Here is a 72089-nt window from a genome sequence, read left to right as displayed (position 1 = left end):
CCTATTTTGAGTTATTCACCAAATAAGCATACAAGCATTAATCATTAAACAAAATTATGAAGGAAATATCAAAGTATTTAAACCATAATAGAAATCCTTAGCTTACTAGGAGTTAGTTTAACAATTCATATAATCAAATAAACATAAAGCAATAAAAAGTGACTTGATGAAGAGGAGACAATCAATCTTGGTCTTCATCATCATCATTATCCTCTTCATACGGTAGGTGGATGCCGAAATGCTCATATAAGTCATCAATACGACGATCCAAGCGACCCGTGCGATGATCTACACGAGACACACGACGATTAAGTGCTTCAAGTTGCCTACCATGCTCTACTTCAATCCTTTGGATGTTTTGGTTGATGGATTTTAATTCTCTCATTACATCAACCAAGGAGGGTGGTTCTTGAGCTTGAAGTGCTTGTGGAGGAGCTTGCTCTTGAGGACCTTGTTCATCAACATTTCTTCTTCCCATTTTGTTGAGAATATGAGTGTTGATACAAGATTGAGGTGGTACTTTCTTGGCAATCTCATTTGATATATCAATACCAACATAATCAAAGACTTTAGACCATAGGCAAAGGAATCCTAATCCACCATTCCTATCCTTCATCTTGAGCCTAATCATATGTTGTACTATAAAGTATGGCCAATTAATCTTAATCCCATTCATCATAGCCCACATGACAATCAAATCTTCATCATTTACATTCGCATGCCCGGATATTCTAGGTTGCAATACATAGGTGACTAGATATAACAAAGTTCTATGTTCCGCACTCATTGAATTGCAACTAATTTTGGAGTGAGCTCCTTGTACAAGGTTGAACAAATGCATGGCATTGTCCTTTGAATAACCCCATTCATCAATTGGGGTTTTACCACCTTGAAACAAGTCACCTTGATTTGGCAACTCCCAAATAGTGGCTAACTCATCACCATCTAGCCTATAATCCTTTCTTCCTATCTTGAAGAATAATGTGAAATTTGATTCATCTTCCTCGTTAATCTCAAGCATGAGTGTACTATAGGCTATGGCAACTAAATCCGGATAATATTTACTCTTAATTTGAACAAAAACCATGAGGTCTTGATGAACTAGAATAGCCTTAAGAGTATCAAACTTATGAATGACAAGAAGGGTCGGATCCAAATACCTCGGAGGAATTTCCTTTCTTCCGGCGAGCCTTGCCTCATAGAATTGAAGATCTTCATTAGAAGAAAAGTACCTTGCCAAAGGATGATCATTTGGAGGTGGAACCACACTTGAAGAGCCTTTTGACTTCTTGATGGTTCTCTTGATTCTAGGCATTGTGGATGATTTTGTTTTATGGGTTTTGTAGAGGAGAATGTGGGGACTTCAAATATGTAATTTGTTTGTAGTGGGTATCTAAGTTTTGTGAGTTGTATGAAGCTATATGTGAGCTTGTTTTGGAGGTTATGGAGGTTTGAATGTGGGGATATGAGTTGTGAGGTTGAAGATGATGAAAAAGTGGGGTTTTGTTGCTCAAAAATGCCAAATTCACGTGTTTTTGTGCAATTTGGTCGTGTTTGCATCGATGCAATAGGCTTTGCATCGATGCACATAGCACGTTGTGTGCTTTGCATCGATGCAAAGCTTGGTTGCATCGATGCAACATGCATCATTTTGCCCAAAATCACCAAATTTTCATCCTTTGGTGGTTCTTTCTTCAATCCTTTGAGTTCCATCATGTATATACTCACTTAAACTATTATAAACTTCAATTTGTTGATCCTCCATTGTTTATAATCTTCAAATTCTTCAATCTACCTCAAGATTAATCACTCATTCATCAACTCATAAACCTACAAAACAATGGCTAATTGGATATCTCCAATGCTTAAGTTAGTAAGAGATACAAAAATAGCAATATAAATACAATGAATTCAAACAAATCATATTAGATTAGAATCCAAGATACCAAGTTCATTTCGGATGTTAAAAAAACTTTCTTTACATAAAGGTTTAGTGAAGATGTCCGCTAGTTGTTTACTAGTTTCGACAAATTCAATAACCACATCACCCTTTTCAACATGGTCTCTTATGAAGTGATGTCTAATCTCAATATGCTTGGTTCTTGAATGTTGAACCGGATTCTTGGTTAAATTTATTGCACTAGTATTATCACATTTGATAGGAATGTGATCAAGCATGAGTCCATAGTCCACAAGTTGTTGTTTCATCCATAAAATTTGGGCGCAACAACTACCGGCGGCTACATACTCGGCTTCGGCGGTAGACAAGGCTACACTTACTTGTTTCTTACTATGCCATGAAACAAGAGAGTTTCCTAGCAAGTGACAAGTGCCGCTAGTGCTTTTCCTATCCAATTTGCAATCGGCAAAATCGGAATCGAAATAACCAATCAAATCACAAGTGGATCCTTTCGGATACCACAATCCAACATTTAATGTTCCTATGAGATACTTCATAATCCTTTTCACCGCACTTAAGTGAGATTCCTTAGGATTAGCTTGGTATCTCGCACACATGCATACACTAAACATGATATCTGGCCTACTTGCCGTTAGATAAAGTAATGATCCTATCATACCTCTATACTTCTTTACATCTATGCTTTTACCTTGTTCATATTTGTCAAGGTAGCAAGTAGTGCTCATTGGTGTGTCCATTGCCTTAGCATTGTCCATTCCAAATCTTTTGAGCAGTTCCTTGCAATATTTGGTTTGGCTAACGAAAGTTCCTTCTTTTCCTTGTTTGATTTGAAGACCAAGGAAGAAGTTGAGTTCGCCCATCATGGACATTTCAAATTCACTTTGCATGAGGTTTGAAAAAAAACTTGCAAAGTGATTCGTTAGTTGAACCAAATATTATGTCATCGACGTAAACTTGTACCAAAAGGATATTTTTGTTTTCAATCAAGATAAATAAAGTTGTATCAACCTTCCCTCTTCTAAAACCCTTTTCTATTAAAAACTTGCTCAAACGTTCATACCAAGCTCTTGGAGCTTGTTTAAGACCATAAAGAGCTTTCTTGAGTTTAAAAACATGATTAGGATTTTCATAATCCTCAAAACCGGGAGGTTGTTCAACATATACTTCTTCTTGAATGAAACCATTAAGAAAGGCACTCTTAACATCCATTTGATAAAGTTTGAAGTTATAAGAGGATGCAAAAGCAAGTAACATCCTAATTGCTTCTAATCTAGCTACGGGAGCATAAGTTTCGTCATAATCAATGCCTTCCTCTTGATTATAACCTTTAGCTACTAATCTAGCTTTGTTTCTAACAATTGTACCATTTTCATCGAGTTTATTTCTAAAAACCCATTTTGTTCCTACAATTGTTTGATTACTTGGTTTAGGCACCAATTCCCAAACGTCATTTCGTTTGAATTGGTTAAGCTCCTCTTGCATTGCCATAGCCCAATGTTCATCATCAATTGCGGACTCAATGGTAGATGGTTCAATTTGAGAAACAAAAGCACTATATGCAAATAAATTTCTAAAAGTGGATCGAGTTGTTACCCCTTTCGAAACATCACCAATGACGTTGTCTAGAGGATGATCCTTTGAAGTACGCCAGTCCTTTGGAAGTGCATTTATTTGTGCTTGTGATGGTTCAATTTCTTCAACTTGAACACTATCCTTTGTTGAGCTTGTAGAGGCTTCATTTAAATCTTTTTCTTTGTCTTCACCATTCAAATTTAGTGAATCAAAGTTTTCTACATTTTCATCAAAATCTTTTCTAGCACAACAACGGTTAGTTTCATCAAAAGCGACATGAATACTTTCTTCCATAGTCATGATGCGTTTATTATATACTCTAAAAGCTTTGCTAGTTAAAGAGTAGCCTAAGAAGATTCCTTCATCAGCCTTAGCATCAAATTTGCCTAAGTTATCTTTTCCATTATTTAGAATAAAGCATTTACAGCCAAAGACGTGAAGGTGGGAAATATTTGGCTTTCTTCCTTTGTACAATTCGTACGGTGTTTTCTTAAGAATAGGTCGAATGATAATCCTATTCATAACATAACACGCGGTACTAACCGCATCCGCCCAAAAGTACTTAGGAATATTAGCCTCATTGAGCATAGTTCTCGCCATTTCTTCTAAATGACGATTTTTCCTTTCAACCACACCATTTTGTTGTGGTGTTCTAGGAGAGGAAAAATTATGCTCAATGCCATTTTCTTCACAAAAAGTTTCAAAAAGATTGTTTTCAAATTCTCCACCATGATCACTTCTAATAGATGATATATGCAAATTCTTTTCATTTTGAATAACTTTGGCTAATCTTTTGAATGCTCGAAATGCATCACTCTTGTTTGCTAGGAACAAGGTCCATGTAAATCGAGAGTAATCATCAACAATAACTAAAGCATAGTAATTGCCACCAAAGCTCATAGTCCTAGAAAGACCAAATAAATCCATGTGCAAAAGTTGTAATGGCCTTGTTGTTGAAACAATGTTTTTGGATTTAAAAGAGGCCTTTACTTGTTTTCCCTTTTGACATGCGTCGCAAAGGACGTCTTTTTCAAAACGTAGCTTTGGTAAGCCAATTACTAACTCTTTAGAGACCAACTTGCTAAGATGGTCCATGTTAGCATGAGCTACTCTACGATGCCATAACCAAGTTTCATCATTTTTACTAACAAGGCATTTCACATCATTTGAGGAAACTTCATCTAGATTAATCATGTATACATTGTCAACACGGTGTCCAATTAGCACAATTTCATTAGTGTTTTGCCTTTTTATCAAACAACATTTTGAATCAAAGGTGACTAAGTTTCCTTTGTCACAAAGTTGGCTAACACTAATGAGATTATGTTTGAGACCTTTGACAAGTATAACATTATCTATGGAGGTAGAAGAATTTTTACCAACTTTTCCAACGCCGATTACTTTGCCGGTGTTGTTGTCTCCATAGATCATGTTTCCTCCGTTTGTAGGCTCTATTGCGGTGAACTTTGATTCATCGCCGGTCATGTGTTTGGAGCATCCACTATCAACATACCAATTTGTATCCTTAGCTCCAACACGTACCTACAAAACAATTAAAATTGGGATTTAGGTACCCAAGTGAATTTGGGTCCTTGATGGTTAGTATGAGCATAATGCCCATAAGGTGCCCATCTCGTATCTTGACTACGAAAGTTTATATGTTTAATTCTAGTAAAGCATACGGGTGCTATATGACCTACTTTATTACAATAATGACATATGACATTTGGATTATGCATCCTATGCATGTTTCTAAATGGTTGCCTAGGTTGTTTCCTAAATGCAACATCTTTTGATCTATATGCATTGTGATTATAATTTCTAAATGAAGCATGTTGAGGAGGATGTTTAAAGGCTTCATTCCTTTTAGGCATGCTTGCCTTTTGGGCTTGCGGTTGCCTAATAGGAGTTTTAGTATTTTTAAATTTTCCTTTTTCAAAACCTAAACCTTCCTTATTATGAACATGCTTTTGGTTTTTCAACATTTTATCTAAGTTCTTTGAAGATTCATTGAACTTAGCTAAAGTGTTCTTAAGATTTGTAATTTCATTTTCATGCATTTTTCAAGATTTGTATGGATCACTACTTGTGCTACACTTATCTTTTCCAAGATTGATATTCTCGTTTTTCAACATCTCATTTTGTTTTAAAAGATCCATATTCTTTTTCTTTAGGAGAGAATAATCTTGGGTAAGTTTTGTGTACACCTCAAGTAAGGCATCATATTCATCTTGTAAATTAAAAGAAGTGGAGTTGTCATCACTAACCTTTTCTTCGCTTGCCATTAAGCAAAGATTTGCAACCTCGTCGTCATCGGAGTCGGATTCATCCTCGTTCTCCCATGATATGTATGCTTTCTCCTTCTTAAATTTCTTGTTTTTGTATTCCTTTTGAAGTTTTGGACAATTGGGTTTAATGTGTCCAACTTCTCCACACTCATAGCATTTTGGTACCTTTGTTTTGCTCTTGAAGTTTTTCTTCATTGCAAACTTATCGAATCTTTTTAATAAGAGTGCAAATTCTTCATCTCCTTCTTCTTCATTATCATCACTCTCTTCTTGTAGTGATGTTGTTTTAAGGGCGAGACTTTTCTTCTTGCTTTCTTCACCTTTTTGTCTATTTAGCATAGTCATTTCATAGGTGAGAAGATTACCTCGTAGTTGATCAAATGTAAGTTGATCATAGAGCCTTCCTTCCACAATGGCGTTCACTTTGGAGTTCCATTTTGGTGTAAGGCTTGTAAGCACCTTGGTCACAATTTGTTTATCATTGTATTTTGTGCCAAGCATGCTTAGGTTGTTGAAGATCTTGGAGAGTCTTTCAAGAGCTTCTTCAATGCTCTCTTCATCTTTCATTTTAAAATTTTCCATTCATGAACCAACATAAATACCTTTGATTCTTTAACGTGGTCGGTTCCTTCGTAAGTGATTTGGAGTTTATCCCAAATCTCTTTAGCGGTTTCACATGTAGAGATTTTCATATAATCATGCTCGTTAAGTGCACAATGAATGAAGTTGATGGCTTTATCATTCATTGCCACTTTCTTCCAATCATCGTCACTATATTCATCTTCTCCTTTCGGTACTTGCTTTGAGACGGAGACTTCTCCTTCTTTAGCGCTTGTTGTCTTTGTTGGAATGTGATTTCCATTCTCAATCACTTTCCAAATTCTTACATCTTGAGAACGGATCCAAATTCTCATCTTATTTTTCCAATAAGAGTAATTTGTTCCGCTAAAAAGAGGAGGTCTAGCAGTTGAGTTACCTTCACTAGTGTTGTTGTTGTTAAAGCTTGTGCTTGCCATGATCTTTTCCCTTAAACGGTTAAGTCTTTCAAAGGGTTAAGCTCTGATACCACTTGTAGAACCTATGCACAATTACTCAAGAAGGGGGGGGGGTGAATTGAGTATTGCAACAACAATGAATCTTTTTGCGAAAGTTAAAGACAATATACAAAAGTGTTATTGTACTAGTATTTTTCCAAGAGCTTAACTCAATTGCTAAGCATTTATAAGGAGCTTTTACTTTCCAATAGACACCAACTCAAATAAATTGATCAAGCTTTTCACCAATCGGACTTAAGCTATTCCTTAAGTACTTACGAAGCTACTTTTCGATCACAATTTATTTGCTCAAAGGTAAAAGACAATAATATTGAAGAGATGAGTTTGGAGAGATGCAAACGCTATTTAGAGTGGTTCGGCACAATCCTTGTCCTACGTCCACTTTCTTTCTCAATCGCTATTGAGAAGTTCCACTATTGCCAAGCTTCAAGGCGCTCGCGCAAAACCTTTTACAATCCGAGTCCTTAGTTTCTAACACCTCACGGTATATGATCACCACTCGTATACTAACCCACTCCACTTAGAGATACCTTCTCTAAGATTTGCCTTGAGTACTTAGTATACCTCTTTGGTATTCTCACCGACTATAGTGTTTATAACTCTTGACTCAACCTTGGAGATCACACTCCAATTTACAAAGTGTTACAAGAAAAACAATTCTCAAAGAATTGTTGAGATGAAATGAGTACTCTCTAGAAGAGTGTATGATTACAAGTTTAGCACTATTGAACCAATTGATATTGCTCTCTCAAATTGTGTATTATAACACCTTAAAAAAATGTGTAGAATGAAAGAATATGAACAAGATAGTTTGCAAATACTCAAGTATATGAAATAAGGCTTCAATCCATCTATTTATAGACTCCCCAAACCTTAGAAACGTTGGGGAGTTAATGGGATGGAGCCTTTTTGTCAAAACTAGCCGTTTTTTATGTTTTTGAATCATTTGCATCGATGCATAACACTTTGCATCGATGCAAATGTGTCTTTGAAGCTGAAATTTGAATTTTCAGCTAGGTTGCATCGATGCAAACATCTTTGCATCGATGCAACAAGTCGTCGCATGCTTTGCATCGATGCAAGATGAGTGTGCATCGATGCAAACCTTAAAGAATGGCTTAAAATCACTTCAAAATACTTAGGATTGATCTCAAACTTGTTGGAGTCAATTCCTATGCTTTTGTACCTTTGAAAATAAGTTTTTAAACCATTTGGCTAGCATCGAATTGCAAGATGTGCATCAAAACATTTTGTGAGTGTGTGTTGAGAGATTTAGCAATTGGTTCTTAACAAGAAGTTACCTAAGTCCTAAGACACTATACTTGTCTTCAAATGTTGTGGACTTGAGTTTCTTCTTGTTGTTGTGTTGCTTTCAACTCTTCATTCCTCAACGTTGAATGTTGGTTGATCTTTCAACATGCTTGTTCATTCAAGTTGTTTGTTGGTTTGTCTTTCATGTCGTTTGTTGGTTTGTCATTCATCAAAACCTACGAATACAAACTTCGCATACAAGCAACATGATTTACATTGTTCTTCATTTAACCAATCAACAAATATTTAATATACCAATGCAAACATCATGAGGTCTTTTCAAGGTTGTAATGGGGCTAAGGTAAGGGTGAGGATATATGTATGGCCAAGTGAGCTAAAACATGAATCTTTGACTAACCTAAGCTTTCACCTAACATACACACACCCTATATAACTCTAAAATCATGCCTAACTACCCAAAATTTCCACTTTTGCATCACATACTCATGTATTAAATTTTCTTTAATTTTACCACATATGCATTGATCTTTTATTAAACTTAACTTTGGGGTAATTTTATCCCCTTATTTATCTATTTATTTATATTATACTATTTATTTATTTTTCTCTTTTTCTCTTTTTTTAACATAAAAATAAACATAACATATCAATGCACATGGTCTTTAAATTTTTTTTGATCTCACATGAGTGTGCACCCAAATTCCCAATACTTTAGTCAATAAAACATAGCACAATTTCATCAACCCAAGTTCCCATGGTTCCCCACACTTACTTAATACACAATCTCTATCTTAAGCTAACCAAAGATTCAATTGGGATAATTAATTATTTTTCCACTTAAGACTAGTGATGTGGTAAAATATAAAACAAGGGGGTTAAAAGGCTCAAGGTGGCGAACTAAGGTAATTGAAAAGGTAGGCTATTTGGGGTAAGTGAGCTAATAACAATTGATGGCCTCAATATATGCATGCATGTAAATACACTAAACAATGGACATATAGAATGGAACAAAACAAAGATTGCAATCTTAGGAAAGGAAACACACAAGAATAAAAATCATGGTTAAATAGTGTAACCATATAATTAAGCCCAAAGTCTCACAGGTTGTGTGTTCTTATCTGTAATTCATGTTCCAAATTACAATCTTCAGACAAGTTTAACACAAATTTCCAATTTAAATTAGTGAAATACTATAAAAGAGAGTCTTGAAAAGAAATTTATTACTTTAACCTAGCAAGACATGCATGCAACAATTATTATCATGCAATCTATCCTATCTAACAAAAGAAAAAGTCAAATGTTGGTGTTAAGAGAGAGAAATTACCTTCGGAAGTCAAGGACTGACCTCCCCACACTTAAGGCTTGGCACGGTCCTCCGTGCCATCAGTAAGGAGCAAGGTAGTGCTAAAAGCATCGCCTCCACAGTCTGGTTCGCCATGACTCCCTATGCTACTGGATGAAGAGGAGTCTGGGGTGTTTTTTGGTTCTGGAGGTGGGTGGGTACTCACAATGAGTTCCTTCAGATAGTTGTATCGGCACTTATTGCGGCGCTCCAATTGTTCCATCCGCCGGTCCTGCTAGTCGAATCTCTCAAGGATCTGAAGGAACATCTAATGGGTGGATGGTGCTTGTGGTGTGGATGATGGTAGAGTAGAAGAAGGAGGAGTATCCAAAGATGGGCCTGTAGGTTGGCTTGCAGAGGGAACTGGTGGCCTGATGTACTTCCCATTCGGGACATACTGGTCGGTCCTAGGGAGTATGACCTTCGTGTCTCTTGCCTGATAGGACACACCTACTGTAGAGACTAAATCTAAAACTAAGGCGGGAAAAGGCAGGTTACCCGCTATCTGTACGTGCCATTGCTTGCCGGATGTGTCGGGACAGGTTGAGGGGTTGCTCTATCAGGATGCACCAGATGAGAACAGCCATGTCCGCTGTGAAGGTGGACTCGTGAGTGCTCAGAAAGATATAGTGGGACATAATCTGTGCCCACACGTGAGCCTCCAGGGTAAGTGATGGGGCTGAGATGGCCTTGGGTTTTGACCAATGCTGCCCAAAGATCCAGGTGCTGCCAGGTTGGGCTATAACTCCAAGGACGTTATCCCAGTCGAACTGAAACATCTGGCGCTAAAGAGAGGCCTCCTGATATGCATCCAATCCCTATGGGCTAGGTGGAAGCTCCAGTACTCTTTGTATGGCATTCTCAGAGACAGGGACTTGTTGCTGACGGACATAGACACTCTGCAAAGTGGGCGAGTAGAAGTTGGAGTAGAATTCAACTACCCATGATAGGTTGACTTCCCGTGGCTGCTTCCTCAAAAATCCCCACTGTCTCCTCTCGATTCGGGGTTCCACAAAATTAACAAAGTGTGTTGGGACAATGAGTTGATGTTCATTGTTGTAGTTCCTCGCAGCTAGGATGGGAAACATCTGTTCGCAATAACGGTTAGTGAACCGTGTAGAGTCCCGTGCGGGAAAGGCTTTCTCTGATTCATCAACTTTAATGATTCTTTTCACTTGCTTTGTTGGCGGCTTGACGCTAGTAGATGGAAGCGCCTTGGCTGGTGTTCTATTGGTTTCTCTCCTTGCTGGTGTCTTGTCTGTGGCCTTCTCTTTTTCTTTCTTGGTACCCATGCCTAAGGAAGAAAGAAAGAGGAAGAATGTGAAATATAGAAAACTAACCAGAAGGGAGAAAATTCCAAGTGATAATGAATGCCAAATAAAGGATAATAGCTTAAATACATGGTAGCTACAACATGTAGGTAAGACAACAATTAAGATTATGAAGGCAATTTGATGACAAGTCATCTTAGCCTGGTTTCACTAGCCTTTTTCTTTGTTTTTATTAGGTTTTATACACTTTCTTGCATTCTAAGTAAGTAATTTGGAATGGAAATGCATGACTTCTTTGAATCAAACAACCACCATTTAATTGATGCTAAATCATGAGGTTTAGGCTAAATTTAATTGATTTTTAATGATTTATAAACCTTGTGAATTTGGTAATACTTTGATTGGTTGTTTTGATTAATTGCAGGTGAAGAAAAGAAGAAAATAAGAAAGCGTTGCTTAAGAAGTGTGGCAAAGGAAAGAAGAAGTGTGGCGCAACAATGAAGAAAAACCATGAAGCTCTCCCCAAGAGCACAATGCTCTCCAAGGGAGCGCAACATTTTCTCTCAAGGAAGCAACAATGGACCAAGGCACAATGCTCTGCTCACTTTGTGAGCTGAGCACAATTTGAAGCCAAGAAACAAGGAAAGGAAAAACAATGCTCAGCTCATCAAGGGAGCATTATCGGGCATTCATCACAAGAAATTCAAGGAAATTGTTTGCCAAATGCTTGCTCCAAGGTTTGAACCCATGACCAAAGGGGAGTGGGGGAGCGCTACTCACAAGGAAAACAAGCCAAAAATTGGCCAAAGGCATCCCCCAAGGTTCGAACTCAACACCTTGAGGAAGTAAGGAGCAAGGAGCTACAAGGAAACCAAGAAAATACCACCAGCGCATGCTTCCCTCAAGTTTTGAACCAAGGACCTCCCTTGGAAGCTCCAATGCTCAGCTCACTTGGAGAGCTGAGCGCTACTCATGGTGCATCACACAAATGCTTGACACGGTCCAGGGAACGCAAGGCGCAACATGTGACACGGCCAGGGAGCAAGACATGCGCACAAGGCCCCAATGCTCAGCTCACCTTGTGAGCTGAGCATTCCCCTGGTGCCTTCCCCAACATTGCACGCTACAAAGGATCCCCACACAAAGCCTCAATGCTCAGCTCCCCACTAGAGCTGAGCATCCTCCTGGAAGCAAATTCTCCATGGGCTGAAAATTCAATTAAAAATCCAACTTAATTCATTTCTTTACCAAATCAAAAGCCCATCCAAATTCCAAAATTCAAGAATAGAAAGTGTATAAATAGGAGCTAGTTTGATGTAATTAGAACCTTTTGACCTTTGTTTTACCTTTTCACCTCTAGACTTTACTTTGAAATTTTTTTTTAACTTTCATTTTCATTTTGAATTTTTACTTTTGAATTTAGATCTTAGAGAATTAGGAAGGAGAATTGATCTCTCTTCTTCCTTGTTCTTGCTTGAGCACTCTTTACTTTTCTTGCTTTAGATCTTGGGTGAAGAATTGAAGAACTTCTGTTTCAATCTCACCTAGAGATCTCTTGTTTACTTTCTCTGCATAATTGAATTTAAATTTCTGTTTATTGCTTCATCTTCTACTCTTTCTGCAATTAAATTCTTTTTACTTCTTTTGCACTTGTTCTTGTTGGATCAAGGAAGGATTTGAGATCTAGACTTGTTATCTAGTCTCCTCCACTCGTGAGATCTTCAAACTTCTTTTAAATTGCTGCAAATTAAGCACCAGTCACTTTCTGTTTCTTTTATTCTTCAAGCATTATTTTATTCTTCTGTTTGAGATCTACTTCAATTTAATTCATCCTCTACTCTTCTGTTTATTGCAATTTACCTTTGCTTGTTTAAATTCTGCAATCCCAATTCCCAATTCCTTTTATGATTCAAGCAATTTACATTTCTTGCACTTTAAGCTTTAGTTATTTACATTTCTTGCAATCTAAGTTTCTGCAATTTACCTTACTTGTTCTTTAAGATTCTGCTTCTTTACTTTCCTGCTCTTTAATTTACTGCATTTTACCCCTCTCCCTTTACATTTCAAGCAATTTAGTTTCTGCCAATTGCAAACAACTCAACCAATACTTGATTCGCTTGACTAAATCAACCACTAAACTAAAATTGCTCAATCCTTCAATCCCTGTGGGATCGACTTCACTCATGTGAGTTATTATTACTTGATGCGACCCGGTACACTTGCCGGTGAGTTTCATGTTGGATCGTTTTCCACACATCAAGTTTTTGGCGCCGTTGTCGGGGATTGATTAGATTGACAATGATTAAGTGAAGTGGAGATCTAGATCTAGCACTTTTTATTTTCTGTTTCTTTGACTTTTAACTAACACACTAACTGTTTGAATTTTTGCTTAAGCTAACTAAAATTTCATTCCAGCAATGGGTTTTGTGTGATTCTTCTTGTTTTGATTGTATGTCAGGTACAAGGAGAGTTATACCCACTTTTTGTGAACAAGACGAGAGAACTCTTAGAAGGTTAAGAAGAGCTGAAAGAGGGAAAAACATTGTGGGAGAAGAAGAGTCTGAAGAAGAATTCCATGAGATGGAAGAACAGTCAAATTAATCAACCAAATCCACAAGGAGGAGGAGCCAATAACAACAACAATCCACCACAGAGGAGAGTGTTGGCTTCCTATACATTTGCAAATCCTAGACATTGTGGGAGTAGCATTCTTACCCCAAATGTTAATGCAAATAACTTTGAACTAAAGCCACAACTCATCACCTTGGTTCAAAACAATTGTTCTTATGAAGGAGGACCACTGGAAGATCCAAATCAATACTTGTCTACTTTCTTGAGGATTTGTGACACTGTCAAAACCAATGGAGTGCATCCGGACATCTACAAGCTGCTATTATTTCCATTCTCTCTCAGAGACAAAGCTACTCAATGGTTGGAATCCTTTCCAAGGGACAGCATAGACAACTGGGATGATTTAGTGAGCAAGTTTTTTGCCAAATTTTACCCACCTCAGAGGGTTATTAGATTGAAGACTGAGGTCCAAACATTCACACAAATGGATGCTGAAACTTTGTATGAGGCATGGGAATGATACAAGGCTCTAATCAGGAAATGTCCTCCTGGAATGTTCAATGAATGGGAGAGATTGCAAAATTTTTATGAAGGCTTGACACTGAAATCTCAAGAGGCCTTAGATCATTCAGCAGGAGGTTCTGTGCAACTCATGAAAACTGCAGAGGAAGCCTAAAATCTCATTGATATGGTTGCTAACAATTAATACTTCTTTGCTCACCAAAGGCAACGCCAACCATCGCAAAGGAAAGGAGTGATGGAGTTGGAAGGAGTGGACTCAATCCTGGCTCAAAATAAAATGATGCAGCAGCAAATTCAACAACAATTTGAGCAAATGGCTAAGAGGATTGATAGCCTCCAAGTTGCAGCAATCAACACAAGCTAACCATCAACCACATGGGGGTAAAATGAAAAAACTCAAGAGGAGCAACAGCAAGAACAAGTCCAGTACATGCATAACCAAAATTCTGGGCCAAATGAAGTCTATGGTGATACTTACAACCCCTCATGGAAGAACCACCCCAACTTCAGATGGGGAGACAATCAAAACCAAACTCAACAACCATGGCAAAGAAACTCAGACCAAAACGGTTGGAAAAACACAAACCACAACAACCAGCAAAACAATAACCAAAATACATACAGAAAATCACAAAACACCTACCCCAACTCTAACCATCATCCATCCAATAACCAAGTTTCAAACTAAAACACTTACTCTCAACCCTCAATACCCCACAATCAACCAATCTCACAAGACTCTCAGAGGATTAACAACTTGGAGCTCTTAATGGAAAAAATGATGAAGCACCAAGAGATGACATTAAGGAACCAGGAAGCCTCCATGAAAAATATGGAAAGGAAAATTGCACAACTCTCCAAGAAGATCACCATTGAAAGGCCATCAAGCTCACTACCAAGTGACAGCATTCCTAATCCTAAAGAGGAGTGCAAGGCAATAAAGCTAAGGAGTGGAAAGATCCTGGTGAAGAACGAAGAGGCAACTAAGAAGCCAAAGGAAAGTGACAAGAAACAAGCTGAAGAAGAGGCACCCAATGATAAAGAGGTAACAGTAGGCAAGCAGACCTCAGAGGAGCTCAAAGAAAGGGAATTAAGGAAAGAGAAGGAAGCAATAAGAGAGCCAACCAAGGAACAAAGGCAGGGAGTGAACTTCACACCTCCATTGCCATATCCTCAAAGGTTCAACAAGGAGACTAAGGACCAACACTTCCCAAAATTTCTTGAAGTCTTCAAGAAGTTAGAGATCAATATTCCTTTAGCTGAAGCACTTGAGCAGATGCCCTTATATGCAAAGTTTTTGAAAGAACTTATCAACAAGAAGAGGAGTTGGCAAGTTAATGAAACTATACTTCTCACTGAAGAATGTAGTGCTGTGATTCAAGGAGGTATCCCACCAAAGCTCAAAGACCCAGGGAGCTTTATAGTTTCGTGTACCATAGGCAAAATGACCCTAGACAAAGCTCTCTGTGACCTTGGTGCTAGCATCAATTTGATGCCATTATCAATGATGAAAAAGCTTGCCATAGAAGAACTCAAACCTACCAGGATGTCTTTGGTGATGGCTGACAGATCAATTAAGACACCCAATGGCATTGTGGAAAACTTGTTAGTGAAGGTTGGGGAGTTTATCTTCCCTGCAGACTTTGTAATTCTGGACACAGAAGAGGAAGGAAACAATTCAATCATCCTGGAAAGGCCATTTTTAGCCACAGCCCGAGCCGTTATTGATGTAGAAAAGGGAGAGATGATTTTCAGGGTACATAATGAGAAAATGGTCATCAATGTATTCAAATCAATGCAACATCCCCCTGAACAAGAAAACTACATGAAGGTGGATATGATAGAAAGTTTGGTGGAGGAGATGCTAGAAGCCACTTGTCATGAGCAACGGGAAGAAGAAGTAGTAGAAATCTCCAGTGAAGACAAGGAAAAAGAAAAGCCAAAACAGGAGTTGAAACCTCTTCCCCTTCACCTCAAGTATGTGTTCCTGGGAGAAGAAGAGACCCTGCTAGTGATCATTAACTCATCCTTGAATAGGGAAGAAGAAATAAGGCTGATTGAAGTGTTGAAAGCTCACAAAGCAGCCTTGGGTTGGACAATTGACGATATCAAAGGCATTAGCCCAGCCATTTGTATGCATAAAATTTTGCTGGAAGAAGAATCAAAGCCTGTGGTTCAACCCCAAAGAAGACTCAACCCAGCCATGAAGGAGGTAGTTCAAAAAGAAGTTATGAAGTTATAGAATGCTGGAATAATTTTTCCAATCTCTGACAGTTCATGGGTGAGCCTGGTTCAAGTTGTACCAGAAAAAGGAGGAATGACGGTCATCACCAATGAGAAGAATGAGTTGATCCCTACTAGAACGGTGACTGGGTGGAGGATGTGCATAGATTATAGACGATTGAACGATGCCACAAGGAAATATCATTTTCCTCTCCCATTCATTGATCAGATACTGGAAAGATTGGCCGGCCATGCCTATTATTACTTTTTGGATGGGTATTCTGGGTACAATCAAATCGTGGTGGACCCCAAGGACCAAGAAAAGATTGCCTTCACATGTCCATTTGGAGTTTTTGCATACAGGAGGATGCCCTTTGGGCTATGCAACGCCCCAGCCACATTTCAGAGGTGTATGCTTTCCATTTTTTCGGATATGGTTGAAAAATTTTTAGAAGTCTTCATGGATGATTTTTCTATCTTTGGCAATTCATTTAATACTTGTTTGCATCATTTAACTCTTGTTTTGAAAAGATGCCAAGAAACTAACTTGGTCTTGAACTGGGAAAAATGCCATTTCATGGTTCCTGAAGGGATAGTTCTTGGACATAAAGTATCATGCAAAGGTATAGAAGTTGATAAAGCCAAAATAGAAATTATTGAAAAACTTCCTATACCCGTTAATGTGAAAGCAGTAAGGAGTTTTCTTGGGCATGCTGGTTTCTACAGAAGGTTCATCAAAGATTTCTCAAAAATAGCAAAGCCATTAAGCAATTTGCTAGTGATTGACAACCCTTTCATCTTTGATGGCAACTGTAAGCATGCCTTTGAAACCTTAAAGAGAAAACTCACCACAGCACCAATCATCACACCCCCTGATTGGAACTTACCTTTAGAACTTATGTGTGATGCAAGTGACCTTGCTATTGGTGCTGTGCTGGGACAAAAGAAAGATAAGTTGCACCATGTCATATATTATGCCAGCAAAGTGTTAAATGAAACATAGAAAAATTATACCACCACTGAGAAGGAGCTTTTAGCAATTGTATATGCATTTGGTAAGTTTAGACAATACTTGATTGGTTCAAAAGTTATAGTATACACTGACCATGCTGCTCTCAAGTATTTAATGTCTAAACACGATTTAAAACCAAGGCTTATTAGGTGGGTGCTGCTGCTACAAGAATTTGATATTGAAATAAGAGATAGGAAGAAAAGTGAAAATCAAGTAGCAAATCATTTATCAAGAGTGCCACAAGAAGCTAATCAAGACAAACCACAGCAAGTCAATGAGAATTTCCCTGATGAACACCTTTTCCAAGTTCAACAAGCACCTTGGTTTGCTGACATAGCAAATTACAAAGTTGGAAGGAAGATTCCCAAGGAATTCACCAAGCAACAAACCAAGAAGCTACTCAATGAGGTAAAGAAATTTCTATGGGATGAACCATTTTTATTCAGACGGTGTTCAGATGGAGTGATTAGGAAATGTGTCCCTGAAGGTGAAATGAGCAACATCCTGTGGCACTGTCACGGTTCAGCTTATGGAGGGCATTTTGGGCCCGAAAGAACAGCAGCCAAGGTACTTCAAAGTGGATTTTATTGGCCAACCATCTTTAAAGATGCCAGAGAGTTTACCCATCAATGCAGTGAATGCCAAAAGGCTGGAGGTTTGACAAGAAGGAATGGGATGCCTCAGAACTATATCTTGGAGGTGGAGTTGTTTGACCTCTGGGGCATTGATTTCATGGGCCTATTTCCCCCCTCTTACTCTTTCAAGTACATCTTGGTAGCAGTGGAATACGTTTCAAAATGGGTGGAAGCAATAGCCACAACCACGTGTGATGCACCAGTTGTTCTACAGTTTTTAAAGAAACATATATTCACCAGATATGGAGTGCCTAAAGGATTGGTGAGTGATGGCGGTGGTTATTTCTGCAACAGACAGATGGAGAAGCTACTTCATAAGTATGGAGTGATACATAAAGTGGCTACACCTTACCACCCACAGACCAATGGTCAGGCAGAACTTACCAATAGGGAGTTGAAGAGAATTTTGGAGAAGACAGTGGGAGATACTAGAAAGGATTGGGCTAAAAAACTGGAAGATGCACTTTGGGCATACAGGACAGCATTCAAGACACCTATTGGGAAGTCCCCCTTTCAGCTATTGTATGGCAAATCCTGTCACCTCCCTGTAGAACTCGAACACAGAGCTTTTTGGGCAACTAAACTTCTCAACCTTGATTCCCAAGCTGCAGGAGAAAAAAGGCTGTTACAACTAAATAAGTTGGACGAATTTAGGCTAGAAGCTTATGAAAATGCTAAGATATACAAGGAAAGAGCTAAGAGGTGGCATGATAAGAAGATCATAAAGAAGGAATTCAAGCCAGGACAGCAAGTGCTCCTGTACAATTCAAGACTTAAGATCTTTCCTGGCAAACTTAAGTCTAAATGGACTGGCCCATATTTGGTGACAAAGGTCCTTCCTTATGGAAGCCTTGAGCTGCTAGATGAAGCTACACAGAGCCATTTCACAGTGAATGGGCACAGAGCAAAGTTGTACTTAGGAGGACAATGGGACAAGGAGAAAGAAGTTCAGAATCTGAACTAAGCAAGCACAGAGGATGTCAAGCTAATGACAATAAAAGAGCGCTTATTGGGAGGCAATCCAACCTGAGGTAGTTTTCGTTTCATAGCTATTTTAATAAAAAGGTCAATTAGCTTTATCTGTATTGCAAGAAGCTAAGTTTGGTGTTGCACACCAAAATAATATAAGGGAGAATGAAGGATTCTAAGTTTGGTATTCCACCAAAATCCCACCATAAAACACATTCTCACCCCCTGCACAAAGCTAGCTTCACGCATTCGGACAAACTAGTTAACTATTCTGCTATTTTCTAAGTCATTCGTTTTATTACTTTTGAAAAAGAAAAAAAAAGAGATTTTGCATATAGCTAATTTGCTGCATAAGAAGCATTGGCAAGGAACTAAGTTTGGTGTTTGCACACCAAAGTAAGTTCAAGAGCCCACAAATAAGTCTTGCAAATTAGCCGAACATCTAAAGGAGTTGAAAAGCAAGCAACATTTGAGGAGTATGCAAGAAAATAGCCAACAGATCAGGGAACATCTGCATTATAACTTACAAGGAACAAACAGAAGGAAGAACGAAAAGCTGCAACCCAACAGGTTGTATTTATACTTGATCCTTGTTGCTGTGTAATGATTTACTTCAGAGAGTCCTTTATGTCTGGCTGGAATGATTATTTAGTTGCAAGTGGAAGTACATGTTGAAGAAAGCTATTTGCATAATTTTTGCTTGAAAGCTATCTGCATAATAATTGTCACCATTCATCAACTTGAATACTTTGTTTCGTCTCCCTTGCTGTATGAATAAAAGAGAGATGTTTGATTTAGAAAAGTAATTGTTCAATGTTGCAAAAGTTAGAATGGAAGTTAGTGGTGGTATGTGTTGATGTAATTGATAGCTCATAGAATAAATGCTGCAAAATAACTTGTTACTTGAAGCTTAAGCTAGTTTGCTGCTATAACCCTTCAATTAATGAAAGTCCCTTGAAAATAAACCAAAACAGAAAGAAAAAGAAAGAAGAAAAGCCAAAAGTTGGCAAAGAAACAAACAATAAGGCTAGACACCAATAGCTTGGACCCTAGGACATATGCCTGTGGTGTTTGTGTACTAGGATATGCTTGGACAAGTAAGTTCTAAGGAGTATTTTAAAACTTGGCAACTTAGATCAACTGATTTGGGATTGCCAACTGAAAGTCCACAATAAAGAGCAACCTAGCTACAAAACAGTTAGTTATCCAAAGAGATGCTGGGCATCAATGATCCTAGAAAGAAAAGGTGAGCCATGTGCCTGTGGTGAAGAAATGTTGAGTGAAATTAAGCTAAAGGCCACTACAACATTTGCCACCAAGTCTTCAATAAGAAATAAACTCTGTAATACAAAAGAAAGAAGAAAAAGCTAACAAAGGAATTAAGTAAAAAGTAAAGCATTACAGCAGCAACCTTGGTGAACCCTTAAGGAAACATTGTTTGTTTTGACAGCAAGTAATAAATGAGCTACTTTTGATCTGCATAAAACCCCATAAACCAAATTCAACTATCTACCTAATAAGGACATGCATGCTTCTCTATTTCATTTTATCTTCTCTTATGTTTAGTGCTTGCTTGGGGACAAGCAAGTTTTAAGTTTGGTGTTGTGATGACAAGTCATCTTAGCTTAGTTTCACTAGCCTTTTTCTTTGTTTTTATTAGGTTTTATACACTTTCTTGCATTCTAAGTAAGTAATTTGGAATGGAAATGCATGACTTCTTTGAATCAAACAACCACCATTTAATTGATGCTAAATCATGAGGTTTAGGCTAAATTTAATTGATTTTTAATGATTTATAAACCTTGTGAATTTGGTGATACTTTGATTGGTTGTTTTGATTAATTACAGGTGAAGAAAAGAAGAAAATAAGAAAGCGTTGCTTAAGAAGTATGGCAAAGGAAAGAAGAAGTGTGGCACAACAATGAAGGAAAACCATGAAGCTCTCCCCAAGAGCACAATGCTCTCCAAGGGAGCGCAACATTTTCTCTCAAGGAAGCAACAATGGACCAAGGCACAATGCTCTGCTCACCTTGTGAGTTGAGCACAATTTGAAGCCATGAAACAAGGAAAGGAAAAACAATGCTCAGCTCACCAAGGGAGCATTATTGGGCATTCATCACAAGAAATTCAAGGAAATTGTTTGCCAAATGCTTGCTCCAAGGTTTGAACCCATGACCAAAGGGGGGTGGGGGAGCGCTACTCACAAGGAAAACAAGCCAAAAATTGGCCAAAGGCATCCCCCAAGGTTCGAACTCAACACCTTGAGGAAGTAAGGAGCAAGGAGCTATAAGGAAACCAAGAAAATACCACCAGCGCATGCTTCCCTCAAGTTTCGAACCAAAGACCTCCCTTGGAAACTCCAATGCTCAGCTCACTTGGAGAGCTGAGCGCTACTCATGGTGCATCACACAAATGCTTAACACAGTCCAAGGAACGCAAGGCGCAACATGTGACACGGCCAGGGAGCAAGACATGCGCACAAGGCCCCAATGCTCAGCTCACCTTATGAGTTGAGCATTCCCCTGGTGCCTTCCCCAACATTGCACGCTACAAAGGATCCCCACACAAAACCTCAATGCTCAGCTCCCCACTAGAGTTGAGCATCCTCCTGGAAGCAAATTCTCCATGGGCTGAAAATTCAATTAAAAATCTAACTTAATTCATTTCTTCACCAAATCAAAAGCCCATCCAAATTCTAATATCCAAGAATAGAAAGTGTATAAATAGGAACTAGTTTGATGTAATTAGGACCTTTTGACCTTTGTTTTACCTTTTCACCTCTAGACTTTACTTTGAAATTTTCTTTAACTTTCATTTTCATTTTGAATTTTTACTTTTGAATTTAGATCTTAGAGAATTAGGAAGGAGAATTGATCTCTCTTCTTCCTTGTTCTTGCTTGAGCACTCTTTACTTTTCTTGCTTTGGATCTTAGGTGAAGAATTGAAGAACTTCTGTTTCAATCTCACCTAGAGATCTCTTGTTTACTTTCTCTGCATAATTGAATTTCAATTTCTGTTTATTGCTTCATCTTCTACTCTTTCTGCAATTAAATTCTCTTTACTTCTTTTGCACTTATTCTTGTTGGATCAAGGAAGGATTTGAGATCTAGACTTGTTATCTAGTCTCCTCCACTCCTGAGATCTTCAACCTTCTTTTAAATTGTTGCAAATTAAGCACCAGTCACTTTCTGTTTCTTTATTCTTTAAGCATTATTTTACTCTTCTGTTTGAGATCTACTTCAATTTAATTCATCCTCTACTTTTCTGTTTATTGCAATTTACCTTTGCTTGTTTAAATTCTGCAATCCCAATTCCCAATTCCTTTTATGATTCAAGCAATTTACATTTCTTGCACTTTAAGCTTCAGTTATTTACATTTCTTGCAATCTAAGTTTCTGCAATTTACCTTACTTGTTCTTTTAGATTCTGCTTCTTTACTTTCCTGCTCTTTAATTTACTGCATTTTACCCCTCTCCCTTTACATTTCAAGCAATTTAGTTTCTGCCAATTGCAAACAACTCAACCAATACTTGATTCGCTTGACTAAATCAACCACTAAACTAAAATTGCTCAATCCTTCAATCCCTGTGGGATCGACCTCACTCATGTGAGTTATTATTACATGATGCGATCCGGTACACTTGCCGGTGAGTTTCGTGTTGGATCGTTTTCCACACATCACAATTCATAATAAATAGATGCAAGAGAGTAAAAGCATGCAAGTAATAGGCATGAGAAGCATAGCTTAAGTATCAAGTATTAAATGTGCCAAATTAAAGAGCATTTGTAATGATGACAATTGTGAATGATAATCCCAAATACATATGGATTGCAAGTGTTGTGAAAAAGAGGCATTTAAGTTAAAGAGTACAAGAAAATAGGATTTCAAATACCATAAGAGCTTTTTCACAAACACTTGGTGTGCAAATTAAAATAGGGATGAAAATAATATAATCCAAATGTATGTGAGAGCCAAATTAATATGTCAATTGTCAAGTCACTCCATATAATATCCACAAGCTTTATTATAATAAGCTAATACCCAAATAAAACTCCAATACCAACATAAGAATGCATGAAAAAGAAAGAAAAAGAACCATAGATAATTAAGCCAAAAGAGAAATTTAGAAAAAAAAGAAAAATAATTTGATGCAATAATGAAAGAGTGGATGAGGGGGGAAGAAAGAAACCTGATGAAGAAGATGAAGGAGGGAAGAAGATGGTAATAGAAAGTAAGAAAGAATAAGGGAGGAGAGAGAAAGAAGAAAGAAGAAATAATTAGGATTGGAAAAGAATTAGGATTGAGGGAGGGTAATTTGAAATCAGGCGCTGAGGAGGTGTAATTGTGCGTCGCCTGCGACGCGTATGTGTAAGGCACGCGTACGCGTGGGTCGCGCAGATTGAATAGTGACGCGGAAGCGTCGAGCACGCGTACGCGTGCCTTTGATTGTGCGAATTGCACGGAGGCATCAACGCGTACGCACAACTCTCTGTTCGTTCTGGGTTTTGGGGCAAAAATGGCATACGACGCGTGCGCATCGGGCACGCGCACGTGTGGGTGGCCCTTTTGATAAAATGATGTGCACGCATCAGGGACGCGTACGCGTGATGGGGCATGTGCTCCCAGCACAGTTCCAGCCCCACACCAGCACAAATTTCTGGCCACACACCCATTTATGCCGATTTGCAGGGTCACGCGTACGCGTGAGGGACGCGCACGCGTGGTGTGCTGAAATCGGGACTTGCTTGTGCGCAAGGCACATGTCCAGCACCACTCCTGCCGAACTCTCTATTCAATTCCTCTTTTTCTTGCACATACATATGACGCATACGCGTCAGCGACGCTCACGCGTCGTATGCTCTTTTTATATATATATATATATATATATTCAGAACGCAAAATGCAAAATGCAGAATGCAGAATGCAGAATGCAGATGATTATGCACGGATTATGAATGAATGCAGTGAAAAACAAAATAAAATAAAATAAAACTAGGACTGAAAAGGAACGATCATACCATGGTGGATTGTCTCCCACCTAGCACTTTGCTTTTACGTCCTTAAGTTGGACGGTCCATAAGCTTAGTCTGCTTCTGTTGGTGGATCTTCCAAGAGGAAGATCTCTAGCTCCTTGTAGTTCTTTATCTTCTCATCATGGTATAGCTTCAAATGATGTCCATTGACCTTGATGAATTTGGAGCTTGAAGGATGACTCAGGTGGAAGACTCCGTATGGCTCTGCCTTCTCTACTCTATAGGGGCCTTCCTACCTAGATCTTAGCTTGCCTGGTGTGAGCCTCAACCTTGAGTTGTAAAGGAGAACTAGCTCCCCAGGTCTGAACTCTCTTCTCTTAATATGCTTGTCATGCACAGCCTTCACCTTCTCCTTGTATAGTCTTGAGTTGTCATATGCTTCGATCGAAGGGTCTCCAGTTCTGCTAGTTGCAGCTTCCTTTCAGCACTGGCCTGCTTAAATCCCATGTTACATTCCCTAACAGCCCAGAAAGCCTTGTGTTCCACCTCCACTGGGAGGTGACAAGCCTTTCCGTAGACCAGGCGGAAGGGGCTCATTCCTATGGGTGTCTTGAATGCTGTCCGATAAGCCCAAAGCGCATCTACAAGTCTGGTGCTTCAGTCCTTCCTATGAGGCTTGACTATCTTCTCTAGAATACGCTTGATCTCTCTGTTAGACACCTCTGCTTGCCCATTGGTCTGGGGATGGTAAGCTGTAGCTACCTTGTGAATGATGTCATGTTTCTTTAGTAGACCTGTTAATCTCCTGTTACAAAAGTGAGTGCCTTGACCACTCACGATTGCTCGTGGTGATCCAAAGCGACAGATAATATGATTTCTAACAAAAGAGATAACAGTGTTAGCATCATCAGTAAGGGCAGGAATTGCTTCCACCCATTTAGAAACATAATCTACAGCTAACAATACACATAAGAAACCATTGGAGTTTGGAAATGGACCCATGAAGTCAATGCCCCAAATATAAAAAATTTCACAGAATAGCATAAGCTATTGGGGCATCTCATCCCTCTTGGATATATTCCCAAACCTTTGGCATGGGAAACAAGATTCACAGAAGGCATTAGCATCCTTAAAAAGAGTGGGCCACCAGAATTCACAGTCCAAAATTTTTCTAGCTGTTCTTTGAGGGCCAAAATGTCCACCACTCTCTGAGGAGTGGTAGGCTTCTAAAATTGACTGGAATTCTGATTGAGACACACACCTTCTAATTATCTGGTCAGCACCATACCTCCATAATTATGGGTCATCCCATATATAATATTTGGACTCGCTTTTCAGCTTGTCCCTTTGATGCTTAGTAAAATTGGGAGGGAAGGTATGACTAACTAGATAATTAGCTATGGGTGCATACCAAGGAACTACTTCAGATATTGCGTGCAAGCTATCAAATGAAAAAGCATCATTGATAGGAGTGGAGTCATCCTTAATGTGCTCTAGGCGACTCAAGTGGTCTGCCACTAAATTCTGAGAACCACTCCTATCTTTAATTTCTAAATCAAATTCTTGCAGCAATAATATCCAACATATTAGCCTTAGTTTGGACTCTTTTTTAGCTAATAAATATTTTAGAGCTACATGGTTTGAGTATACTACCACTTTAGTACCAAGTATATAGGCTCGGAATTTATTCAGAGCAAAAACAATAGCCAGAAGCTCTTTTTCAGTGGTAGTATAATTAGACTGAGCAGCATCCAAGGTCTTAGAAGCATATGCAATTATGAAAGGGTCCTTACCTTCACGCTGAGCCAGCGCCGCTCCTACTGCATGGTTGGAGGCATCACACATAATCTCAAAAGGCTGGCTCCAGTCTGGTCCTCTCACAATCGGAGTTTGAGTCAGGGCGATCTTCAACTTATCAAATGCTTCCATACAATCCGCACTCAGCTCGAATTCAACATCCTTCTGCAGCAGTCTGGATAAAGACAGTGCTACCTTACTGAAGTCTTGGATAAATCTCTGGTAAAAACCTGCATGACCAAGGAACGAACGGACTTCCCTCATGGAGGAGGGGTAAGATAAACTAGAAATGACAGTTACCTTTGCTGGATCAACTGAAATACCAGTATTAGAAACAACGTGTCCTAGAACAATACCTTGTTTTACCATAAAGTGACAATTTTCAAAATTTAATACAAGGTTTGAACTAACACACCTGTCTAATACTCTAGCTAAACTATCCAAGAAAAGATCAAATGAATCACCATACACACTAAAGTCATCCATGAAAACTTCCATACAGTTCTCAAAAAATCTGAGAAAAGACTCATCATGCATCTTTGAAACGTAGCAGGTGCATTACATAAGCCAAAAGGCATCCTCTTGTATGCATACGTTCCAAAGGGATATGTAGAAGTAGTTTTCTCCTGATCTTCAGGAGCTATATGAATTTGAAAATAGCCAGTGTAACCATCTAAAAAGCAGTAGTGTGATTTACCTGACAGGCGATCAAGCATCTGATTGATGAAAGGCAATGGGTAGTGATCCTTGCGAGTGGCCTGGTTGAGGCGCCTGTAATTAATGCACACCCTCCAGGAGTTCTGCACTCTGGTTGCTATGAGCTCTCCTTGCTCATTCTTCACTGTAGTAACTGCAGACTTCTTGGGCACCACTTGTACTGGACTGACCCATTCACTATTTGAGATGGGGTAGATGATATCAGCTTCCAGCAGTCTGATCACTTCTTTCTTGACAACTTCTAAGATGGTGGGGTTCAACCACCTGTGAGGTTGACGGACAGGTCTTGCTCCCTCTTCTAAGAATATCCTGTGCTCACAAACTTGAGGGCTGATGCCTACTATATCCGCCAAGCTCCACCCAATAGCCTTCTTGTGCCTTCTCAGCACACCAAGCAGCTACTCCTCCTGTTGGGAAGTGAGTTCCCTTGCAATGATAACTGGGAGCTTCTGATTGTCCTCAAGGTAAGCATACTTGAGGTGGGGTGGAAGGGGCTTCAGTTCCATTTTCTGCTCATGGTTGGGCACTTGATCTTTTGGAGCCATTGGTGGGGACAAGTTATCTTCAGTAGGCTCAGAGGGTGTCCCTACACTTGCACCTTGCTCCATGTGCATCTCTTCTACTTCTTCTTGGTGAACTGTAGCTACAGTCTCATCTATGATGTCGCACTGGAAGATGGAATGATCTTGCAGAGGATGCTTCATAGCTTCATCCAAGTTGAAACTCACTGCTCTGCCATCTATCTCAAACGAGTAAGTTCCCGAGAAGGCATCCAATTTGAACTTTGAAGTCTTCAGAAATGGCCTTCCCAGCAGGATAGATGACGGTATTTCTGAGTCATTAGGGGGCATCTCCAAATATAGAAGTCGACAGGAAAAGTGAGCCCCTTAATGCTCACCAGCACGTCCTCAGCAATTCCAACCACCGTGATTATGCTTTTATCTGCCAAAACAAAACGAGCTGTCGACCTTTTTAAGGGAGGGAGCCTCAAAGCATCATATACAGACAATGGCATAATACTAACACACACTTCTAAATCACACATGCAGTCAGAAAATGTGACACCTTCAATGGTACAACTAACCATGCATGGACCTGGATCACTACATTTTTCAGGTATATCACTCATTAAAATAGAAATGGAACTACCTAGAGGAATGGTTTCTAAATTATGTAACTTATCTTTATGTATGCATAAATCTTTTAAAAATTTCGCATATTTAGGTACCTGGTGAATGATATCAAAAAGGGAAATGGTTACCTCAACCTTTTTGAAGATCTCCACCATCTTGATGCGTGAGCATTTTTCCTATCTTTTCCTAGTGAATTTGCATTTAAATTGTTGAGTTTAATCAATAATTAATTATCTTTTAGACACTATGGATACTACTTTGAGTCGTGTGCAATTCTATTTATTTTAGGTAGCATTTGGATGGATTTGATGGAGTTTCTGCAGAAAAAGAGAAGAAGGCGAATGATGCTGTCAACCCTGACCTCTCTGCACTCAAACCTAAATAACTCGAGCTACAAAGGTCCAATTGACATGGTTCTAGTGGCGTTGGAAAGCGAACTTCTAGAGCTTTCCAACGATATATAATAGTTCATACTTCTTCTCCAAACACGCTGCCAAGGCTGCGCCTAACTTGAGATTTCTCAAGTTAGGCGCAAGACACAACAACAACACGCAAGATTGGTTGGTTCCTTCAAGTTAGGCGCAGCCTCACTCCAAGTAAGGTGCAGCCTCACTCTATGCACGCCCTTCCTCACTGCATCGCTCAAGTAAGGCGCAGCTCTTTGCCAAGTTAGGCATGGATCCAGTGAAGCCAAGTGATCCCCACGTTACAAGGCGTGGATTACTTAATTAATTCTGATTTAAATTTAAATTTTATTTTAAAATAGAAAAAGATATTATTTTAATTTTAGAAAATAGATTTTAAATTAATTAGAATTAGATATAAAAGGGAATTGGAATTATTCCACAAAAGGATTCCATTCCACCTCAACATTATTCCATTCAAAAATTACAGTTTACGACAATCCTAGTTTTCTACTCTGAACCATGAGCAACTAATCCTCCATTGTTAAGGTTAGGAGCTCTGTCTATTGTATGGATTGATTTTATTGTTTTTCTATTTTAATTTATATTTTGATTTATATTTCAATAATTGTTTTCGTTCTTTATTTTATGAATTTGGGTGGAACGGAAGTATGACCCATGTTCTAATTGAGTTCTTGTATAACTTGGAAAAACTATTTACTTGAACAACAACTTGAAAACATATTATCTTGAATTTCTAATTGTTTGTATTTAACGGGATACGTGACATATAATCTCCTTATTTTTGGATAATTAGGATTCTTGTGGCATATAAACTGGAATTTGATCATGCAGCTTCTAATTGGAATTAATTGACCAAGGAATTGGCAGTTAATGAATTTTAGAGGAGACTAGGAAGGTCTAAGGAATTAGGGTCTAGTCACATATAGTTTGCCATGAATTACATCTTGCATGATTAAAATAGTTAATAAGAAAAGTCAATCAGAAAAATAGATAACTCTAAAGTCTTAACTGTTTTCTCCCATATTTTATTTTCAACTTATTTACTTGCGTGCTTGCCTTCTGATATTTTGAAGTCACTTCTTAAACTTTTTGAACATCTCAAAACCATTTTCTGCTTGGCTAAGTAAATCATTTAACCATTGTTGCTTAGTCCATCAATCCTCGTGGGATCGATCCTCACTCACCTGAGGTATTACTTGGTACGACCCGGTGCACTTGCCGGTTAGTTTGTGGTTAGAAATTCCGCACCAAGTTTTTGACGCTGTTGCCGGGAATTGATTGTGATTAACAACTACTCGTTATTTGATTTCTTAGATTAGATAATTTTTCTTTTATTTAGTTTTATTTTATTATTATCAATTTTTGTTTCTTTATTTTTTTATTTTTATTCCCGTAATTTTTTTTCTTTTCTTCGTTCTTTCTTTCTTTCATTCGTACCACCCACCCCATTTCCTTTTTTTATTTTCTTTTTACCTTCATTTTCTTTTAATTTTTTTTATTTCACTTTCGTTTTGTTTATTTTATTATTTTGTTTTATTTTATTAGTTTTATTTAATCCATTTTTTTATTTCTTTTCAAACCTTCTGTCGTTCTTTTTTTTTATTTACTTTACTTTATTTTATTTTCGTTTTCTTTCTTATATATTCAATTTTTTATTTTTTATTTTATTAGTGTTATTTAAATTTTACTTTGACTCTTGAATTTTTGCTCAATTATTTTTTTATTTTCTGAAATTAAGTTTGGTGTCGCCTAGTAATTTTATTTTAATTTATCTATTTATATTTTTTTATAAAAAATAAAAAATAAAACTATTTCGAAGGTTTTAAATTTTTTTTATTTAGTTGCTTTATTTTATCTCTTTACACAGGTTACCTCACTCGAAATTCTCTGCACTCTGACGTAGAGAGTTCCATCTTTTCTTGTCTTCTGTTTGTTTATGTGCAGGAATAGAGATAAGGAACATCTCTTAGACTTTGATCCAGAACCTGAAAGAACTTTCAAGTGGCGTTTGCAACAAGCAAGACTTTACAAGGCTGCAGAATCCCCTATGGATCATAATAATGCTGTTAATGCCAATGTGGCAAATCCTAATGAGAATGAGCAACAAAGAAGAGTGCTTGGCTCTTACTCTGCTCCTACTGCAAATCTTTATGGAAAAAGTATTGTGGTGCCTCCTATAGCTGCGAACAACTTTGAGCTGAAGCCACAATTGGTTACCTTAGTGCAACAAAACTGCCAGTATCATGGTCTTCCTCACGAAGACCCAAATTAATTTATTTATAATTTTCTGCACATTTGTGATACTGTGAAGATAAATGGAGTGAATCCAGAGGTGTACAAACTCATGCTCTTCCCATTTGCTTTGAGGGATGAAGTAAAGTTATGGCTAGATTCCCAACCCAAGGAGAGTTTGAATACTTGGAACAAGGTTGTTACTGAGTTTCTTACTAAATTTTTCCTACCAAAGAAGCTAACTAAGCTTAGGGTGGAGGTTCAGACCTTCAGGAAGAAGGATGGTGAAACTCTCTATGAAGCTTGGAAAAGGTACAAGCTACTGATTAGGAAATGCCCTCCGGACATGTTCTCTAAATGGACCCAACTAGATATATTTTATGAAGGCTTGGGAGAAATGTCCAAGATGTGCTTAGATAATTCTGCAGGTGGTTCATTGCACAAGAAGAAGACACCAGAGGAGACTATTGAGCTTATTGAATTGGTTGCTAGCAACCAATATTTATACTCATCTAACAGGAATCCTGTGAACTTTGAGACCTCTTAGAAGAGAGGCGTATTGGAAGTGGAAGCTATTAATGCTCTTCTTGTTCAGAACAAGCTTATGCCTCAGCAAATAAATCTACTTACTCAGCAGATGGGTGTCATGCAAGTCTCAGCTATCAACACCCAAAATCCACCTCAAGAGGCCTCCTATGACATGGCAGGTAATTTTGGGCAAAATAATAATTATGATTATACTCAATCCCCTTTTGAACAGGTCAATTACATGGGGAGTGCTCCTAGAAATCCCAATAATGATCCCTATTCTCAAACCTACAATCAATGGTGGAGAAATCACCCAAATTTTAGTTAGAGAGACCAACCTCAAAGACCTCAGAACTTCAACAATAATTCTCAAGACGGCTTCCAACAGAACAATTACAATAACCGCCAATTTCAGCCTCAGCAGGCAAACTCTAAATCCCAAGAAGATGCTAATTGGGAGATGATGAAGAGTTTTCTGCAGGAAACCAGAGCATCAATCTAGAATTTGGAGATTCAGATGGGTCAAATAGCCACAAGAGCTAATGAAATTGATCAGAGGACCACTAATAGCCTTCTTGGTAACACAATTCCAAATCCAAGAGAGGAATGCAAGGATATCACCTCAATAAGTAGACGAGTGGCAAGTATGAAAGCACAAGTTAATGAGGAGCCAGTTAAAAAAGAAGCTCCAGAGGAGAAGAAGGAAGAAGTAGAGCACGTCCCTTCAAAGCATGCGGACAACCCATTCCCAGACTCTCTTGACACTTATCCTACATTGCCAAAAGCTCCTGAGTACAAGCCTAAAATTTTATATCCTCAGAGACTTCAAAAGGAGACCAAGGACAAGCAGTTTTCAAAGTTCTTGGAAGTCTTCAGAAAGTTTCAAATTAATATTCCTTTTGCTGAGGTTTTGGAGCAAATGCCTCTCTATGTCAAGTTCATGAAGGAGCTATTATCAAAGAAGAAGCCTTTAAAGGGAGATGAGACAGTGGTCCTAACTAAGGTATGTAGTGCCATCATTCAGAATAACTTGCCAAGGGAGATGCCGGATCCATGGAGCTTCCAAATTTCATGCACCATTGGGAGCACAACCTTTGAGAAAGCCCTATGTGATCTGGGGGCATGCATAAATCTAATGCCCTTATCTGTGATGAAAAAGTTACAAATCTAAGAGGCACAACCCACAAAGATAGCGTTACAGATGGCAGATAAATCTATGAAGCCTACACACGGATTAGTGGAGAATATCTTGGTCAAAGTGGGTAAGTTCTTCTTCCCAGCAGATTTTGTGATTCTTGACACAGGGGAGGATGAGAATGCCTCTATAATTCTAGGAAGACCATTCCTAGCCACTGGGAGAGCTCTGATTGATGTGGAAGAAGGTGAATTAGTGCTTAGAGCGCATAATGAGCAACTGGTCTTTCATATCTTCAAAGATATACATTCAGCAGTGAAGAAGAGAGGCGCATGCAGACTGAGCTTATTGATCCAAACCTTCAAGAACCCCCTGATGATGCATAGCAGAATCTGTAGCTCAAACCTTCTTTGGTGACAATCAATAAAATTCCTCCTGACATCAAACCTAAGTTTGGTGTCGGGAATGCTTCATCTACCAAGGAGGAGGTTCCCAAAAAGAAGAAAGTATCCAGAGGATGGAGAAACAAAAAGATCTCCACTGAAGGTTTCTCCCCAGGAATGAAAGTGGTGTTGACTAACAATCCAGTGTGGATTTATACAGTAAACAGAATCCTCTCTCTGGAGCATATTGAGCTACTTTATGAAGATACAGGAAAGAAGTTCAAAGTAAGGGGTGAAGAGCTGAGCCCCTATGATCCTCCCCCTTAGAGGAGCTGACCGTCAAGCTAGTGACGGTAAAGAAGCGCTTGTCGGGAGGCAAATGGATAATTTCGTATCCTTAGTTATTTTTTTTCGTAGTAGTGATTTTCTTATTTATTTGATTTTTATTGAGTTTTTACTTTTTTCTTTCATTTTACTTGTGTTTTGATCATGCAGCAATTTTAGAACAGGAACCGAACACTTCGAAAAATTTTTGCCTATCTCCAAGTTCAGCATGGAAGAGTTGAAAAAAAAATACATGCAAGCTGGTCCCCACAACACCCTTCTTCATCCCCTTATTCTCGTGATCACCCCCACCTACCCCCTCATTCATTCCCCCATTCAACCCAACACCTCTCCCCCACCCTCCCCTATTAATTAACCATTAAACCCAACACCCCCTTTCTATATATATCTCTCTAATATATATATATATATATATATATATATATATATATATATATATATATATATATATATATATATATATATATATATATATATATATATATATATGCCCCCTCTCCCCCCCCCCCATTTTTCTATACATATATATATAATAAAAAAATTAAAAATTACAAAAAAACCAACAACACAAAGAAATAATATATATATTTTAATTATTTTAACCTTTTTTACTCTTTTATTATTTTATTCTTCTTTCATCATACTATTTGTTTTTGTTTTTCAGTTCTTCTTTACTTAAGGACAAGCAAACCTTTAAGTTTGGTGTTGTCGCTTCGCTGATGGTTTTTAAAGCACCAAAGGGAGATGAATATTCTTTGTGAAGGAATGAGATGGCCACTAGAATAACTGAGGTGGTTAAATTTCTTTCATTTTATTTCTCTTCCGTTCTTATTTTGTTATTTTCTATTTTCTGTTACTTTGATTGCCTGCATGATCTTTAATACTTTCAGTTCTTAGAATTAGTTTCATTTTGTTATATGTCTCATGTACTACTCACTGAACTTGAATATAAAAAGGAAAAAAAAGAAGTGATATATTGCATGAGAAATTGAGTTTATATTGAAGAGTAGTCTTATTCACTTAAATGTGGTGATATTTTCTGTAACTCTGAATGCATGACATGAACAGTGCATATTTAAATTTGAATCGAAGAATGTTGATGTACAAGGAACAAGAATTTAGAGAATTATTATGACTTCTCTGAAATAAACAAAAGTTTAATCCTTGAAGCAAAAGAAACAGCATTGAAAAAAAAAAGATATAAAAGCAAGGTCCAAGGCTCTGAGCATCAATGACTAGGGAGGTCAGACATGATTAAAAGCTCAAAGAGTTGTTTTCCTAGTTACATGCTTGTGGTGTTCGTGTGTCAAGTAATCCTTGAGACAAAACATTTAGAGTCAAGATCAATTGCAATTAGCAGAGTATGCCAAAGGCTTTGAGCACCACTGTCTGGAAGTAACTGAAAGAAAAATCAGAACTTAAAGAGAGTTACCCAATTAAGTGCTTGTGGTGTTTCTGTGTCAAGTGAAGCTTGAGACAAAACATTTAAAGTCACGACTAGACTCAAGGTGCAAAGCACCAAAGAAAATAAAAATTGCTATGTTTAAGGGTTGAATTGAGTTACAAAAGATCAGAGAATTCATAATATTATCCGGATTCTAATTTCGAATGACAATAACATTCCTCTGATTCAAAGGAGAGTGAGATGCCAAAACTGTTTAGAGTTGATGACAAGTCATCTTAGTTTAGTTTCACTAGCCTTTTTTCTTTGTTTTCATTTGGTTTTATGCACTTTCTTGCATTCTAAGTAAGTAATTTGGAATGGAAATGCATGGTTTCTTTGAATCGAACAACCACCATTTAATTGATACTAAATCATGAGGTTTAAGCTAAATTTAATTGATTTTTAATGATTTATAAACCTTGTGAATGTGGTGATACTTTGATTGGTTGTTTTGATTAATTGTAGGTGAAGAAAAGAAGAAAATAAGAAAGTGTGGCTTAAGAAACGTGGCCCAAGGAAGAAAAGAGTGTGGCAAAAAAAAGTGAGAAGCGTGGCACATGGAAGGAGGGAAGCCACAATGCTCTCCCCAAGAGCTCAGTGCTCTCCAAAGGAGCACAACAATGAACCAAGGAGGCAATGCTTCAATGCTCTGCTCCCCTTGTGAGCAGAGCACAATTTGAAGCCAAGAAACAAGGAAGGGAAAAGCAATGCTCAGCTCACCAAGGGAGCATTATCGGGCATTCATCAAAATAAATTCAAGGAAATTGTTTGCCAAATTCCTTCTCCAAGAGTCGAACCAAGAACCAAAGGGGAGTGGAAGAGCGCTACTCACAAGGAAAATAAGCCAAGAATTAGTCAAAAGCATCCTCCAAGGTTCGAACCAAGCACCTCAAGGAAGAGAGGAGAGAGAAGCGCTACTTCCTTCACAAAGAAAAGAAAGCAGCGTGCCTTCACCAAGGGTTCGAACCAAGGACCTCCCTTGGAAGCACCAATGCTCTACTCACTTGGAGAGCAGAGGGCTACTCCTTGGCACACACAAGCAACATTGACACGGGCCAAGGGAGCATGAGGCGCGCAATTGACACGGTCCAGGGAAGCAAAGAGCGAGCAAGACAACCCCCACACCAAGCCAATGCTCAGCTCCCCTTGTGAGCAGAGCATTCCCCTGGTGCTCTTTCCAGCCAAGGCACGCTACAAGACTCCCCACACAAAGCTTCAATGCTCTACTCACCACTTGAGCTGAGCATCCTCCTGGGAGCAATTTTCACATGGGCTGAAAATTCAATCAAAAATTCAATTAAATTCAAATCTTCACCAAATTAAAAAGCCCACCCAAATTCTAAAATCCAAGAATAGAAAGTGTATAAATAGGAGTTAGTTTGATTTAATTAGTACCTTTTGACCTCTAGACACTACTTTGAATTTTTCTTTTAAACTTTCAATTTCATTTTTGAGCTTTTACTTGGGAATTTAGATCTTAGAGAATTGGGAAGGAGAATTGATCTCTCTTCTTCCTTGTTCTTGCTTGAGCACACTTTAATTTTCTTGCTTTAGATCTTGGGTGGAGAATTGAAGAACTTCTGTTTCAATCTCACCTTGAGATCTCTTGTTTACTTTCTCTGCATAATTGAATTTCAATTTCTGTTTACTGTGCTACTTCATCTTCTACTCTCTCTGCAATTTGCTTTTCTTTACTTCTTTTGCAATTGTTCTTGTTGGATCAAGGAAGAATTTGAGATCTAGACTTGTTATCTAGTCTCTTCCACCCCTGAGATCTTCAACCATCTTTTACATTGCTGCAAATTAAGCACCAGTCACTTTCTGTTTTTAAACTCTTCAACCATTTTCACTTTTCTGTTTGAGACCTACTTCAAGTCAATTCATCTTCTACTTTCCTGTTTAATGCAATTTACTTGTTCTTGTTTCAATTCTGCAATCCCAACTCCCAATTCCTTTTATAATTCAAGCAATTTATATTTCTTGCACTTTAAGTTTCAGCCATTTACATTTCTTGCAATCTAAGTTTCCACAATTTACATTACTTGCACTTTAAGATTCTGCTTCTTTACTTTTCTGCTCTTTAATTTACTGCATTTTACCCCTCTCCCTTTACATTTCAAGCAATTTAGTTTCTGCCAATTGCAAACAACTCAACCAATACTTGATTTGCTTGACTAAATCAACCACTAAACTAAAATTGCTCAATCCTTCAATCCCTGTGGGATCGACCTCACTCAACCAATACTTGATGCGACCCGGTACACTTGCCGGTGAGTTTCATGTTGGACCGTTTTCCACACATCAAGTTTTTGGCGCCATTGCCGGGGATTGAATTAGATTGACAATGATTAAGTGAAGTGGAGATCTAGATCTAGCACTTTTTATTTTTCTGTTTCTTTAATTTTTGACTAACACACTAACTGTTTGAATTTTTGCTTAAACTAACTAAAACCCCACTTTAGCAATAGAGTGGAGTTCTTCTGGTTTTTCTGGCTCTGTGTGAATCCTATGCCGTTGTTTGATTGAATATACGAGAGAAACAATTCTCTCCTATTGGTCTTTCAAGTCTATTAACTATTTCACATATTGTGTCAACTAACCCTCTGACCATATTTTGGTATGAGTATATTCAATCTTTATTTAGACTGTTTGTGACTATGCAGATCATGAAGGAAACGTCAACAAATCCTAGTTATTGTGGGAGTAATGTCATCACCCCAGATAACAATGCAACACATGAATTGAAGCATCCACTCATCACCATGAATGATGTTGCTCAATGGCTTGAAGCCTTCCCACAAGGAAACATAATCTGAGGGGAAGATCTAATGAGTGAATTCCTAGCCAAGCTGAAACAACCCCAGGGAATTAATACGCTAAAGGTAGAAGTGCAATCGTTCACACAAGAGAAGGGAGTAGTGGAAATTGAAGGTGTCAGTGCAGTCATGGCCCAAAGCAAGCAGATACATCAACAGCTTCAGCAACAATTAGAACTGATGGACAGAAAAATCGATGAGCTGTGAACTGCTGTGGCAAATGCACATAACCTACCTCAAAATCCCCATGGTTGGAATCAATCTGAAAAAGGTTTTGGAGCAATTAACTGTGGGCAACAAAATCATGAGCAATCACACTCTCCAAGTAGTACCTCAAGCATGTTCCAACACAAGTTCCAAGGTGATGTGTACAACCCACCCTGGAGGACTCATTACAACTGGAAGAGGAGTGAGCACCAAAATCAAGGACCAAGGGACTTCAACCACAACAACCCCAATTTCCCAAACCAGCAAAAACGCTACCATACCAACATCAACCACTACACACCACCACAACACTCACCCTTCCAACCTCAGACACCTCACAACCAACCAATCTCACAAGACTCTCAAAGGATCACTAACTTGGAGATCTTAATAGAGAGAATGATGAAGCACTAAGATGAGATAACACAGAACCAGGAAACCTCAATTAGAAGAATTGAGAAGTAAATGGCACAACTAGCTAAGCACCTTGCAGAAATGGGTGAGGAAAGGGCAAATACTTTTCCAAGAGCCACTGAAGACAACCTGAAAGATAATGAGAAAGTTGCCAGGTGTGAGAAAGGGAAAGCAATCATAGAGGCAAGTGAGAAGAGGGCTATGGGAAAAGAAGCAATCATCAAAGAAAAGCACCACAAAGAAGTTCCTCAAGAAGAAATGGAGAAAAGAAAACCCACAGTAAGAGGAGAAAATCAAAGGAAATAGAAGCTTCAACTTCCATGATCAGAGGATGGAGGATGTCAAGCTAGTGATAATAAAGAAGCGCTTGTTGGGAGGCAACCCAACCTGAGGTAGTTTTTTTTCATAACTATTTTAATAAAAAGGTTAATTAGTTTTATCTATGTTGCAAGAAGCTAAGTTTGGAGTTGCACACCAAAACAATCTAAGGGAGAATGAAGGATTCTAAGTTTGGTGTTCCACCAAAATCCCATCATAAAATATATTCTCACCTTCTGCATAATGCTAGCTTCAAGCATTTAGATAAACTAGTTAACTATTCTGCTGTTTCCTAGTTTTCAGTTTTATTGCTTTTGAAAAAGAAAACGAGTTTCACACATGGTTAATCTGATGCATAAGAACCATGGCAAGGTACTAAGTTTGGTGTTCCCACACCAAAGTAAGTTCAAAGGCCCACAAATAAATCATGCATGCTAACCATTTTTCTTAAGTGCTTGGGGAACAAGCAACTTTCAATATCATTGCAGAGTATCATACAAGCTTTTGGAAGAATTAAGCATCGTCAACCAAAAAGAGGAAAAAGGAATGTAAAGACCAGCAATGATGATGAGGAAGAGTAAAGCAAGCAAACTTCAAAAGGTTGTATTGTTGAGTGATTATTTTGCATCACTGCTATGATTAAAAGTGATAATATACCCCTATCTGTCTTCCTGTCTAGCATAGTTTCTCTGTAATTCAATAATTAAGATGCTTGATCATTCACAACTCTATGATCTCTAAACTTGTTTGCACTCAATTTCTCAAAAAAAAATGCATCACATGAAAGTTCTTTGAAAAGAAGGATTGAGGAATTAAACAATTTTGAGGCAAGCAAAAGATTAGGAGAAGTGGTGGTTCTAGTTGTACGATTATGCATTGAGGTTGCATGCTTATGAAAACTTGCATGGGAGCTCATAGACAGGACATAGAGTTCAAAGAAGTATTGTGGAGATTCTCAAACATTTATTGATCCAAGAAGCAGCAATCAAAAGAAAATAAAGAAAACATAAAAATAAAAAGATCATGGCCCAAGGCTCTGAGCATCAATTAATAGGCAGAAAAGAAGAAAGAAACAAGAACTCAAAGAGTTGTTATCCTAGTAAATGCTTGTGGTCGAATGTGTCAAAGAGAGAGGCTTGAGCAAGTAAATTCTTAGGGGTGCTTTAACACCTAATACCTTAAAACCAACTGGTTTAGGAGTATTGATTGAAAGCTTATCTAAAGAGCCGCTTTGAGACATGACACTTAGAGTCAAGACCAAAACAAAGAAATCATAAGATGCTTCAAGGTGATTACATATAAAGAGATCTCCATGATACCATTTGGATGAAAGTCCTAAGACCTAAGACTTCCAAGATGTAGGGACTAGTAAGCACTGAAGCCATTGTATGAGCATATAATTTAGAGTTCACCCCACTGTCACTTAATCACTTCACTCACAGGACAGTACAAGTATTCTTCAATCCATTCCAATTGAAAGAACCTTTGAGAATAATTATCTTCTTGCTTGGGGACAAGCAAGTTTTAAGTTTGGTGTTGTGATGACAAGTCATCTTAGCCTAGTTTCACTAGCCTTTTTTCTTTGTTTTCATTTGGTTTTATGCACTTTCTTGCATTCTAAGTAAGTAATTTGGAATGGAAACGCATGGTTTCTTTGAATCGAACAACCACTATTTAATTGATGCTAAATCATGAGGTTTAAGCTAAATTTAATTGATTTTTAATGATTTATAAACCTTGTGAATGTGGTGATACTTTGATTGGTTGTTTTGATTAATTGTAGGTGAAGAAAAGAAGAAAATAAGAAAGCGTGGCTTAAGAAACGTGGTCCAAGGAAGAAAAGAGTGTGGCAAAGAAAAGTGAGAAGCGTGGCACATGGAAGGAGGGAAGCCACAATGCTCTCCCCAAGATCTCAGTGCTCTCCAAAGGAGCACAACAATGAACCAAGGAGGCAATGCTTCAATGCTCTGCTCCCCTTGTGAGCTGAGCACAATTTGAAGCCAAGAAACAAGGAAGGGAAAAGCAATGCTCAGCTCACCAAGGGAGCATTATCGGGCATTCATCAAAATAAATTCAAGGAAATTGTTTGCCAAATGCCTTCTCCAAGAATCGAACCAAGAACCAAAGGGGAGTGGGGGAGCGCTACTCACAAGGAAAATAAGCCAAGAATTAGTCAAAAGCATCCTCCAAGGTTCGAACCAAGCACTTCAAGGAAGAGAGGAGAGAGAAGCACTACTTCCTTCACAAAGAAAAGAAAGCAGCGTACCTTCACCAAGGGTTCGAACCAAGGACCTCCCTTGGAAGCTCCAATGCTCTGCTCACTTGGAGAGCAGAGCGCTACTCCTTGGCACACACAAGCAACATTGACACGGGCCAAGGGAGCATGAGGCGCGCAATTGACACGGTCCAGGGAAGCAAAGAGCGTGCAAGACAACCCCCACACCAAGCCAATGCTCAGCTCCCCTTGTGAGCAGAGCATTCCCCTGGTGCTCTTTCCAGCCAAGGCACGCTACAAGACTCCCCACACAAAGCTTCAATGCTCTGCTCACCACTTGAGCTGAGCATTCTCCTGGGAGCAATTTTCACATGGGCTGAAAATTCAATCAAAAATCCAATTAAATTCAAATCTTCACCAAATTAAAAAGCCCACCCAAATTCTAAAATCCAAGAATAGAAAGTGTATAAATAGGAGTTAGTTTGATTTAATTAGTACCTTTTGACCTCTAGACACTACTTTGAATTTTTCTTTTAAACTTTCAATTTCATTTTTGAGCTTTTACTTGGGAATTTAGATCTTAGAGAATTGAGAAGGAGAATTGATCTCTCTTCTTCCTTGTTCTTGCTTGAGCACTCTTTAATTTTCTTGCTTTGGATCTTGGGTGGAGAATTGAAGAACTTCTGTTTCAATCTCACCTTGAGATCTCTTGTTTACTTTCTCTGCATAATTGAATTTCAATTTCTGTTTACTTTGCTACTTCATCTTCTACTCTCTCTGCAATTTGCTTTTCTTTACTTCTTTTGCAATTGTTCTTGTTGGATCAAGGAAGGATTTGAGATCTAGACTTGTTATCTAGTCTCTTCCACCCCTGAGATCTTCAACCATCTTTTACATTGCTGCAAATTAAGCACCAGTCACTTTCTGTTTTTAAACTCTTCAAGCATTTTCACTTTTTTGTTTGAGACCTACTTCAAGTCAATTCATCTTCTACTTTCCTGTTTAATGCAATTTACTTGTTCTTGTTTCAATTCTGCAATCCCAACTCCCAATTCCTTTTATAATTCAAGCAATTTACATTTCTTGCACTTTAAGTTTCAGCCATTTACATTTCTTGCAATCTAAGTTTCCGCAATTTACGTTACTTGCACTTTAAGATTCTGCTTCTTTACTTTCCTGCTCTTTAATTTACTACATTTTACCCCTCTCCCTTTACATTTCAAGCAATTTAGTTTCTGCCAATTGCAAACAACTCAACCAATACTTGATTTGCTTGACTAAATCAACCACTAAACTAAAATTGCTCAATCCTTCAATCCCTGTGGGATCGACCTCACTCATGTGAGTTATTATTACTTGATGCGACCCGGTACACTTGCCGGTGAGTTTCGTGTTGGATCGTTTTTCACACATCAAGAGTTACAATGAATAAACCCCATTATAAGAATAGACTTGAACATGACTAAACTCTCACTTCTCATGAAAATTCACATCTTAATCTTGCACTTATTTTGGTTGCTTGAGGACAAGCAACAATTCAAGTTTGGTGTTGTGATGCGTGAGCATTTTTCCTATTTTTTCCTAGTGAATTTGTATTTAAATTGTTGAGTTTAATCAAGAATTAATTATCTTTTAGCCACTATGAATGATACTTTGAGTCGTATCCAATTCTGTTTATTTTAGGTAGCATTTGGATGGATTTGATGGAGTTTCTGCAGAAAAAGAGAAGAAGGCGAATGATGCTGTCAACCTTGACCTCTCTGCACTCAAACCTGAATAACTCGAGCTACAAAGGTCTAATTGACATGGTTCCAGTGGCGTTGAAAAGCTAACTTCTAGAGCTTTCCAACGATGTATAAGAGTCCATACTTCTTTTCTAAACACGCTGCCAAGGCCGCGCCTAACTTGAGATTTCTCAAGTTAGGCGCAAGACACAACAACAACACGCAAGATTGGTTGGTTCCTTCAAGTTAGGCGCAGCCTCACTCCAAGTAAGGTGCAGCCTCACTCTATGCACGCCCTTCCTCACTGCATCGCTCAAGTAAGGCACAGCTCTTTGCCAAGTTAGGCGCGAATCCAGTGAAGCCAAGTGGTCCCCACGTTACAAGGCGCAGATTATTTAATTAATTTTGATTTAAATTTAAATTTTATTTTAAAATAGGAAAAGATATTATTTTAATTTTAGAAAATAGATTTTAAATTAATTAGGATTAGTTATAAAAGGGAATTAGAATTATTCCACAAAAGGATTCCATTCCACCTCAACATTATTCCATTCAAAAATTACAGTTTACGACAATCCTAGTTTTCTACTCTGAACCATGAGCAACTAATCCTCCATTGTTAAGGTTAGGAGCTCTATCTATTGTATGGATTGATTTTATTATTTTTCTATTTTAATTAATGTTTTGATTTATATTTCAATAATTGTTTTCGTTCTTTATTTTATGAATTTGGGTGGAACGGAAGTATGACCCATGTTCTAATTGAGTTCTTGTATAACTTGGAAAAGTTCTTTACTTGAAAACATATTATCCTGAATTTCTAATTGTCTGTATTTAACGAGATATGTGACATATAATCCCCTTATTTTTGGATAATTAGGATTCTTGTGGCATATAAACTAGAATTTGATCATGCAGCTTCTAATTGGAATTAATTGACCAAGGAATTGGCAGTTAATGAATTTTAGAGGAGACTAGGAAGGTCTAAGGAATTAAGATCTAGTCACATATAGTTTGCCATGAATTACATCTTGCATGATTAAAATAGTTACTAAGAAAAGTAAATCAGAAAAATAGATAACTCTGAAGCCTTAACTGTTTGCTCCCATATTTTATTTTCAACTTATTTGCTTGCGTGCTTGCCTTCTGATATTTTGAAGTCACTTCTTAAACCTTTTGAACATCTCAAAACCATTTTCTGCTTGGATAACTAAGTAAATCATTTAACCATTGTTGCTTAGTCTATCAATTCTCGTGGGATCGACCCCTTACTCACCTGAGGTATTACTTGGTACGACCCGGTGCACATGCCGGTTAGTCTGTGGTTAGAAATTCCGCACCACATCTTGGGGTCGAGCTCCATCTGCTTTCTGGACTTCCTTGCAAGGTGTGGAAAGGGGATAGGGATGGCGTCTCTTGTAGCTTCAGCTTCCATTGGTGCGCTCTTCTCTGGTTGAGCTACTTCTTCGTCAACCATGTCTTATATTTCATCCTCCTCTGTAGCATCCTCTACCTCAGCAATATCTTCAACTGAAGTGTCTTCTTTTGGGCTTGACTCCTCATGACTCCTCTCTTGCAGTGTGGTTCCGGACCTCAAAGTGATGGTATTAATTTCACCTTTGGGGTTGGGTAAAGGTTGAGAAGAAATTGCACTGGAGCTTGAAGGTTGGTTGTTAGGGGTAGACAGTGAATCCATCCAGGAAACGAGAGCTTGTAAAGTAGCATTCAAACCGTTGATGGTAGAGTTAAGTGTATTCTGAATGTCCTGCTGTCCTTGTGCAAGAGAACAAAGCATCTCATTATTAGAAGAGGGGGTGTAAGTAATTTGAGGGGTCTGCTGTTGGTTGTTCTGAGGCGCTTGGGACTGCCTTTGGTGAGGTGCTCTGTAAGGCTGGTTTTGGTTCTGCTATTGGTAGAGAGGATTCTGCTGATATCGGTTTTGCTGATTGTTATTATTATTCCACCTCTGATTTTCCTGGTTGTCTCTGCCTCCTCCGTTATAGTTGTCCCTATAGCCTTGGTTGGAATTATCTCTCCACCTTTGGTTGGAACTGTCTTGCCAACCTTGGTTATAGTTGCCGCCTTGCTGATAGTATCCTTGATTCGAGCGGTCATAGAAATTGTGAGTGGCTGCCAAGGTGTTGTCTTCTTGTTGGAGCTGCGGACACTCGTCAGTGTAATGAGTATAGCATGAACATATCCGTACACTCTCTGAGGAACCAATTGTTGACTCTGCTCTTGTGGGGGAGGCTGGGGTTGTTGTTGATTCAGTTGTAGCTGCTTTAGTATGTTGGTCATCTCTCCCAGAGTCTGTGTGAGAGCAGCAGTCTCACTGCTAGAGGAAACCTCGGCAACAGCCTCGGGGTGGTTATTCCTATGCCTAGCATTCCAGGTAGATTCAGCTAGATCGGCAATAAGCTGCCTGATAAACCACTATTTTATAGTTTATATTGTGTTTAATTGTGTGGTTTTGTCATGATCCTTACCCACTTATTCATCAATTTAGCATGCATTTAGATTTCCTTCCTAAATTCAGTACATGTTTGAAAATGGCTTCCTAGAGACTTTAATTATTTAATTTTAATTCTCCTTTATTCCATTCGATGCCGTGATCTGTGTGTCAAGTGTTTCAGGCTTTATAGGGCATAAATGAGATGGAGATTGGAGAGGAAGCTAGCAAAAAATGGAAAGAACACAAGAATTTGAGGAGATAACCAGCGAGAAGTGACGCGGTCGCATGGCTCACGCGACCGCGCGAAGGAGCGCAAATCGCAGTGACACGGCCGCATGGCTTGCGCGGCCGCGCGGATTGGAAAGCGCAAGCGACGCGGTAGCGTGGACGACGCGAACGCGTGGAGAGGAAAAAGCGCAAGCGACGCGTCCGCATGGACGACGCGATTGCGTGACATGTGCGATCTGCATAATCTGCAAAATTCGCTGGGGGCGATTTTTGGACCTTATTTCGGCCCAGTTTTCAGCCCGGAACAGCAGACTAGAGTCAGAGAATATGCAGAAACAACACACACATATTCATTCAGTAGTTTTAGATCTACTTTTTCACTCAGGTTTTTCTCTCTAGTTTTTAGAATTTTAATTTTCAATTGGTCTTAGCATTGGAACATTGATAAGAGTTATTTCCTCATTAAGACTTCATCATTCTAGTTTGTTTTCTTAACTTGGTTTTATTCTTCCATATTCTTTGTTTTGTTCAATTTTATTATTCAGATACTTTTATGATTATTTAATGCAAGGATTATTTCTTTTTAATTCAATTTCAATTCCAATAATCATGTCTTCTTTTAATTCCCTTTTATGTGTTATGGGTTTATTATTTACAATGCGTGAGTAGTTTCATTACTTGATGGGAAATTGATTGAAAAAGAACTCTTGAGTTGGAAGGATTGAAAGAAAATTTGTAATTGGGTTAATTGTTGAATTGCTATCCTGTCATCAACGTCAATCCCTTGAACTAAGTGGGTTGTAACTCGTGAACGGATCTAGTAATCCAACTTGTTTGACTTTCCCTTACCTAGTAAAGGATAACTAAATAGAGTAACCGTTAATTATAAATCCATCTAAAAAATCATTCCATCAATGATAGAGATTCTAACTAATCAATTCCCAATCAAGGTTTTTTATTCATATCATTTAATTTTCCTCACTTTACATTCCAATTTACTTACCTCAACTTCTTCGAACCTCTGATTAATAAGATAGCACCCTTCTCTGCAACTCGTTGGGAGACGACCTGGGACTTAAAACTCCCAGTAATTTTGATTTAAACTCTTTGTGACACATTTCTAAATTGATAGGCAGAATTTCGGTGAATTAAGAACTATACTTGCAACATATCAATTTTAATAATTTTTTAATTCATCAGCTTCTGCTTCCTATCAATTTTTGGCGCCGTTGCCGGGGAGTTGCAATAGAGTGCTAATTTTATTAATTAGAATTTATTTATTTGCATTTTATTTAATTTTGCTACTATGAGCTGCATGTTTCTTCCGTCAAATGATGCGTTCACTTCCTGATCCGCGCTTGCTAATATTCGATCCTGAACTTGAAAGGACTATTTCATGAATAAGGCGAGAACAGCGTAGGTTAGCCCGCTCTGAGGGCGGATTTGAAAGTGAATCTGAGGAAGAAACCATCCCCCGTTCTACTGATTCGGTTGTTTTACGTGCAGAAAACATGGCAGCTAGAAGAGTTACCATTCAGGAGGAAGGAGCTCCTAATTTTACAATGCAACCATTTCAAGCGCATCATCCAGCAGTAGCTACAGATTTTGAAATAAAGACCGCACTGTTAAATTTGATGCCCAAGTTTCATGGCCTACCTGCTCAAGAGCCTATCAAGCACTTGAGAGATTTCCAGGCAGCCTGTTCTACTGTCAGGCGTGACGGCACTGATGAAACTTCAATTCTGCTGAAAGCTTTTCCGTTTTCTCTTGAGGGAAAAGCAAGAGAGTGGTACTACACTCAACCTCTAGCAAATGTATCCAACTGGGATACACTCAGAAAGGAGTTTCTGGAGAAATTCTTTCCATCTGAAGTTACTGATAAACTGAGGAAGGATATCTCTATGATTATTCAGGATGACAATGAGACTCTCTTCGAATACTGGGAGCGCTTCAATAATCTTCTGGAAGCATGCCCCCACCACATGATTGACAAGATCGTGCTACTCAGCTATATCACACAAGGTATGAGGCCCCAAGATAAGACCACATTGGAAAGTGCCAGCAATGGGTCTATGAAGAAGTACAAGACCACTGATGAAGCTTGGCAATTGATCAGTGATTTAGCTGAATCTACTCGGAACCACAGACAGAAGCAAGGCCGTTCAAAAGCCGTTGTAGAAGTATCTTCTGGCAGAGAGACTGCTGCTCTAACTCAAAGCATCTGTGAGATGACCAACCTGCTGAAGCAAATGTAGTTGAATCAACAAGCTCAGCAAACTCAACCGCAGCAAAACCAACAACTAGTCCCACAAAGAATTTGCAGAATTTGTGCTGATTACAGCCATTACACTGATGAATGCCCGCATCTCCAACAAGAAGACAACATGGTGGCATCCACTCACAACTTCTATGACCGTCCCAACCAAGGGTACAATCAAAGTGGAAATAATAACCATAGATGGCAGGACAATTCAAACCAGAATTGGAGGGACAACAATAACAGGGGAGGTAGAGATAATTAGAGAAATCAGAGGTGGAATAATAACAATAGCAGGCAGCAAAATCAACCTTACCGAGCACCTCACCTGAGGTAAAACCAAGGACCACCGAACAATCAGCAACAAACCTCTCAATTTACTCATTCTTCTGTATCTTCTAATGAAGATTTATTACAAGCTTTTGAGAAAAGACAACTGGCCATGAAAAGTACCATCGTGAACAGTATTAACACCAGTCTGAATGGTCTCACCTCTACTCTGCAAGCTTTTATGACACAGCTTGGTTCAGCACAAAATTCCAGTAACCAACCTTCAAGCACCACTGGAATCCCCTCTCAACCATTACCCAATCCAAAGGGAGGCATTAATGCCATCACCCTGAGGTCTAGAACTACACTACAGGAGAGGAATTAGGAGGAACCTGATGAGATATTTTGATGAGAAACGAATCTCTCCCAAAACACCCAAAACTAACCGGCAAGTGTACCGGGTCGTATCAAGTAATAAAAACTCACGGGAGTGAGGTCGATCCCACAGGGATTGAAGGATTGAGCAATTTTAGTTTAGTGATTGATTTAGTCAAGCGAATCAAGTGTTGGTTGGGTGATTTGTGACTTGTAGAATGTAAATTGCATGAAATTAAAGAAAGCAGGGAATTAAATGGCTGAATCTTAAAGAACAAGAAATTAAATGGCAGAAACTTAGAGTGCAAGAAATGTAAATTACAGAATCTTAAAGTGCAAGGAATGTAAATTGCTTGAAATGTAAAGGGGATTGGGATGTGGATTTGCAGAAATTAAACAAGGAAAAACTAAATTGCATCAAACAGAAGAGGGAAAGGGAATTGGGATTGAACCGGATCTTGAAGCAGTAAAGTAAATGAATAGAAAAAGTAATAAACAGGGAATTGAAATGAGAAATTCAGATCTCAGGACCCAGAGACTAGAAAACTAAGTCTAGATCTCAATGCCTTCCTAGATCCAACAAGAACAATAGCAAGGAAATTGTAAATTGCAAAGAAAAGAGATGAAGAACAATGAACCGGAAATTCAATTCAATTAACAATAAAGAAACAGAGAGATCCAAGATTGAGATTGAAACAGAATTTCTTCAATTCTCTAATCCAAGATCCAAGACAAAAGTGTAAATGAAAATGAAAGCAATGAAAGCAAAGAAAAGTTAAGTTCAAAAGCTCTCCGAAAACTATTATGAAAATTCCAAAAAGAAAGCTCCCCGAATAACTTGAATTCTATCCTATTTATACACTTTCCAAAATGATCTTCAAGCTTTGAGTTGGGCCTTTGTTCTTGGTGGAATTGGGTTGAAAGAGGCCTTGGTTGATTGCTCTTGAAGTTTGAAGAAGAACCGAAGTGAACCAATTGAACCGGTTTTGAAGTTAGCCATAGTTGGTCCCAACGTTAGGGCCAAAGTTAGGGGTCTAACTTTGACCCCAACTTTTCATAGCAGCAAGCATGATTTTCTGGTTTGGACGTTGGTGCCAATGTTAGGGGTCTAACTTTGACCCTAACGTTGGCCTTGCTTAGTGCTAGTGGTGCCAACGTTAGCCTCCAAGTTAGGGGGCTAACGTTGGCGCAAACGTTGGTGCCCCTCCCTTTGTGATTCATGTGCCAACGTTAGCCTCCAAGTTAGGGGGCTAACGTTGGCGCAAACGTTGGCTTGCCCAGGGATGAATTTCAAGTTCCAACGTTAGCCTCCAAGTTAGGGGGCTAACGTTGGAGCTAACGTTGGCCTCTTCCTTGCAATGTCATGTGCCAACGTTAGCCTCCAAGTTAGGGGGCTAACGTTGGGGCTAACTTCATGCCTCCAAGTTCAATTTCACTTATCCCTTTCTTCACTTCTAGCCATTCCTCTTTGCTTCAACCTTTTTCCAAGCTTTCTTCACCTATCATGAATCAACCAAACTCATCAAAGCTATGCTCAAAATCATGAGATATTCAATCTTTCATAATATGCAACAAATATAGCACAAAACCTCATGAAATGGCATGAATTCATATATGGTTGGTTCAATCAAGGGAAACATGAAAATCTACTCAATTAGCTTGCTTGTAGCTCAAGAAAGTGCATAATTCTAATGAAAACTAAAGAAAAAGACTAGCTAAAATAGGCTACGATGACTTGTCATCACAACACCAAACTTAAAGCTTGCTTGTCCTCAAGCAAGAAATAGATTTATGCTCCAAGGTTTTTTAATTGAGATGGATTGAGGAACACTTGTAAAGTGCAGTGAGTGAAGTGATCAAGTATCAGTGGGGTGAACTCTAAATCATATGCTTATGCAAGGGCTTCAGTGCTCACTAGTCCTTACATATTGGGAGTCGTAGGTCTTAGGATTTTCATCCAAATGGTACCATGGAGATCTCTTTATATGTAATCACCTTGAAGCAGCTTATAGTTTCTATGCTTTGGCCTCGACTCTAAGTATCATGTCTCAAGGCGGCTCTTTATATAAGCTTTCAATCAATACTCCTAAACCAGTTGGTTTTAAGGTATTAGGTGTTAAAGCACCCCTAAGGATTTACTTGCTCAAGCCTCTTTCCTTGACACACTTCAACCACAAGCATTTACTAGGATAACAACTCTTTGAGTTTTTGTTTCTTTCTTTCTTTTTCTGCCTAGTAATTGATGCTCAGAGCCTTGGGCCATATTCTTTTTGTTTTTGTATTTTCTTTTCTTTCTTTTATTTTGTTTGCTGCTTCTTGGATCAATAAATTTTTGAGAATCTCCACAATACTTCTTTGAACTTCATGTCCCGCCTATGAGCTCCCATGCAAGTTTTCACAAGCATGCAACCTCAATACATAGTCATACAACTAGAACCACCACTTCTCCTAATCTTTTGCTTGCCTCAAAATTGTTTAATTCCTCAATCCTTCTTTTCAAAGAACTTTCATGTGATGCATTCTTGAAAATTGAGTGCAAACAAGTTTTGAAGATGAGAATGTTGTGAATGATCAAGCATCTTGCTTATTGAATTATAAAGAAAGACTATGCTATGCAGGGAGGCAGTGGTATATAGAAAGAAACTATACTATGCAGACAGGCAGGGCAATTAAGGATACAATCCAACTTTCAATAACAGCAGTATTTGAAGTGAAACAATCACTTAACAATACAACCTGTTGGAGTTCACTTGCTTTCCTTCTTCTCATCATCATCATTGCTGTCCTTTATGTTCATCTTTTGTTTCTTTGGTTGATGATGCTTAATCCTTCCAACAGCTTGTATGGATCTCTGCAATGATATTGAAAGTTGCTTGTTCCCCAAGCACTTGAAAAATGGTTAGCTTGCATGATTTATTTGTGGGCCTTTGTACTTACTTTGGTGTGGGAACACCAAACTTAGTACCTTGCCAATGCATTAGATTAACCATGTGTAAAACTCTTTTTCTTCTTTTTCAAAAGCAATAAAACTGAAAACTAGGAAACAGCAGAATAGTTAACCAGTTTATCCAACATGCTTGAAGCCAGCGTTATGCAGAAGGTGAGAGTGTGTTTTTATGATGAGATTTTAGTGGAACACCAAACTTAGAATCCTTCATTCTCCCTTAGATTGTTTTGGTGTGCAACACCAAACTTAGCTTCTTGCATTATAGATAAAACTACTTAACCTTTTTATTGAAATAGATATGAAAAGATAGTTACCTCCGGTTGGGTTGCCTCCCAACAAGCGCTCTTTTATTGTCACTAGCTTGACATCCTTCATCCTCTGATTATGGAAATTGAGGTCTCTATTGCCTTTGGTTTCCTCCTCTTACCGTAGGCTTCTCCTTGTTTTCCAAAACTGCTTTCCCTTTCAACTCAGCAGCTTTTTCATTGTTCTTTGAGTCATCTTTAGTGGCTTTTAGGGATATATTTCCCTCTCTCTCACCTAGTTTAGCAGGATTTTGAACCATTTGTTCCATGTACCTTTCAATTCTCTTGAGATATGCCTCTTGGTTTTTCCTTATGTCCTCCTGCTCTATTAATGTCATTTCTTGAATTTTCATAAACCTCTCCATCATCATTTCTAGAACATAGAGTTTTTGGAAGTTTAGGATTGGTTGTGACTGTGTTAATTGTGGTGATTGATGTAAGTCATTTTGGGCAGATGGTGAGGTAGGATAGGGTTGGAGGTGTGTATATTGGGGTGGTGTGTAGTGATTTTTGTTGGTATGGTGATGTTTTTGCAGGTTTGGGAAGTTGGGGTTATTATAGTTGAAGTCCCTTTGTTCCTGATACTGAGATTCCCTCATTCTTAAATAAGAATGTGGTTTCCATGGTGGAAATTGTGCATTCACTGTGGCAGAATGTAGAGAATCAATTTGTCTAGCTATTGATTCCAAGTGCTGCTGAGTTTGCTGGTGTAGCTGCTTGTTTTGATTCATGATTGCTCTCACTCCTTCAAGATTCATTACTTCCTTTTCTGAAATTGCATTCCGTGGCGTCTCAAGTGAGTGTTGGTTATTGGCTCTTTTGTCACTGAACTCTGCAGTTCCTTGGATGGTTGCTGTTGCCTTGAGTAGGCCATCTGAGAAGTAATCTACTGCTTTTCTTGTTTCGGAGGTTAATCCTTCATAGAACGCTCGAAAATCCACTTTGTCATTTGCTTTCTTGTATCTCTCCCATGCTTTGAACAGTGGTTCTTCCTCTCTTTGTATGAATGGATGCACTCCTTCTTTCATCTTGATGTGTTGCTGGGGTGAGGAGAATTTGGCTAGAAACTTGGCAGCCAATTCATCCCAACTAGTTATACTTCTTTGGGGAAAGGTTTCAAGCCATTGTGCCGCTTCATCCTTCAGTGAGAAGGGAAATAACAAGAGCTTAATGGTGTCATGGTCTACACCATTGAGATTGACAGCCCCACAAGTTTTCAGAAAAATGGATAGGTGCTGTTTAGAGTCCTCCAAGGGATTTCCACCATAGGAACAATTGTTCTCTATTAGTGTAATGAGTTGTGGCTTCATGTTGTGATGTTCTTCTTTCTCAGAAACTCCTTCTTTCCTGTGACATATAAATCAATCAACAGAAAACACAGTGATTCTCTTGAAAATTGGATGTATCCGGTTGGGACAAAACTTCAAACAGTTAGTGGGTTAGTCAAAAATTAAAGAAAAAGTGCTTGATCTAGATTACCACCTTACTTAATCATTGTCAATCTAATCAATCCCCGGCAACGGCGCCAAAAACTTGATGAGATATTTTGATGAGAAACGAATCTCTCCCAAAACACCCAAAACTAACCGGCAAGTGTACCGGGTCGTATCAAGTAATAAAAACTCACGGGAGTGAGGTCGATCCCACAGGGATTGAAGGATTGAGCAATTTTAGTTTAGTGATTGATTTAGTCAAGCGAATCAAGTGTTGGTTGGGTGATTTGTGACTTGCAGAATGAAAATTGCATGAAATTAAAGAAAGCAGGGAATTAAATGGCTGAATCTTAAAGAACAAGAAATTAAATGGCAGAAACTTAGAGTGCAAGAAATGTAAATTGCGGAATCTTAAAGTGCAAGGAATGTAAATTGCTTGAAATGTAAAGGGGATTGGGATGTGGATTTGCAGAAATTAAACAAGGAAAAACTAAATTGCATCAAACAGAAGAGGGAAAGGGAATTGGGATTGAACCGGATCTTGAAGCAGTAAAGTAAATGAACAGAAAAAGTAATAAACAGGGAATTGAAATGAGAAATTCAGATCTCAGGACCCAGAGACTAGAAAACTAAGTCTAGATCTCAATGCCTTCCTAGATCCAACAAGAACAATAGCAAGGAAATTGTAAATTGCAAAGAAAAGAGATGAAGAACAATGAACCGGAAATTCAATTCAATTAACAATAAAGAAACAGAGAGATCCAAGATTGAGATTGAAACAGAATTTCTTCAATTCTCTAATCCAAGATCCAAGACAAAAGTGTAAATGAAAATGAAAGCAATGAAAGCAAAGAAAAGTTAAGTTCAAAAGCTCTCCGAAAACTATTATGAAAATTCCAAAAAGAAAGCTCCCCGAATAACTTGAATTCTATCCTATTTATACACTTTCCAAAATGATCTTCAAGCTTTGAGTTGGGCCTTTGTTCTTGGTGGAATTGGGTTGAAAGAGGCCTTGGTTGATTGCTCTTGAAGTTTGAAGAAGAACCGAAGTGAACCAATTGAACCGGTTTTGAAGTTAGCCATAGTTGGTCCCAACGTTAGGGCCAAAGTTAGGGGTCTAACTTTGACCCCAACTTTTCATAGCAGCAAGCATGATTTTCTGGTTTGGACGTTGGTGCCAACGTTAGGGGTCTAACTTTGACCCTAACGTTGGCCTTGCTTAGTGCTAGTGGTGCCAACGTTAGCCTCCAAGTTAGGGGGCTAACGTTGGCGCAAACGTTGGTGCCCCTCCCTTTGTGATTCATGTGCCAACGTTAGCCTCCAAGTTAGGGGGCTAACGTTGGTGCAAACGTTGGCTTGCCCAGGGATGAATTTCAAGTTCCAACGTTAGCCTCCAAGTTAGGGGGCTAACGTTGGAGCTAACGTTGGCCTCTTCCTTGCAATGTCATGTGCCAACGTTAGCCTCCAAGTTAGGGGGCTAACGTTGGCTCAAACGTGGGGAGCCCAGGGAGTGATTTTCATGCCCAACGTTAGCCTCCAAGTTAGGGGGCTAACGTTGGGGCTAACTTCATGCCTCCAAGTTCAATTTCACTTATCCCTTTCTTCACTTCTAGCCATTCCTCTTTGCTTCAACCTTTTTCCAAGCTTTCTTCACCTATCATGAATCAACCAAACTCATCAAAGCTATGCTCAAAATCATGAGATATTCAATCTTTCATAATATGCAACAAATATAGCACAAAACCTCATGAAATGGCATGAATTCATATATGGTTGGTTCAATCAAGGGAAACATGAAAATCTACTCAATTAGCTTGCTTGTAGCTCAAGAAAGTGCATAATTCTAATGAAAACTAAAGAAAAAGACTAGCTAAAATAGGCTAGGATGACTTGTCATCAGAACCAAGCTCACCAGAATATGCCTCAGCTGAAGAGGTGGTGGAAATCGAAGATGTTGAAGAGGAAGAGGATATACAGGACATAGCTGAAGAAGAGATAGCTCAACCACAAGAAGAAGCACCAAAAGGCGCAAGCACCACGGAAACCACTGTTCCCATTCCATTTCCATAGCTTGCAAGGAAGCCCAGGAAGCAGCTGGAACCTGATCCTAAAATGGTAAAGATATTCAAAAAGGTCGAGGTAACTATCCCCCTTTTTGATGTTATTCAGCAGGTACCTAAATATGCAAAGTTTCTAAAAGACTTATGTATCCATAAGACAAGATTAATGAATTAGAAACTATTCCTTTAGGTAGTTCTATATCTGCTTTAATGGGAGGATTACCTGAAAAATATAGTGATCCAGGTCCTTGCATAGTTAGTTGTACTATTAGTGGTGTAGTAATTTATGATTGCATGTGTGATTTAGGAGCATGTGTCAGTATAATGCCTTTGTCCATATATGATGTTTTGAGGCTCCCTCCCTTAAAACGGTCGGCAACTCGTTTTGTGTTAGCAGATAAAAGCATTATTACAGTGGCTGGAGTTGCTGAAGATGTTTTGGTGAACATTAAAGGGCTCACATTTCCCACTGATTTTTATATCTTGGAGATGCCCCATAATGATTCAGATAATCCATCATCGATCCTACTTGGAAGACCATTCCTGAAGACATCAAAATTCAAATTGGATGCTTTTTCAGGAACATACTCCTTTGAAATAGATGGCCGCATAGTGATCTTCAATTTGAATGGAGTCATTAACAACCCCCCAGAAGATCGTTCTATCTTCCAGTGTGATGTCATAGACGAAAGCGTGGCTGAAGTTCAAAAAGAAGAGTTTGAAGAGAGGCACACTGGACAAGGTCCGAGTGTGGGGACCCTCTTAACTGACAGTGAAGGCACTTCGCCATTTTCACGAGCTCCAGATAATCCAGAGCCTGCCCATGATCAAAAGTTAGAATTGAAACCTCTTCCTCCACATCTCAAATATGCTTATCTTGAGGATGAGCAGAAGCTTCCGGTTATTATTGCAAGAGAACTGGCTCATCAACAAGAAGAGCAGCTACTTGATGTGCTGAGGAAGCATAAGAAGGCAATTGGGTGGAGCTTGGCAGACATAGTAGGAATCAACCATCAATTATGCGAGCACAGAATATTTTTAGAAGAGGGAGCAAGACCTGTCCGTCAACCCCAGAGAAGATTGAATCCCACCATCTTGGAAGTTGTCAAGAAGGAGGTGACCAGACTATTGGAGGCTGGTATCATATATCCCATTTTAGACAGTGAATGGGTAAGCCCAGTACAAGTGGTACCCAAGAAGTCTGGAGTCACTACAGTGAAGAATGAGCATAGAGAGCTCATAGCAATTAGAGTTCAGAATGCTTGGAGAGTCTGCATTGATTACAGGCGTCTCAACCAAGCTACCCGTAAGGATCACTACCCACTTCCATTCATTGATCAAATGCTTGATCGCCTGTCAGGTAAATCACATTATTACTTTCTAGATGGTTACACAGGTTATTTCCAGATTCATATAGCTCCTGAGGATCAGGAAAAGACTACTTTTACATGTCCTTTTGGGACTTATTCTTATAAGAGAATGCCCTTTGGCTTATGCGATGCACCAGCTACTTTCCAAAGGTGCATGATGAGTCTTTTCTCTGATCTTACTGAGCACTGTATGGAAGTTTTTATGGACGATTTTAGCGTTTATGGTGATTCTTTTACCCTTTTATTAGAGGGATTATCTAGAGTATTAGATAGATGTATTAATACAAACCTTGTATTGAATTTCGAAAAATGCCACTTTATGGTAAAACAAGGGATTGTATTAGGACATGTGGTATCTAAAAATGGCATTTCTGTAGACCCAGCAAAGGTGAATGTTATTTCTAGTTTACCTTATCCCTCTTCTATGAGGGAAGTCCGTTCGTTCCTTGGCCATGCAGGTTTCTACAGGAGATTTATTAAAGACTTTAGTAAGGTGGCACTTCCCTTATCCAGATTACAGCAAAAGGACATTGAGTTCGAGTTCAGTGAAGATTGCAAACAAGTATTTGATAAGCTGAAAACTACTCTAACTCAAGCCCCAATTGTGAGAGGACCCGACTGCAGCCAACCGTTTGAAATCATGTGCGATGCTTCCAACCATGCAGTAGGAGCAGCGCTGGCTCAGCGTGAAGGTAAGGATCCTTTTGTTATTGCCTATGCGTCTAAGACTTTAGACACTGCCCAGTCCAATTATACTACTACTGAGAAAGAACTTCTTGCTATTGTTTTTGCTCTGGATAAATTCTGGGCCTATTTACTTGGTACCAAAGTAGTAGTGTATTCGGACCACGCAGCTCTAAAGTATCTATTAGCTAAAAAGGAGTCCAAACCAAGGCTTATACGTTGGATACTGCTGCTACAAGAATTTAATTTAGAAATAAAGGATAGGAGTGGTAATCAGAATTTAGTAGCAGACCACTTGAGTCGCCTTGAATATATTAAGGATGATTCTACTCCTATAGATGATAATTTTCCTTTTGATAACCTACAAGCAGTATCTGAGGTAGTCCCTTGGTATGCACCTGTTGCTAATTATTTGGTTAGCCGCACATTTCCTCCACATTTTTCTAAACATCAAAGAGACAAGCTGAAAAGTGAGTCTAAATATTATATATGGGATGACCCATATTTATGGAGATGTGGCGCTGACCAAATAATTAGACGTTGTGTGCCTCAATCAGAATTCCAGTCCATTTTAGAGGCATGTCACTCATCTGAGACTGGAGGACATTTTGGCCCTCAACGAACAGCTAGAAAGATCTTAGACTGTGGATTCTGGTGGCCTACTCTTTTTAGAGATGCTGCTGAATTTTGCAAATCTTGTATCCCATGCCAGAAATTTGGTAATATATCCAGGAGGGATGAGATGCCTCAACACTATATGCTTTTCTGTGAAATTTTTGATGTATGGGGCATTGACTTCATGGGTCCATTTCCAAATTCTAGTGGATATTTTTATATATTGTTAGCTGTGGATTATGTTTCCAAATGGGTGGAAGCAATCCCTACCCGCACTGACGATGCTAACACTGTTGTTTTCTTTGTGAGAAACCACATTATATGCCGTTTTGGATCACCACGAGCGATCGTGAGCGATCAAGGCACCCATTTTTGTAACAGGAGACTAACAGGATTGATGAAGAAGCATGGGATAATCCATAAAGTTGCAACGGCTTACCATCTTCAAACTAATGGGCAAGCCGAGGTGTCGAACAGAGAAATTAAGCGTATCTTGCAAAAGATAGTGAAGCCTCATAGAAAAGACTGGAGCACCAGGCTACAAGATGCACTGTGGGCATATAGAACAGCATACAAGACACCCATTGGGATGAGTCCCTTTCGCTTAGTTTATGGAAAAGCTTGCCATCTCCTAGTTGAAATCGAACACAGAGCCTTCTGGGCAGTTCAAGAGTGCAACATGGAAATTGAGAAGGTCGGAGCTGAAAGGAAGTTGCAACTACAGGAACTGAAGAACCGTCGCCTAGAAGCTTATGAGAATTCCAGAATTTGCAAGGAAAGGATGAAAGCTGTGCATCAAGAAGAAAGAATTTCAACCTGGAGATTTCGTCCTCCTTTACAAATCTCGACTAAGGCTAATGCCCGGTAAGTTAAGATCAAAATGGGAAGGTCCATACAGAGTAGAGAAGGCTGAACCGTACGGAGTTTATCACCTAAGACATCCTTCAAGCTCTGAACTTATTAAGGTTAATGGACACCACCTGAAGCTGTACCATAGTGAGAAAGTGCAGAAAAGCAAGGAGCTTGAGATCCTCCACTTGGAAGATCCCCACATTGCAGCAGATTGAGCTAGTGGAGCGTCCAACTTACGGACGTTAAAGCAAAGTGCTTGGTGGGAGACAACCCACCACGGTATGATCGTTCTTTTCTTCACTTTTAGTATTTTAGTTTTTTAAAAAAAAAAAAATTTCGCCGCGCGACGCGATTGCACCAGCGACGCATCCGCGTGGCAGGGGAGAAAAGAAAAATAAAAATGAACAGAAAGTTACGTAGGAGCAGTGCTGGAGTCGTGCCAATGGCACAAATTACCCCATGCGACCGCGTCACATGGAAATCATGGCCTCCCACGCGGCCGCGTGCCCTGAGTTTTCAACGTAAAAGGGTGCACAGTCGCATTCTGTGCAAGAGTGATGCTGGATTGGTGCTGGAAGCACAATCCTTGTCACGCGACCGCGTCGCTGACGCGGCCGCGTCACCCATTTTATAACGCACACTCATGCGATCGCGTGACCCACACGATCGCGTGACCCACGCGATCGCGTTACCCAATTTTGGCAATTAAAATGAATCGAACAGAGAGTTGTGCTGGAGCGAGGCTGCACTCGCGCCAGCAGTGCAACATAGGTCACGCGACCGCGTCACCGACACGATCGCGTCATCTTCCCTGGAGCGCAACCACGCGAACGCGTGCCTTCCGCGGCCGCGTCGCATGCGCCGCACAGCTCAACCTCAGTTGCCAAATTATCTTATCTTTCTTTCCTCCAAATCCTAATTTTTCTTTTCCTCCTTCTTTCTTCTTTCTCCCTTCCCCTTTCTATCTCACTTTTCATTCTCTATCTTTCTCACCCCCATTAACAAGGTTTTTCTTTTCTTCTTTCTCACTTTTCTACTATTCTTCTTATTTTCATATGTTATCTTCTTATCTTTTCTTCATTGTTCTTATTTTCTTTTCTTTTCTTTTCCTTTTTACTTGGTGTTATCTATTTATGTGAGTCATTATTTATCTTTATATGCTTATGGTTTTTTATAAATTTGTTTGACAATCATATATATTATTTTTTAAGGGATTGCTTGCATGTTCAAATTCATACTTTCAAGAGCTTATTCTACATGCATGCTATGTGTTTGTGAAAAAGCCCATATGGCATTATGCACTTCTTCACATTATTTTACTCTAATATGCAATGCTTGCTTTTCACAAATTCCCTTTCATATTTTATTAATTAAATTTAATTGTCAATACAAACGTGATGGTAATCTAAATTGGACATTGAATGTTTCATATATGCTACGCATGCCTTTGCCTGCATGCCAATAAACCTCTTGCATTCCATTGTCCCACATGCACTTGCAATATTTCCATTGATGAGCTTTTCACATGTAATCCGGACCATGTGTTAATGCCATTTATCTTTATTGTGCATTGGCTATCACTTACAATACCCTCTTCCTTGCTCTATCTCTTTGAATTTAATTTCCTTTCTCTTCCCTTCTTTCAGGATGGCCACCAAGAAAGGAAAAGAGAAAGCTACTTCTAAACCACCAGCAAGAAGAGGAACTAAAAGAGCATTAGTGGCAGAGCCTTCTTCAACCACAGTCAAGCCCTCAACAAAAAGAGTTAAGAGGATAATAAAGGTTGACGACAAGGAGAAAGCCTTTCCAGCAAAGGACACTGCGCGATTTCCCAATCGCTACTGTGAGCAGATGTTCCCTATCCTAGCAGAAAGGAACTATAACAATGAATACCTTCTTATCCTCCCATCCAATATTGCCTCCTTTGTTGAGCCACAAATTGAACGAAGACAATGGGGTTTCTTACGGAGACAGCCGAGGCAGGTCAATCTCTCTTGGGTAGTTGAGTTCTACTCCAACTTCTACATACCGACCCTGCAGTCTGTTTATGTCCGGCAGCAACAAGTCCCCATCACAGAAGAGGACATTCAGCACGTTCTGAGTCTTCCCCCTATTCCAGCAGGAATGGACGCTTTTCAAGAAGCCACCCTTCAGCACCAGAGATACCAATTTGACTGGGACTCCGTTCTCGGAGTCATCGCATTACCTGGCAGCCGTTGGATCTATGGATACCACCGTACCCGCCCTAAGGGAATCTTGGCTTCCGCACTTACCTTGGAGGCTCGCGTATGGGCACAGATCATGTCCCACTACGTCTTTCCGAGCACTCATGAGTCCTCCTTCACTGCAGACATGGTTGTTCTACTATGGTGCATCCTTACAGACCAACCTCTGAATCTCTCAAGACACATCCGGAATGCCATGGATCACGTACAAATCGCGGGCAACCTACCTTTTCCCGCCCTGGTCTCAGATCTTGTCTCAGCAGCTGGAGTCTCCTACAGAGCTGGGGACACCAAAGCCATGCTTCCACGGGATGATCAATATGTCCCTAACGGGAAATACCTCAGACTTTCAGCTGCCACTACAAGCCAGCCTACTGAGCCAGTTGAAGATATTCCTTCTTCAACACCACAAGCATCTACAACTGAGAAATTGCTCCGTAACAATTGGATCGGCATGAACTGAAAGCTAAGATGAGAGAGCGCCGTAACAAGCGCCGATTCACATACCTCAAGGAGCTGATCATGGGCAAATTCAAGGACTCAGACACTCCGGACTCCACTTCTTTTACCAGCACCGGGAGCCATGATAGTCCCGACTGTGGAGATACTGCTACCAGCCCACTCCTGTTCCTGACAGATGGCACCAAGGACGGTGCAAAGTCTTAAGTGTAGGGAGGTCGGTTAGTACCTGACGTCCGGAGGTAATTTCTCTTCTCTGTACACCAATAATTAGGATATTTTAGTTAGATTTTCTCCCCTTTATAGAATAGAATAAATTGCATAGGTTAGAATAGTTGCATGCATGTTCTACTTGATTGAAAAGACAATAAGTTTCTTTTAAAAATCTATCTTTGGAATAAAATTTCACTAATTTTTCAAAATTTTTATGATAAATCTGCTTGAGTTGTATTTGGAACATGATGTTTGAGCTAAAGAACACACAACCTGTGAAAGATTTGAGCCTTTATGTATGGTTACATTATTTAACCATAATTATTTTATTCTTGTGTGTTTACTTCTCTATGATTGTAATCTATATTTTGTTTTATCTTATATGTCCAATATTTATTATATTTACATGCTTGCACATGATTGAGGCCATTATTTGTTTAAACTCACTTATCCAAATCAAGCCTACCCTTTTCAATTATCTTTGTTAACCACTTTGAGCCTTTAAAACCCCATTTGTTCTATATTTTACCACATTACTAACCTCAAGCTAAAAAACAATTGCATATCCCAAATTGAATCTTTGGTTAGCTTAAGATAGAATTGTGTGTGCTAGTTAAGTATCGGAAATTGTGGGAACAAAAGTTGTTAAGGGAATGTGTCATGAAAATTTAAAGGGAATTTGGATACCTATTCATGTGAAACTATAAGAATAAAAAATCTATGTGCGTTGATAAGCTTTATTTATTTCAATTCAAAAAAAACGATAAACAAATAAATAAGGGGACAAAATTACCCCAATGTTAAATTCAGAACTCAAAGATCAATGCACATATGATAGAATTAAAATACAAAGTTGAAATATGAGTATGTGTTGAAAAAGGGAATTATGGGTAGCTAGGCATGAATTTAAAAGTATATAGAATATATGTATATTAGGTGAGAGCTTAGGTTAATTAAAGATTCAATTTATAAAGCTCACTTAGCCATATGTATACCCTTACCTGCACCTTGGCCCCATTACAACCCTGAAAAGACCTCATGATGTTTGCATTGGTATATTAACTGTTGTTGATTGGTTAGGAGAAAAACAAAAGTTAGAAAACATGACTAGAGAAGAATAGAGTGATTACCCTATACACTAGAGATTAGAGCGTACATACATTATCAGTGAGGGTTCAATGCTTGAATTTTCATGTTTCCTGCTTTCATAAGCTATCTTCTTGCACTTTTATCGGTTTTATTGTATAATGATAGAATTAGTGGAATTTGATTTGTAATTGTTTTGAAGGGCTTATATAGTTGCATTTATTTATATATGTAGGATTACATTGCATTTCATGAGTTTCTACATGTTCATACTTATTTCCTTGTCTCCTTCAATTTAGCATGAGGACATGCTAATGTTTAAGTGTGGGGAGGTTGATAAACCACTATTTTATAGTTTATATTGTGTTTAATTGTGTGGTTTTGTCATGATCCTTACCCACTTATTCATCAATTTAGCATGCATTTAGATTTCCTTCCTAAATTCAGTACATGTTTGAAAATGGCTTCCTAGAGACTTTAATTATTTAATTTTAATTCTCCTTTATTCCATTCGATGCCGTGATCTGTGTGTCAAGTGTTTCAGGCTTTATAGGGCATGAATGAGATGGAGATTGGAGAGGAAGCTAGCAAAAAATGGAAGGAACACAAGAATTTGAGGAGATAACCAGCGAGAAGTGACGCGGTCGCATGGCTCACGCGACCGCGCGAAGGAGCACAAATCGCAGTGACGCGGCCACATGGCTTGCGCGGCCGCGCGGATTGGAAAGCGCAAGCGACGCGGTAGCGTGGACGACGCGAACGCGTGGAGAGGAAAAAGCGCAAGCGACACGTCCGCATGGACGACGCGATCACGTGACATGTGCGATCTGCATAATCTGCAAAATTCGCTGGGGGCGATTTTTGGACTTTATTTCGGCCCAGTTTTCGGCCCGGAACAGCAGACTAGAGTCAGAGAATATGCAGAAACAACACACACATATTCATTCAGTAGTTTTAGATCTACTTTTTCACTCTCTTAGGTTTTTCTCTCTAGTTTTTAGAATTTTAATTTTCAATTGGTCTTAGCATTGGAACATTGATAAGAGTTATTTCCTCATTAAGACTTCATCATTCTAGTTTGTTTTCTTAACTTGGTTTTATTCTTCCATATTCTTTGTTTTGTTCAATTTTATTATTCAGATACTTTTATGATTATTTAATGCAAGGATTATTTCTTTTTAATTCAATTTCAATTCCAATAATCATGTCTTCTTTTAATTTCCTTTTATGTGTTATGGGTTTATTATTTACAATGCGTGAGTAGTTTTATTACTTGATGGGAAATTGATTGAAAAGGAACTCTTGAGTTGGAAGGATTGAAAGAAAATTTGTAATTGGGTTAATTGTTGAATTGCTATCCTGTCATCAACGTCAATCCCTTGAACTAAGTGGGTTGTAACTCGTGAACGGATCTAGTAATCCAACTTGTTTGACTTTCCCTTACCTAGTAAAGGATAACTAAATAGAGTAACCGTTAATTATAAATCCATCTAAAAAATCATTCCATCAATGATAGAGATTCTAACTAATCAATTCCCTGTCAAGGTTTTTTATTCATATCATTTAATTTTCCTCACTTTACATTCCAATTTACTTACCTCAACTTCTTCGAACCTCTGATTAATAAGATAGCACCCTTCTCTGCAACTCGTTGGGAGACGACCTGGGACTTAAAACTCCCAGTAATTTTGATTTAAACTCTTTGTGACACATTTCTAAATTGATAGGCAGATTTTCGGTGAATTAAGAACTATACTTGCAACGTATCAATTTTAATAATTTTTTAATTCATCAGCTTCTGCTTCCCATCAATTTTTGGCGCCGTTGCCGGGGAGTTGCAATAGAGTGCTAATTTTATTAATTAGAATTTATTTATTTGCATTTTATTTAATTTTGCTACTATGAGCTGCATGTTTCTTCCGTCAAATGACGCGTTCACTTCCTGATCCGCGCTTGCTAATATTCGATCCTGAAATTGAAAGGACTATTTCATGAATAAGGCGAGAACAGCGTAGGTTAGCCCGCTCTGAGGGCGGATTTGAAAGTGAATCTGAGGAAGAAACCATCCCCCATTCTACTGATTCGGTTGTTTTACGTGCAGAAAACATGGCAGCTAGAAGAGTTACCATTCAGGAGGAAGGAGCTCCTAATTTTACAATGCAACCGTTTCAAGCGCATCATCCAGCGGTAGCTACAGATTTTGAAATAAAGACCGCACTGTTAAATTTGATGCCCAAGTTTCATGGCCTACCTGCTCAAGAGCCTATCAAGCACTTGAGAGATTTCCAGGCAGCCTGTTCTACTGTCAGGCGTGACGGCACTGATGAAACTTCAATTCTGCTGAAAGCTTTTCCATTTTCTCTTGAGGGAAAAGCAAGAGAGTGGTACTACACTCAACCTCTAGCAAATGTATCCAACTGGGATACACTCAGAAAGGAGTTTCTGGAGAAATTCTTTCCATCTGAAGTTACTGATAAACTGAGGAAGGATATCTCTATGATTATTCAGGATGACAATGAGACTCTCTTCGAATACTGGGAGCGCTTCAATAATCTTCTGGAAGCATGCCCCCACCACATGATTGACAAGATCGTGCTACTCAGCTATATCACACAAGGTATGAGGCCCCAAGATAAGACCACATTGGAAAGTGCCAGCAATGGGTCTATGAAGAAGTACAAGACCACTGATGAAGCTTGGCAATTGATCAGTGATTTAGCTGAATCTACTCGGAACCACAGACAGAAGCAAGGCCGTTCAAAAGCCGTTGTAGAAGTATCTTCTGGCAGAGAGACTGCTGCTCTAACTCAAAGCATCTGTGAGATGACCAACCTGCTGAAGCAAATGTAGTTGAATCAACAAGCTCATCAAACTCAACCGCAGCAAAACCAACAACTAGTCCCACAAAGAATTTGCAGAATTTGTGCTGATTACAGCCATTACACTGATGAATGCCCGCAGCTCCAACAAGAAGACAACATGGTGGCATCCACTCACAACTTCTATGGCCGTCCCAACCAAGGGTACAATCAAAGTGGAAATAATAACCATAGATGGCAGGACAATTCAAACCAGAATTGGAGGGACAACAATAACAGGGGAGGTAGAGATAATTAGAGAAATCAGAGGTGGAATAATAACAATAGCAGGCAGCAAAATCAACCTTACCGAGCACCTCACCTGAGGCAAAACCAAGGACCACCGAACAATCAGCAGCAAACCTCTCAATTTACTCATTCTTCTGTATCTTCTAATGAAGATTTATTACAAGCTTTTGAGAAAAGACAACTGGCCATGAAAAGTACCATCGTGAACAGTATTAACACCAGTCTGAATGGTCTCACCTCTACTCTGCAAGCTTTTATGACACAGCTTGGTTCAGCACAAAATTCCAGTAACCAACCTTCAAGTACCACTGGAATCCCCTCTCAACCATTACCCAATCCAAAGGGAGGCATTAATGCCATCACCCTGAGGTCTGGAACTACACTACAGGAGAGGAATTAGGAGGAACCAAGCTCACCAGAATATGCCTCAGCTGAAGAGGTGGTGGAAATCGAAGATGTTGAAGAGGAAGAGGATATACAGGACATAGCTGAAGAAGAGATAGCTCAACCACAAGAAGAAGCACCAAAAGGCGCAAGCACCACGGAAACCACTGTTCCCATTCCATTTCCATAGCTTGCAAGGAAGCCCAGGAAGCAGCTGGAACCTGATCCTAAAATGGTAGAGATATTCAAAAAGGTCGAGGTAACTGTCCCCCTTTTTGATGTTATTCAGCAGGTACCTAAATATGCAAAGTTTCTAAAAGACTTATGTATCCATAAAGACAAGATTAATGAATTAGAAACTATTCCTTTAGGTAGTTCTATATCTGCTTTAATGGGAGGATTACCTGAAAAATATAGTGATCCAGGTCCTTGCATAGTTAGTTGTACTATTAGTGGTGTAGTAATTTATGATTGCATGTGTGATTTAGGAGCATGTGTCAGTATAATGCCTTTGTCCATATATGATGTTTTGAGGCTCCCTCCCTTAAAACGGTCGGCAACTCGTTTTGTGTTAGCAGATAAAAGCATTATTACAGTGGCTGGAGTTGCTGAAGATGTTTTGGTGAACATTAAAGGGCTCACATTTCCCACTGATTTTTATATCTTGGAGATGCCCCATAATGATTCAGATAATCCATCATCGATCCTACTTGGAAGACCATTCCTGAAGACATCAAAATTCAAATTGGATGCTTTTTCAGGAACATACTCCTTTGAAATAGATGGCCGCATAGTGATCTTCAATTTGAATGGAGTCATTAACAACCCCCCAGAAGATCATTCTATCTTTCAGTGTGATGTCATAGACGAAAGCGTGGCTGAAGTTCAAAAAGAAGAGTTTGAAGAGAGGCACACTGGACAAGGTCCGAGTGTGGGGACCCTCTTAACTGACAGTGAAGGCACTTCGCCATTTTCACGAGCTCCAGATAATCCAGAGCCTGCCCATGATCAAAAGTTAGAATTGAAACCTCTTCCTCCACATCTCAAATATGCTTATCTTGAGGATGAGCAGAAGCTTCCGGTTATTATTGCAAGAGAACTGGCTCATCAACAAGAAGAGCAGCTACTTGATGTGCTGAGGAAGCATAAGAAGGCAATTGGGTGGAGCTTGGCAGACATAGTAGGAATCAACCATCAATTATGCGAGCACAGAATATTTTTAGAAGAGGGAGCAAGACCTGTCCGTCAACCCCAGAGAAGATTGAATCCCACCATCTTGGAAGTTGTCAAGAAGGAGGTGACCAGACTATTGGAGGCTGGTATCATATATCCCATTTTAGACAGTGAATGGGTAAGCCCAGTACAAGTGGTACCCAAGAAGTCTGGAGTCACTACAGTGAAGAATGAGCATAGAGAGCTCATAGCAATTAGAGTTCAGAATGCTTGGAGAGTCTGCATTGATTACAGGCGTCTCAACCAAGCTACCCGTAAGGATCACTACCCACTTCTATTCATTGATCAAATGCTGGATCGCCTGTCAGGTAAATCACATTATTACTTTCTAGATGGTTACACAGGTTATTTCCAGATTCATATAGCTCCTGAGGATCAGGAAAAGACTACTTTTACATGTCCTTTTGGGACTTATGCTTATAAGAGAATGCCCTTTGGCTTATGCGATGCACCAGCTACTTTCCAAAGGTGCATGATAAGTCTTTTCTCTGATCTTACTGAGCACTGTATGGAAGTTTTTATGGACGATTTTAGCGTTTATGGTGATTCTTTTACCCTTTTCTTAGAGGGATTATCTAGAGTATTAGATAGATGTATTAATACAAACCTTGTATTGAATTTCGAAAAATGCCATTTTATGGTAAAACAAGGGATTGTATTAGGACATGTGGTATCTAATAATGGCATTTCTATAGACCCAGCAAAGGTGAATGTTATTTCTAGTTTACCTTACCCCTCTTCTATGAGGGAAGTCCGTTCGTTCCTTGGCCATGCAGGTTTCTACAGGAGATTTATTAAAGACTTTAGTAAGGTGGCACTTCCCTTATCCAGATTACAGCAGAAGGACATTGAGTTCGAGTTCAGTGAAGATTGCAAACAAGCATTTGATAAGCTGAAGACTACTCTAACTCAAGCCCCAATTGTGAGAGGACCCGACTGCAGCCAACCGTTTGAAATCATGTGCGATGCTTCCAACCATGCAGTAGGAGCAGCGTTGGCTCAGCGTGAAGGTAAGGATCCTTTTGTTATTGCCTATGCGTCTAAGACTTTAGACACTGCCCAGTCCAATTATACTACTACTGAGAAAGAACTTCTTGCTATTGTTTTTGCTCTGGATAAATTCTGGGCCTATTTACTTGGTACCAAAGTAGTAGTGTATTCGGACCACGCAGCTCTAAAGTATCTATTAGCTAAAAAGGAGTCCAAACCAAGGCTTATACGTTGGATACTGCTGCTACAAGAATTTAATTTAGAAATAAAGGATAGGAGTGGTAATCAGAATTTAGTAGCAGACCACTTGAGTCGCCTTGAATATATTAAGGATGATTCTACTCCTATAGATGATAATTTTCCTTTTGATAACCTACAAGCAGTATCTGAGGTAGTCCCTTGGTATGCACCTGTTGCTAATTATTTGGTTAGCCGCACATTTCCTCCACATTTTTCTAAACATCAAAGAGACAAGCTGAAAAGTGAGTCTAAATATTATATATGGGATGACCCATATTTATGGAGATGTGGCACTGACCAAATAATTAGACGTTGTGTGCCTCAATCAGAATTCCAGTCCATTTTAGAGGCATGTCACTCATCTGAGACTGGAGGACATTTTGGCCCTCAACGAACAGCTAGAAAGATCTTAGACTGTGGATTCTGGTGGCCTACTCTTTTTAGAGACGCTGCTGAATTTTGAAAATCTTGTATCCCATGCCAGAAATTTGGTAATATATCCAGGAGGGATGAGATGCCTCAACACTATATGCTTTTCTGTGAAATTTTTTATGTATGGGGCATTGACTTCATGGGTCCATTTCCAAATTCTAGTGGATATTTTTATATATTGTTAGCTGTGGATTATGTTTCCAAATGGGTGGAAGCAATCCCTACCCGCACTGACGATGCTAACACTGTTGTTTTCTTTGTGAGAAACCACATTATATGCCGTTTTGGATCACCACGAGCGATCGCGAGCGATCAAGGCACCCATTTTTGTAACAGGAGACTAACAGGATTGATGAAGAAGCATGGGATAATCCATAAAGTTGCAACGGCTTACCATCCCCAAACTAATGGGCAAGCCGAGGTGTCGAACAGAGAAATTAAGCGTATCTTGCAAAAGATAGTGAAGCCTCATAGAAAAGACTGGAGCACCAGGCTACAAGATGCACTGTGTGCATATAGAACAGCATACAAGACACCCATTGGGATAAGTCCCTTTCGCTTAGTTTATGGAAAAGCTTGCCATCTCCTAGTTGAAATCGAACACAGAGCCTTCTGGGCAGTTAAAGAGTGCAACATGGAAATTGAGAAGGTCGGAGCTGAAAGGAAGTTGCAACTACAGGAACTGAAGAACCTTCGCCTAGAAGCTTATGAGAATTCCAGAATTTGCAAGGAAAGGATGAAAGCTGTGCATCAAGAAGAAAGAATTTCAACCTGGAGATTTCGTCCTCCTTTACAAATCTCGACTAAGGCTAATGCCCGGTAAGTTAAGATCAAAATGGGAAGGTCCATACAGAGTAGAGAAGGCTGAACCGTACGGAGTTTATCACCTAAGACATCCTTCAAGCTCTGAACTTATTAAGGTTAATGGACACCACCTGAAGCTGTACCATAGTGAGAAAGTGCAGAAAAGCAAGGAGCTTGAGATCCTCCACTTGGAAGATCCCCACATTGCAGCAGATTGAGCTAGTGGAGCGTCCAACTTACGGACGTTAAAGCAAAGTGCTTGGTGGGAGACAACCCACCACGGTATGATCGTTCTTTTCTTCACTTTTAGTTTTTTAGTTTTTAAAAAAAAAAATTTCGCCGCGGGACGCGATTGCACCAGCGACGCGTCCGCGTGGCAGGGGAGTAAAGAAAAATAAAAATGAACAGAAAGTTACGTAGGAGCAGCGCTGGAGTCGTGCCAATGGCACAAATTATCCCACGCGACCGCGTCACATGGAAATCATGGCCTCCCACGCGGCCGCGTGCCCTGAGTTTTCGACGTAAAAGGGTGCACAGTCGCATTCTGTGCAAGAGTGATGCTGGATTGGTGCTGGAAGCACAATCCTTGTCACGCGACCGCGTCGCTGACGCGGCCGCGTCACCCATTTTATAACGCACACTCATGCGATCGCGTGACCCACGCGATCGCGTTACCCAATTTTGGCAATTAAAATGAATCGAACAGAGAGTTGTGCTGGAGCGAGGCTGCACTCGCGCCAGCAGTGCAACATAGGTCACGCGACCGCGTGACCGACGCGATCGCGTCATCTTCCCTGGAGCGCAACCACGCGAACGCGTGCCTTCTGCGGCCGCGTCGCATGCGCCGCACAGCTCAACCTCAGTTGCCAAATTATCTTATCTTTCTTTCCTCCAAATCCTAATTTTTCTTTTCCTCCTTCTTTCTTCTTTCTCCTTTCTCCCTTCCCCTTTCTATCTCACTTTTCATTCTCTATCTTTCTCACCCCAATTAACAAGGTTTTTCTTTTCTTCTTTCTCACTTTTCTACTATTCTTCTTATTTTCATATGTTATCTTCTTATCTTTTCTTCATTGTTCTTATTTTCTTTTCTTTTCTTTTCCTTTTTACTTGGTGTTATCTATTTATGTGAGTCATTATTTATCTTTATATGCTTATGGTTTGTTATAAATTTGTTTGACAATCATATATATTATTTTTTAAGGGATTGCTTGCATGTTCAAATTCATACTTTCAAGAGCTTATTCTACATGCATGCTATGTGTTTGTGAAAAAGCCCATATGGCATTATGCACTTCTTCACATTATTTTACTCTAATATGCAATGCTTGCTTTTCACAAATTCCCTTTCATATTTTATTAATTAAATTTAATTGTCAATACAAACGTAATGGTAATCTAAATTGGACATTGAATGTTTCATATATGCTACTCATGCCTTTGCCTGCATGCCAATAAACCTCTTGCATTCCATTGTCCTACATGCACTTGCAATATTTCCATTGATGAGCTTTTCACATGTAATCTGGACCATGTGTTAATGCCATTTATCTTTATTGTGCATTGGCTATCACTTACAATACCCTCTTCCTTGCTCTATCTCTTTGAATTTAATTTCCTTTCTCTTCCCTTCTTTCAGGATGGCCACCAAGAAAGGAAAAGAGAAAGCTACTTCTAAACCACCAGCAAGAAGAGGAAATAAAAGAGCATTAGTGGCAGAGCCTTCTTCAACCACAGTCAAGCCCTCAACAAAAAGAGTTAAGAGGATAATAAAGGTTGACGACAAGGAGAAAGCCTTTCCAGCAAAGGACACTGCGCGATTTCCCAATCGCTACTGTGAGCAGATGTTCCCTATCCTAGCAGAAAGGAACTATAACAATGAATACCTTCTTATCCTCCCATCCAATATTGCCTCCTTTGTTGAGCCGCAAATTGAACGAAGACAATGGGGTTTCTTACGGAGACAGCCGAGGCAGGTCAATCTCTCTTGGGTAGTTGAGTTCTACTCCAACTTCTACATACCGACCCTGCAGTCTATTTATGTCCGGCAGCAACAAGTCCCCATCACAGAAGAGGACATTCAGCACGTTCTGAGTCTTCCCCCTATTCCAGCAGGAATGGACGCTTTTCAAGAAGCCACCCTTCAGCACCAGAGATACCAATTTGACTGGGACTCCGTTCTCGGAGTCATCGCATTACTTGGCAGCCGTTGGATCTATGGATACCACCGTACCCGCCCTAAGGGAATCTTGGCTTCCGCACTTACCTTGGAGGCTCGCGTATGGGCACAGATCATGTCCCACTACGTCTTTCCGAGCACTCATGAGTCCTCCTTCACTGCAGACATGGTTGTTCTACTATGGTGCATCCATACAGACCAACCTCTGAATCTCTCAAGACACATCCGAAATGCCATGGAGCACGTACAAATCGCGGGCAACCTACCTTTTCTCGCCCTGGTCTCAGATCTTGTCTCAGCAGCTGGAGTCTCCTACAGAGCTGGGGACACCAAAGCCATGCTTCCACGGGATGATCAATATGTCCCTAACGGGAAATACCTCAGACTTTCAGCTGCCACTACAAGCCAGCCTACTGAGCCAGTTGAAGATATTCCTTCTTCAACACCACAAGCATCTACAACTGAGAAATTGCTCCGTAACAATTGGATCGGCATGAACTGAAAGCTAAGATGAGAGAGCGCCGTAACAAGCGCCGATTCACATACCTCAAGGAGCTGATCATGGGCAAATTCAAGGACTCAGACACTCCGGACTCCACTTCTTTTACCAGCACCGGGAGCCATGATAGTCCCGACTGTGGAGATACTGCTACCAGCCCACTCCTGTTCCTGACAGATGGCACCAAGGACGGTGCAAAGCCTTAAGTGTAGGGAGGTCGGTTAGTACCTGACGTCCGGAGGTAATTTCTCTTCTCTGTACACCAATAATTAGGATATTTTAGTTAGATTTTCTCCCCTTTATAGAATAGAATAAATTGCATAGGTTAGAATAGTTGCATGCATGTTCTACTTGATTGAAAAGACAATAAGTTTCTTTTAAAAATCTATCTTTGGAATAAAATTTCACTAATTTTCAAAATTTTTATGATAAATCTGCTTGAGTTGTATTTGGAACATGATGTTTGAGCTAAAGAACACACAACCTGTGAAAGATTTGAGCCTTTATGTATGGTTACATTATTTAACCATAATTATTTTATTCTTGTGTGTTTACTTCTCTATGATTGTAATCTATATTTTGTTTTATCTTATATGTCCAATATTTATTATATTTACATGCTTGCACATGATTGAGGCCATTATTTGTTTAAACTCACTTATCCAAATCAAGCCTACCCTTTTCAATTATCTTTGTTAACCACTTTGAGCCTTTAAAACCCCATTTGTTCTATATTTTACCACATTACTAACCTCAAGCTGAAAAACAATTGCATATCCCAAATTGAATCTTTGGTTAGCTTAAGATAGAATTGTGTGTGCTAGTTAAGTATCGGAAATTGTGGGAACAAAAGTTGTTAAGGGAATGTGTCATGAAAATTTAAAGGGAATTTGGATACCTATTCATGTGAAACTATAAGAATCAAAAATC

The 72089-nt window shown here is 39.2% G+C and overlaps 2 non-coding genes across 2 annotated transcripts; both read right to left on the bottom strand.

The window, feature by feature from the left end:
• Positions 1-46023: 46023 nt before the first annotated feature.
• On the bottom strand, positions 46024-46131 carry LOC148561282 (small nucleolar RNA R71). The gene has a single exon (XR_015888302.1). It is a non-coding gene; the product is annotated as a small nucleolar RNA R71 (small nucleolar RNA).
• A 17638-nt stretch (positions 46132-63769) lies between these two features.
• LOC148561281 (small nucleolar RNA R71) lies at positions 63770-63877 on the bottom strand. The gene has a single exon (XR_015888301.1). It is a non-coding gene; the product is annotated as a small nucleolar RNA R71 (small nucleolar RNA).
• Between the last annotated feature and the right edge of the window lie 8212 nt (positions 63878-72089).

This window comes from Arachis ipaensis, chromosome B6, assembly GCF_059453495.1.
Source record: "Arachis ipaensis isolate K30076 ecotype BB chromosome B6, ASM5945349v1, whole genome shotgun sequence".
NCBI classification, from domain to species: domain Eukaryota; kingdom Viridiplantae; phylum Streptophyta; class Magnoliopsida; order Fabales; family Fabaceae; genus Arachis; species Arachis ipaensis.
This window is presented reverse-complemented; position numbering and strand designations above follow the sequence as displayed.